Here is a 72089-nt window from a genome sequence, read left to right as displayed (position 1 = left end):
GGTTTCTAAAACAAACCTTTTGAATCATGTCTGTAAGTATAACAGAACTTATGTAGCAGGCAAAACTCAGAGGACAAACCATTCAGATTTTTTTTGGAGGTCACTTTTAATTGGGAAACCAGATTTCTGGGGACTTGATCGCAGTTCCTACCGCTTCCACTGGATGTCACCAGTCTTTAGAAGTTGTTTGAGGTTATTCCTTTGTGTAATGAAGAAGTACGGCCATCTTGAATGAGTGTCACTTGAAGTGTACTTTTTGAGAGAGGTGCATGACTCGAAAAGTAGCGTCAGTTTGTTGTCTTCCTGTACTGAACACAGATCTTCAAGTTGATCAATTAAGTTGATCAATGATTAACGTTTAAAAATACCTAGAGTTGTATTGCAAAAGTAGTTTGAAATGTTTTGGCAAAGTTTACAGGTAACTTTTAAGATATTTTATAGTGACGTTGCGCAAGTTGGAAGCTGTGTTTTTCTGGATCAAAAGCGCCAAATAAATGGACATTTTGGATATATATCGCCGGAATTAATCGGACAAAAGGACCATTTGTGATGTTTATGGGAGATATTGGAGTGCCAACAAAAGAAGCTCGTCAAAGATAAGGCGTGATTTATATTTTATTTCTGAGTTTTGTGTCACGCCTGCAGGGTTGAAATATGCTACTCTCTCTTTGTTTACTGTTATCATCAGATAATAGCATCTTAATTATGTTTTTGGCGAAAAGCCTTTTTGAAATCTGACATGTTGCCTGGATTCACATCGAGTGCAGATTTAATGTGCTATCTTGCATGTGTAATTTAATGAAATGTTGATCTTTATCGAAATGTATTTGAATTTGGCGCTCTGCATTTTCCCTGGCTATTGGCCATGTGGGATGCAAACGTCCCACCTACCCCAGAGAGGTTAAAGATGTGCGTGGTCTAGACTATTGCGCAAGGGGGGAGGTAATACATTTAAGAACAAGGATACCATCCCTACAGGCAACAGTAGAGGAAGTGTTGACGAAATGTGAAGTATGTGTACAAAAAAACATACATAAAGGGATAACTACAGCCATAGGCCACATACCGGTCTCAGAAGGACCATTTCAACACATTGTAATAGATTATGTGGATATGATAAAACCAGTATGTGGCTAAAGATGCATAGTAATTTTAATAGACAGGTTTAGCAGATCGATAGAAACAATACCATCAGCAGATCAGAGATCAGGAGCAGTAATAAAGTGTTTAACCAGAGAATTGATGTTGAGGTTTGGAATACCTACAGAAATCAGTTCAGATAATGGATCAGAATTTGTGCAAAAAATTGTAGAATCGATAATACAACAATTAAGAATGAAACAAACACTGGGATGTGTTTATCACCCCGAGAAACAAGGGATGGTTGAGAGGGCAAATGGAACCCTTAAGGCTAAGATAAATAAGATATATGCAGCTTCAGGGCTTATCTGAGGACAGCGCCCGCGTACAAAAGCATTAAAAACATTTTCCAACCAAGCAGAGGCATCACAAAAGTCAGAAATAGCAGTAAAATAAATCACTTACCTTTGAAGATCTTCCTCTGTTTGAAATACAAAGGGTCCCAGCTACATCATAAATGGTCATTTTGTTTGATAAAGTCCTTCTTTATATAAAAAAAGTAACTTTAGTTGGCGCACTTCATTCAATAATTCTCCGGTTTCCCTCGTTCAAAATGCATATGAAATTAATCCCAAACGTTAGCAATAAAACTCATCCAAACAAGTCAAACAGCATTTCTAATCAATCCTCAGGTACCCTAATATATAAATAAACAATACAATTTAAGACAGAGAATAGTATGTTCATTACCGGAGATAAATAACCAAGTGCGCACCCTCATCGAAGCGCACCACAACACTACAGCCAAAATGGTAACCACTTACAAAAACTACAAATTCTAGCTCATTATTTTTCAACTCTTTTAAAGACTGTTGACATCTACTGGAAGCCGTTGGAACTGCAATCTGGGAGGATTTCCATTGATTTCCCCATAGACAGACATTTTAAATGGTGTCACCTCCAAAAAATACATTCTGGATGGAGTCTCCTTGGGTTTTCACCTGCTATATCAGTTCTGTTACACTCACATGGAGACTGGTACAAAACTGTTAACCTGTTACTCCTACCCCCTACTTTTTCGAACATTCTGTTAAAAATCGCGCAGCATTTCAGCGCCCTGCTACTCATGCCAGGAATATAGTATATGCATATGATTAGTATATGTGGATAGAAAACACTCAGACGTTTATAAAACTGGTTAAATCACGGCTGTGACTATAACAGAACGTGCGTTTCATCGAAAAGCGCAGGAAAATCTGATCACTGAAAATTGGAAAATATATCAATGCGCCACTTGAATGTATTGTTGTGGACACCTATAAGTACCTAGGTGTCTGGCTAGACTGCAAACTCTCCTTCCAGACCCATATCAAACATCTCCAATCGAAAATCAAATCAAGAATCGGCTTTCTATTCCGCAACAAAGCCTCCTTCACTCACGCTGCCAAGCTTACCCTAGTAAAACTGACTATCCTACCGATCCTCGACTTCGGCGACGTCATCTACAAAATTGCTTCCAACACTCTTCTCAGCAAACTGGATGCAGTTTATCACAGTGCCATCCGTTTTGTCACTAAAGCACCTTATACTACCCACCACTGCGACTTGTTTGCTCTAGTCGGCTGGCCCTCGCTACATATTCGTCGCCAGACCCACTGGCTCCAGGTCATCTACAAGGCCATGCTAGGCAAAGCTCCGCCTTATCTCAGCTCACTGGTCACGATGGCAACACCCATCCGTAGCACGCGCTCCAGCAGGTGTATCTCATTGATCATCCCTAAAGCCAACACCTCATTCGGCCGCCTTTCGTTCCAGTACTCTGCTGCCTGTGACTGGAACGAATTGCAAAAATCGCTGAAGTTGGAGACTTTTATCTCCCTCACCAACTTCAAACATCAGCTAGCTGAGCAGCTAACCGATCGCTGCTGCTGTACATAATCTATTGGTAAATAGCACACCCATTTTCATCTACCTCATCCCCACAGTTTTTATTTATTTACTTTTCTGCTCTTTTGCACACCAATATCTCTACCTGTACATGATCATCTGATCATTTATCACTCCAGTGTTAATCTGCAATATTGTAATTATTCGCCTACCTCCTCATGCGTTTTGCACACATTGTATATAGACTCCCCTTTTTTCTCTGTGTTATTGACTTGTTAATTGTTTACTCCATTTGTAACTCTGTGTTGTCTGTTCACACTGCTATGCTTTATCTTGGCCAGGTCGCAGTTGCAAATGAGAACCTGTTCTCAACTAGCCTACCTGGTTAAATAAAGGTGAAATAAAAAAAATAAAAAAATAAATAAATTGTTGAATGGAAACCACATTACCTGGAGCCGAGATTGCAATTCCTACAGCTTCCACACGATGTCACCAGTCTTGTCAATTGCCTAGGCTTTGTTTCTTGGTCAAACTAAGAAGAGACAGCCCATTTCTTCCGGTCTCCGACAGGATGTTTTGGTTGAGATTCATCCGGACATGGTAGCCTTCATTTCTCAGAACAAGAATAGACTGACGAGTTTCAGAAGAAAGGTCTTTGTTTCTGGCCATTTTGAGCCCGTAATTGAACCCACAAATGCTGATGCTCCAGATACTCAACTAGTTTAAAGGCCAGTTTTATTGCTTCTTTAATCAGGACAACAGTTTTCAGCTGTGTGTGCTAAAATAATTGCAAAAGGGTTTTAAAATGATCAACTAGCCTTTTAAAATGATTATCTTGGATTAGCTAACACACCATGCTATTGTAACACAGGCATGATGGTTGCTGATAATGGGCCTCTGTATGCCTATGTAGATATTCCATTGAAAATAAGCTGTTTCCAGTTACAATAGTAAATGACCAAATTAACAGTGTTTACAGTATACTGTATTTTGATCAATTTGATGTTATTTTAATGGACAAAAATGTAGCTTTTTTTTTAAAAAACAAGGACATTTCTAAGTGACCCCAAACTTTTGAATGGTAGTGTACATAGGGCAGCAGCCTGTAAGGTGCACCTGTACTAACCTCGCCTTCTGTATGATAAGGGGGGGGAACAGGCCGTTGTTTGGGTTGTTGTTGTCCTTGATGATCTTCTTGACCTACCTGTGACACCCGTAGGCCAAGGAGGGCAGGTAGTGTGCCCCCAGTGATGCATTGGGCAGACCACACCACCCTCTGGATAGCCCTAAGGTTGCGGACGGTGCCGTTTCCGTAGCAGGTGGTGATACAGCCTGACAGGATGCTCTCAATGGTTTATCTGTACAAGTTTGTGACTGTCTAAGGGGCCAAGGCAAATATCTTCAGCATCCTGAGGTTGAAGAGGCACTGTGTGGGTGGACCATTTCAGATTGTAAGTGATGTGTATGCCATGGAACTTGAAGCGTTTCACCTTCTCTGCTGCAGCCTGTCGATGTGGATGGGGGAGTGCTCCCTCTGCTGTCTCCTGAAGTATATGATCAGCTCTTTCCTTTTTGTTGACGTTGAGGGACAGGCTATTTTTCCCGGCACCACTCCGCCAGGGCCCTCACCTCCTCCCTGTCGTCATTGTTGGTAATCAGGCATACTAGTGTAGTGTCGTCTGCAAACTTAATGGTTGAGACGGAGGCGTGCATGGCCACGCGGTCATGGGTGAAGAGGGAGTACAGGATGGGGCTGAGCATGCACCCTTGATGGGCCCCGTGTTGAGAATCAGCTAAGTGGAGGTGTTGTTGCCTACCTTCACCAACTGGGGGCGGCCCGTCAGAAAAGTCCAGGACCCATTTTCACAGGGCGGGGTTCAGACCCACGGCCCGAGCTTAATGATGAACTTGGAGGGTCTATGGTGTTGAAGACTGAGCTGTAGTCAATGAACAGCATTCTTACATAGGTATTCCTCTTGGCCAGATGGGATAGGGCAGTGTGCAGCCTGCAGTGAGGTGCTGATCTGTTGCACCCTCTACAACCACTGGGATAATTATTTGACCCTGCTCATCATCTATGAACATTTGAACGTCTTGAAGAATGAACTGGCCACTCCTCAGAACCTGGTTCCTCTCTAGGTTTCTTCCTAGGTTCCTGCCTTTCTAGTGTTACCTAGCCACCGTGCTTCTACATCTGCATTGCTTGCTGTTTTGGGTTTTAGGCTGGGTTTCTGACATCTGCTGATATAAAAAGGGCTATATAAACACATTTGATTTGATTTTGATTTGATGCCGATTGCATCATCCGTGTATCTATTGGGGTGGTAAGCAAATTGCAGTGGGTCTAGATTGTCAGGTAAAGTGGAGGTGATAAGATACATAATTAGCCTCTCAAAGCACTTCATGATGACAGAAGTGAGTGCTACAGGGCGATAGTCATTTAGTTCAGTTACCTTTCTTGGGTACAGGAACAATGGTATACGTCTTGAAGCAAGTGGGGACAGCAGCCTGGGATAGGGAGAGATTGAATATGTCTGTAAACACTCCAGCCAGCTGGTCTGTGCATGCTCTGAGGACGCATTTAGTGATGCCGTCTGGGCCGGCAGCATTAACACGCTTAAATGTCTTACTCACGTCGGCCACGGAGAACGAGAGCTCACAGTCCTCGTGGGTGGCCCGTGTCAGCGACACTGTTTTATCCTCAAAGCGGGCAGAGAAGGTGTTTAGCTTGTATGGGAGCAAGACGATGTTGTCCGCGATGTGGCTGGTTTTCCTTTCATAATCTGTGATTGTCTTGAGTCCATGCCACATACGTATCGTGTCTGAGCCGTTGAATTGCGACTCCACTTTGACTCTGTACTGACGTTTTGTCTGTTTGATTGCCTTACAGAGTACATCATTGGACTGTTTGTATTCAACCATATTCCCAGTCACCTTGCAGGGACACTTTAGTATGCTAAATGCATCAGCTGCAGTTTTCTTCTCTATTAGGATGTTTTGGAAAGGATTTATGCAGGGCCTTTTCTTGAAATGAAATGTAATTCATTAATAATTAGAACAATTATTTTGGGAAAAATGTGGTCCCCAGAAAGTCTGGGGAAAAGATGGTGTCCCCGCTGAAAAGGTTTGAATACCACTGGGTAAATAGCAAGGCATCACTGAGTAGGACAAGGCTCTGTGAAGGTTTAATTAATAGGGGTGTCTGAACTTCACCATGGTATTAGTTTATAACATATCTTCTTGACAACATTTGTCCACTGAATTATTTTTTAATACTTAGTTATTCTGTCAGTCTGCATACAGAACATTGCTACATCAATATTTCATCTAGTTTTTCTATTTTTCTTGACCCAGTTATTGAGAAAACATTATACACCTGCACAAGCATTACGCTACACCCGCAATAACATCTGCTAAATATGTGCATTTGACCAATAAAATTGTATTTGATTTGATATAATGTATTTATCCATTTATTAATTACTTCTCCTCCAACATCAAACAGACTTTGTAGAAGAGGCTTTGTCATATTATATATCTGTCATATTATTTATTTGTCATATTATATCGACACAAACCATGTTTTCTCTATTCAGAGAATATTAATTATATTACAAATCATTTTTGGAGGACAATAATAAGGACATTTAATAAAATAGAAAGATTAGACCAAAAGGAAGAAAATCATAGCAGAAGTCTCAACACTAACATCCCCATATTATACTCAGCAGAAGATGTTTATGCATTATCGAGGGTGACCACGGTCATGCTAACATATGGACCATTATTTTCCATCTCTTTCTACGAATGCCTCACTCTAAAGACTGTGTCCTAAATAGCACTCTATTCCCTTTATAGTGCACTACATGTGACCAGAGCCCTCTATAAAGGGAATAGTGTACCATTTGGGGTAAAGACTATGTGCAAATTGCAAACAATTCAGGAGAGTGTTTTCAGCAATGTTTTCATAATTGCATGAGAGGAAAACTGGGTAGTAGTTTCCTAAATATATATATATCTTTTTAGATTAAAATAATTACTGTTCTGGTAAAATTTTGCAAATACCATCAGGAGTCGTCCTTCAGGATACACACAGACACACACACATGTGCGAACATACACACATGCACAGACACGCCATTCAGAATCAAAGAAAAGCTATTTCTGCATGGCTGGCAAAACTATTTATTGGCATATTCATACTAATTGCATGAAAATGAGCATCTTAATTAATGCTGTAAAACATTATTTAAATCTGACTAAGGGAAAATGGTGATGATTTCAATTTTATAGGCCATTATTCCACTGACTATATACAGTGCATTCCAAAACAGTTCAGCCCCCTTGACTTTTTCCACATTTTGTTAAGTTACATCCTTACTCTAAAATGAATCAAATTGCCTTGTTTCCCTCAGCAATCTACAGACAATACCCCATAATGACAAAGCAAAAACAGGTTTTTAGAAATGTGAGCAAATGTATAAATAAATAATAATAATACCTGATTTATCAAAAAACTTCTTAAGGATCCGCCCCTTTTTTTCAAATTCTCGCATTAAAATGACATACCCAAATCGATCTGCCTGTAGCTCAGGACATGAAGCAAGGATCTGCATATTCTTGATACCATTTGAAAGGAAACACTTTGAAGTTTGCGGAAATGTTACATTAATGTAGGAGAATATAACACATTCGATCTGGTAAAAGATATTACAAATCTTTTTTGTACCATCATCTTCGAAATGGAAGACATAATGTATTATTCCAGCCCAGGTGCAATTGAAGTTCTGGCCATTAGATGGCAGCAGGGTATGTGCAAAGTTTTAGACTGATCCAATAAACCATTGCATTTATGTTAAAAATGCTCTATCAAGAATGCCCGAATGTGCCTAGTTGGTTTATTAATACATTTTCAAGTTCATAACTGTGCACTCTCCTCAAACAATAGCACGGTATTCTTTCACTGTAATTCTACTGTAAATTGCACAGTGCAGTTAGACAACAAGAATGTAAGCTTTCTACCAATATCAAATATGTCTATGTCCTAGGAAATGTTCTTGTAACTTACAACCTCATGCTAATCACATTAGCCTATGTTAGCTCAACCGTCATGCAGAGGACCCGCCGATCCTGTAGAGATTGTATTCAAATCCTTTGCTATGAGCCTCGAAATTGAGCTCATGTGCATCCTGTTTCCCTTGATAATCCTTAAGATGTTTCTACAACTTGATTGGAGTCTACCTGTTGTAAATTCAATTGATTGGACAACATTTTGAAAGGCACACATCTGTCTATATAAGCTCCCACAGTTGACACATCAGAGCAAAAGTGCACATCAGAGCAAAAACCAAGACAGTTCCCGAGACAAGATTGTGTCGAGGCACAGAACTGGGGAAGGGTAACAAAACATTTCTGCAGCATTGAAGGTCCCCAAGAACACAGTGGCCTCCATCATTCTTAAATGGAAGAAGTTTGGAACCACCAAGACTCTTCCTAGAGCTGGTCTCCCGTCCAAACTGAGCAATTGGGGGAGAAGGGCCTTGGTCAGGGAGGTGACAAAGCACCCAATACTCACTCTGACAGAGCTCCAGAATTCCTATGAGGAGATGGGAGAACATTCCAGAAGGACAACCATCTCTGCAGCACTCCACCAATCATGCCTTTATGGTAGAGTTGTCAGATGAAAGCCACTCAGTAAAAGGCATGACAGCTCACTTGAAGTTTGCCAAAAGGCACCTAAAGGACGCTCAGCCCATGAGACACAAGATTCTCTAGTGTGATGAAACCAAGATTGAACACTGTGGCCTGAATCCCAAGTGTCACATCTGGAGGAAGGAAACCTGGCTCCATCCCTACAGTGAAGCATGGCAATGGATGCATCATGCTGTGGGGATGTTTTTCAGCTGCAGGGACTGTGAGACTAGTCAGGATCGAGGGAAAGACGAGCAGAGCAAAGTACAAAGAGATCCTTGATGAAATCCTGCTCCAGAGTGCTCAAGACCTCAGACTGGGTCGAAGTTTCACATTCCAACAGGACAACAACCCCAAGTCTTTAAATGTCCTTGAGTGGCCCAACCAGAGCCCGGATTTGAACCCGATCTTACATCTCTAGTGAGATCTGAAAATAGCTGTGCAGCAACGCTCCCCATCGAACCTGACAGAGCTTGAGAGGATCTGCAGAGAACAATGGGAGAAACAAATACAGGTGTACCAAGCTTGTAGCGTCATACCCGAGAAGCTGTAATCGTTGCCAAAGGTGTTTCAACAAGTACCGAGTAAAGGGTCTGAATACTTATGTAAATGTGATTTATCAACGTACTTATTTTTATACATTTGCAAAAATGTTTAAAAAACATGTTTTTGCTGTGTCATTATGGGGTATTGTGTGCAGATTGATGAGGATTTTTTTTTTAAATCCATTTTAGAATAAGTCTGTAATGTAACAAAATGTGGAATACGTCAAGGGGTCTGATTACTTTCCGAATGCAGTGTTTGTGCATTATATGTAATTGTTTTTACCAAACCAGAGCCTCCGGTTAAAATAAATAATTGAAAGAAATAAAGAATGTGATCAAGTCGTAGATAATGATTCAACTTCCATTCTACCTTAAAGAGATGTCTTTACCACTGGAATAAAAAATATAAGTTGATTACAGAAATAATTGAACTGAAATTTGGACAGACATACAAGACTTATTTAAGAAACCAACCCATCCACCCACATAATGCACTACCACAAACACACATCTCCTAACACCAAACTGCACAAACGTAGAGTACAAACACATTGTCGGGCATTTTACTACCACACACACACCATATACTGTTATCGTAACAGACCCTGAACAAAATAATGAATGATTTAACCCACAGTTAAATACAATGGAAAACCTAACTCATCAAAATACTTTTGATTCACTTAATCACCCGGGAACACTTTGTGCATAATTATTGGGCACTGGAGGAATAATGCATGGAAATATTGAAGGAATGATGGGAGGACACATGGGAGGCATGATGGAAGGAAACATGGGAGGCAATAACGGCAGTAAACATGGGAGGCATGATGGGAGGTAACATGGGAGGCATGACGGGAGGACACAAGGGAAAGATGATGGGAGGACACATAGGAGGGATAATGGGAGAAAACATGGGAGGCAGCATCATGTAGAGATGCAGTTGTATTCTCCAGAGATATATAATCCACATGGAGAAATGACTCCTGCAAAATGAAATCATGGAGTGTAACCTAAATGGCCTCTGATTTACTATATAGTGAATTACTTTGACCAGGGCTCACAGTGCAGAGTGGCATTTGGAACTCAGACATGGAGGAGCCAGCTTTAACTTTATATCTACTAATAACTGCATCCACCCATCAACGCTGCTCTATCCACCTACCAACACTGCATCAATCCACCAATCAACTCTGCATCCATATAGCCATCAATTCTCCATCCATCCACCCATCAACGCTGCATCCACCCACCCATCAATGCTGCATCCACCCACCCAACAACGCATCATCCACCCACCAATCAACGCACTATCCATCCACCCATCAATGCTGCATCCACCCACCCAACAACGCATCATCCACCCACCAATCAACGCACTATCCACCCACCAATCAACGCACTATCCACCCACCAATCAACGCTGCATCCACCCACCCAACAACGCATCATCCACCCACCAATCAATGCACCATCCATCCACCCATCAATGCTGCATCCACACACCCAACAACGCATCATCCACCCACCAATCAACGCACTATCCACCCACCAATCAACGCATCATCCACCCACCAATCAACGCACTATCCATCCACCCATCAATGCTGCATCCACCCACCCATCAACGCTGCATCCATCCACCCAACAACGCACCATCCACCCACCAATCAACGCACTATCCATCCACCCATCAACGCTGCATCCACCCACCCATCAATGCTGCATCCACCCACCCATCAACGCTGCATCCACCCACCCATCAACGCTGCATCCACCCACCCATCAACGCTGCATCCACCCACCCATCAACGCTGCATCCACCCACCCATCAATGCTGCATCCACCCACCCATCAATGCTGCATCCACCCACCCATCAACGCTGCATCCACCCACCCATCAACGCTGCATCCACCCACCCATCAATGCTGCATCCACCCACCCATCAACGCTGCATCCACCCACCCATCAATGCTGCATCCACCCACCCATCAATGCACCATCCACCCACCCATCAATGCTGCATCCACCCACCCATCAACGCTGCATCCACCCACCCATCAATGCACCATCCACCCACCCATCAATGCTGCATCCACCCACCCATCAATGCTGCATCCACCCACCCATCAACGCTGCATCCACCCACCCATCAATGCTGCATCCACCCACCCATCAACGCTGCATCCACCCACCCATCAATGCTGCATCCACCCACCCATCAATGCTGCATCCATCCACCCATCAACGCTGCATCCACCCACCCAACAACGCACCATCCACCCACCCATCAACGCTGCATCCATCCACCCATCAATGCTGCATCCACCCACCCATCAACGCTGCATCCACCCACCAATCAATGCACCATCCACCCACCAATCAATGCACCATCCACCCACCCATCAACGCTGCATCCACCCACCCAACAATGCACCATCCACCCACCCATCAATGCTGCATCCACCCACCCATCAATGCTGCATCCACCCACCCAACAATGCACCATCCACCCACCCATCAATGCTGCATCCACCCACCCATCAACGCTGCATCCATCCACCCATCAATGCTGCATCCACCCACCCATCAATGCTGCATCCACCCACCCATCAATGCTGCATCCACCCACCCATCAATGCTGCATCCACCCACCCATCAATGCTGCATCCACCCACCCATCAACGCTGCATCCATCCACCCATCAATGCTGCATCCACCCACCCATCAATGCACCATCCACCCACCCATCAATGCTGCATCCACCCACCCATCAACGCTGCATCCATCCACCCATCAATGCTGCATCCACCCACCAATCAACGCACTATCCATCCACCCATCAATGCTGCATCCACCCACCCATCAATGCTGCATCCACCCACCCATCAACGCTGCATCCACCCACCCATCAATGCTGCATCCACCCACCCATCAACGCTGCATCCACCCACCCATCAATGCTGCATCCACCCATCAACGCTGCATCCACCCACCCATCAATGCTGCATCCATCCACCCAACAATGATCCATCCACCCACCAATCAATGCACCATCCATCCACCCACCAATCAATGCACCATCCATCCACTCATCAACGCTGCATCCATCCATCCACCCATCAAAGCTGCATCCATCGACCCACCCATCAACGCAGCATCGATACACCCATCCATGCTGCATCCATCCGTCCACTCATCAACACTTTATCCATCCATCCTTCAATGCTCCATCCATCCACCCATCAATGCTGCATCCATCCACCCATTCATGCTGCATCCATCCGTCCACTCATAAACACTTTATCCATCCATCCTTCAATGCTCCATCCATCCACCCATCAATGCTGCATCCATCCACCCATTCATGCTGCATCCATCCGTCCACTCATAAACACTTTATCCATCCATCCTTCAATGCTCCATCCATCCACCCATCCATGCTGTATCCATCCATCCACCAACACTGCATCCATCCGTCCACTCATAAACACTTTATCCATCCATCCTTCAATGCTCCATCCATCCACCCATCCATGCTGTATCCATCCATCCACCAACACTGCATCCATCCACCAACACTGCATCCATCCACCCATCAACGCTGCATCAATCTACCCATTAATGCTGCCTACTTTCGACTACTGCCCACACACAGCCCACACACACGCAGGCCTCTCAACATCATAAAGCGTTTTACTCTACATTTAACTACTACTGCTTCCTCTCTCTCTTCTATCCATCCCTCCACTCTATGCACATCTCTATCTTTCCTGTCCATTTCCATGCCCCCCACCCCTCTGTCTGGCTGAGTCCTTGATGTCTGTGAAAATGCACACTCAGACCATGTGAAGTGTATGTTTCAAGTTGAAATGGAGATGATGTACCATTGTAGACATTGTTCTAGTGCCACTTTACATATCAATGTGGATATACCATTCCTCAGCAGCATGACCTTATTTGAAAAGCTCTTTCCCCCAAAATGATTTTCAGTTAAATTCATTAATTATTTAAATTAATGAAGAGATGGAGGAGATATAGAGGCCCAATATGTCTGATCTTTGATAAGGAACTACTCTGTTCTCACTACTTTAACTGATTCAATTAATTAAGCTTTCATGCCCACTCTACTTCTACGTAATATGGTCCAACCAGTGCAGCATACACTGAGTATACAAAACATTAAGAATACCTGGTTATTTCCATGGCATTGACTAACCAGGTGAATCAAGGTGAAGGCTGTTATCACTTATTGATGTCAATTGTTAAATCCACTTTAATCATTGTAGATTAAGGGGAGGAGACAGGTTATATACAGATTTTAAAGCCTTGAGACAATTGAGAATTGGAGTGTGTATGTGTACTATTCAGAGGAAGAATGGGCAAGACAAAACATTTAAGTGCCTTTGAAAGGGGTATGGTAGTAGGTGCCAGGCTCACCAGTTTGTGTTAAGAACTGTGTTTTTCACACTCAACAGTTTCCCGTGTGTATCAAGAATGGTCATTCAAAGGACATTCAGCCAACTTGACACAACTTTGGGAATACTTGGAGTCAACATGGGCCAACATCCCTGTGGAACGCTTTCCACACCTTGTAGAGTCCATGTCCTGACAAATTGAGGCTGTTCTGAGGGGAAAGGGGCTAGGGGGTGCAACTCAATATTAGGAAGGTGTTACTAATGTTTTCTACACTCAGTGTATACAAATTGTGGACTGTGGGAAACATTTTAGGTCAAACAAATATGCCTTTGCGACTGATTGTTTTATATAATTTACTTAGACTAAGTCTTTGATGATAATGGTGAGTTGGTATCTGTTTTGAAGGCAACTCTTACTGAGAAATTAAAACACAAACGGCCTCTGCCTGAATGCTATGAAGTAATATCCTCTCTCTGCACTGTGCTTTGGCCAACACAAGACTAGCCAAAGTCAAACACTTTGACAGTACTCTATAAGTCTTCTGCTATCACACAACGCATGTCATCATGTTACCCTACTGGTTCCCATACCACCATCATACACTTCCTAAAGGGTTTTCAGCCATAGTAATCCCATATTTGGACTTTTCCTAGATCAAAAAGGGATTTTGGTTGTGGGTGTGCCAGGGGGCGTGGCATAGGGCGTGGCAATTCTACACATTTCTCCATGGAGCTGAGAAAAGTTGTTTCAGTTTTAAAACAGATTTCTTGCAGTTTTATGCCTTTTGCCATGGTTAATGCTGTGTTATTTTGCTCAAACATTATAACAAAAGCAATACTGCTAAATTCATTGTTTTTGGAATGTTCAATTCAGACTGACTGTCTAGCTTTTATTTTAGTGATTGTTAGTTCTCACAGATTATATAATTAAAAAATCACAGGTCCATTATCTTTTCTACATACTTCATATCTGGTTTTAGTTGTTTAAGCTTACACTGAAAAAAAAAATTCATCCAGAAAATGTATAAAAAGAACAAAGCATTTCAATGGCAGAAAAATCCCTGCATATCCAGTGCTCAAATTGGCTCCAACCCCAGGAAGAAGTGAGATCTGCTCGGTCGTGGATGTGCTGTTTGAAAACAGGGAATCTGACAGCTAGAACAGAAAGCAGAGGAGCCATGGTGATATTCTGTTAGAAGCCCTGGCTTTGCTCAGCTCTCCTCCATAATAAGAGGGGGAGAAGAGGAAAAGAGAGGAGAGAAAGAGAGAGAGAAACAGAGAGAGAGAGGGAGAGAGAAAGACAGTGAGACGGAGAGAAAGTGAGAGACTGAGAGAAGAAAAAGAGAGGAGCGAGTGAACCTTAGCAAGGAGAAGCGTTTTCTTCTTCCGGGCGTCAATTAAGTGGAGCTCTTCTACACCTGCCTGTGGAACCCCAGCCCAGCTCGACCCAGTTCAGCTTTACACAACACCAACACCAGCCCAGCTCTACCCAACATTAACCCTCTACCCAACACTAACCCCAGCCCAGCTCTACCTATCCCAGCTTTACCCAACACCAACACCAGCCCAGTTCTACCCAACATTAACCCTCTACCCAACACTAACCCCAGCCCAGCTCTACCTATCCCAGCTTTACCCAACACCAACACCAGCCCAGTTCTACCCAACATTAACCCTCTACCCAACACTATCCCCAGCCCAGCTCTACCTATCCCAGCTTTACCCAACACCAACACCAGCCCAGTTCTACCCAACATTAACCCTCTACCCAACACTATCCCCAGCCCAGCTCTACCTAGTATTTGGTTTTAAATGTACTTAAAGTATAAATCATTTCTTATTAAGCCAATCGGACAGCACAATTTTCTTGTTTTTGAAATGTATGTATAGCCAAGGGCAAACTCCAACACTCAGACATAATTTACCAATAAACTATTTGTCTTTAGTGAGTCCACCAGAACAGAGGCACTGGGATGACCAGGGATGTTCTCCTGATAAGTCTGTGAATCAGAACATTTTCCTCTGCTACGAAGCATTCAAAACGTAACAAGTACTTTTGGGTGTCAGGGAAAATGTAGGAAGTAAAAAGTATATAATTTTCTTTCGGAATTTAGTGAATAAAAGTCTAAGTTGTCAAAAAGATAAATAGTACAGTTAAGTACAGATACTTAAAAAAACTACTTAAGAAGTACCATGAAGTATTTCTAATAAGTAAATTACACTACTGAGCTCTACCCAACACTAACCCCAGTCCATGTTTACCCAACACTAACCCCAGTCCATGTTTACCCAACACTAACCCGAGCCCAGCTCTACCCAACATTACCCCCAGCCCATCTTTACCCAACACTAACCCGAGCCCATCTTTACCCAACACTAACCCCAGTCCATGTTTACCCAACACTAACCCGAGCCCAGCTCTACCCAACATTACCCCCAGCCCATATTTACCCAACACTAACCCGAGCACATTTTTACCCAACACTAACCCAAACCCAGTTCTACCCAACACTACCTCCAGCCCATATTTACCCAACACTAACCCGAGTCCATCTTTACCCAACACTAACCCGAGTCCATCTTTACCCAACACTAACCCCAGTCTATGTTTACCCAACACTAACCCGAGCCCAGCTCTACCCAACATTACCCCCAGCCCATCTGTACCCAACACTAACCCGAGCCCATCTTTACCCAACACTAACCCCAGCCCAACTCTACCCAACACTAACACTAGCCCAGCTCTACCAAGCCAGCACCTTCCCTGGCCAGCCCATAATGAGGAGCTTTGTGGGGAAGATGTGGCCTGTCGTACACACACCTCTACTACCCGCATACACAAATGCTGTACACACACAATACTGTCCGAATACGGCAATTAGGCTCAACAGAGCCTAAGGAGATCAAGGTGCTCTGGGCTTCCACCTCTCCCTCTTTCTCTTTCTCTCTCTCTCTATTGCTCTCTCTCTCTCACACACACACACACACACACACACACACACACACACACACACACACACACACACACACACACACACACACACACACACACACACACACACACACACACACACACACACACACACACACACACACACACACACACACATACACACACTTCACACACTACACGCACACATGATCTCTATATTTCCCTTCACTCAGCTTCTCTTTTGTCCCTACACAGCATATTGTACTGACTATCCGAGGAATGTAGATTTGGGGTTGTTCTGTGGTTTAGAGTTGGATATGTGAGGTTTATCTCAGGTAGCACACTTGCGTGTCTAAAATAGACTATACAACTGTTTTACTAAACTAAAAGGATTGAGAGAAAGATGATCGGAGATAAGTACAGGGAGATCCTTAATGAAAACCTTCTTTCAGAGTGCTCAGGATCTCAGACTGGGGCGAATTTTCACCTTCCAACAGGACAACAAACTTACGCACACAGCAAAGTCAACACTGGAGTGGTTTCGGGACAGGTCTCTGAATGTCCTTAACCTTTTGCGCGTAGGGGGCAGTATTTTCGTTTTTGGCTAAAAAACGTACCCATTTGAAACGGCCTATTTCTCAGCCCCAGAACCTAAAATATTCAAATAATTGTCAGATTAGGATAGAAAACACTCTAAAGTTTCCAAAACTGTAAAAATATTGTATGTGAGTTTAGCAGAACTGATATTGCAGGCAAAAACCTGAGGAAAATCCAATCAGGAAGTGTCTCTTATTTTGAAACCTCTCTGTTCCTATGCATTCCTATCCTCTATTTAAAGGGATATCAACCAGAGTCCTTTTTCTATGGCTTCCCTAACGTGTCAACAGTCTTTAGACATAGTTTCAGGCTTTTATTTTGAAAAATTAGCGTGAAAGATCACATTGCGTAAGTGGATAGGTGGGGGCTCTCAGAGTAAGTTTTGCGCTCCAGAGTAAAGCGGCCATTGTTTCTCCCGGTGTTATTGAAAAACCTACACACCCGGTTGATATATTATCAAATATATATTTTAAAAACAAACTGAGGGTTGATTATAAAAAACGTTTGACATGTTTCTGTGGACATTATGGATATTATTTGGAATTTTCATCTGCGTTGTGGTGACCGCTCTTTCCTGTGGACTTCTGAACATAACGCGACAAACAAACTGAGGTATTTTGGGTATAAAAATAATCTTTATGGAACAAAAGGAACATTTGTTGTGTAACTGGGAGTCTCGTGAGTGAAAACATCTGAAGATCATCAAAGGTAAACGATTAATTTGATTGCTTTTCTGATTTTCGTGACCTAGCTACTTAATGCTTAGTGTATATAATGTTTTGTTATGCTATCCGATTAACTTACACAAATGCTTGGATTTCTTTCGCTGTAAAGCATAATTTCAAAGTCTGAGACGACAGGTGGATTAACAAAAGGCTAAACTGTGTTTTGCAATATTTCACTTGTGATTTCATGAATATGAATCATTTTAGTAATATCATTTGACTGTGGCACTATGCTATTCAGCGGTTGCTGATGAAAATGATCCCGATAGCGGAATGGGTGGCGTCAAGAGGTTAAATGGCCCAGCCAGAGCCCGGACTTGAACCCGATCGAACATCTCTGGAGAGACCTGAAAATAGCTGTGCAGTGACGTTCTCCATCAAACTTCACAGAGCTTGAGAGGATCTGCAGAGAAGAATGGGAGTAACTCTCCAAAATACAGGTGTGCCAAGCTTGTTGCGTCATTTCCAAGAAGACGCAAGGCTGTGATCGCTGCCAAAGATGCTTCAATAAAGTACTGAGTAAAGAGTCTGAAGACTTATGTAAATTTGATATTTCAGTTTTTTTAAACATAATATAAAATCAAAAAAACTATTTTTGCTTTGTCATTATGGGGTATTTTGTGTAGATTGATGAGGGGGAAAGTAAAGAGGTCTGAATGCTTTCCGAAAGCACTGTAGTGCACTACTCTTTGACCAGGGCCCACGGGGTGCTAAATAAATCAAATCAAATCAAGCTTTATTTATACAGCACATTTCAGAAATAGAATGCAATGCCATGTGTTTCACGCCCTGACCTTAGTTATCTATGTTTTATGTATTATTTTGGTCTGGTCATGGTGTGAAGAGGGTGGTTATGTGTGTTTTTTCCTGTCTAGGGTTTTTGTATATCTATGGAGGTTTGGTATGTCTAGGTAATGTAGGTCTATGGTGGTCTGAATTGGTTATCAATCAGAGGCAGCTGTTTATCGTTGTCTCTGATTGGGAATCCTATTTAGGTTGCTATTTTTCCATTTTGATTTTGTGGGTTATTGTCTATGTGTAGTTGCTTGTCAGCACTCAGTTTATATAGCGTTAGGGTCATTTTGTTAGTTTGTTTAGTGTTCGTTCTTTATTAAAAGAAGAATGTATTCATATCACGCTGCGCCTTGGTCTCATCAATATAATGAATGTGACAATGTGCTTCACAAAAATATATATATTTTTATTTATATTTATATTTGAAAATACGAACTTTCATATTTACTACATAGTTTTTTTTATCAATATAAACTGAACAACTTAAAAGCACCCTAAGGAAAAGTAAAGCAAAAAAGTTGTGTTTTATTCTCTTTTAATTATTTCCACAGGTTTGGCCCCCCCTTAGGTTCTCTGGCAGGCTTTTCCAAAGGCTTGGGGCATAATAACTAAAGGCTGCCTCGCTTCTTGCCTCTTGGTCCTAGGCTTGGGATGGTTAATAGGCCAGTGCCTGAGGACCTGCGGGACCTGCTGAGTACATAATTTAAAGGCATGTCTGACATGTATTGTGGTACACCACTTTGGATTGATTTAAAAAACAATATAATCATCTGAAAATGTATTCTGAAACTCACACTCAGCCAGTGCAGAGAACTTCAAACCAGTGTAAGCTGTGCTCCCCATCTGCTTTTGGTTAGTACCAGTGCTGCAGCAATCTGTATGTTTTGCAGTTGACCAATGGCTTTCTTGGGTAGAACAGACAGTAGACCATTAAAGAAGCCAAGCATGCTTGTAATAAAAGCATGGATAAGTCTCTGTATCAGAGAGAAAACTCCCAACCTTGGCAATGTTCCTCAGGTAGGAAAAAGCAAGTTTGGTCACATTCCTAATGTGTGAATTATTTTTCTGAGAAATGAAGGCTTTTCCAAGCGAGAAATTGCCAAGAAACTGACTCTCGTACAACGCTGTGTACTACTCCCTTCTCAGAACAGCGCGAACTGGCTCTAACCAGGATAGAAAGAGGTGTAGGAGGCCCCGGTCCTCAACTGAGCAAGAAGACATGAACTTTAGAGTGTCTAGTTTGAGAAACAGACGCTTCACAAGTCCTTAACTGGCAGCTTCATTCAATAGTACCTGCAAAACACCAGTCTCAACGTCTACAGTGAAGTGGCGACTCTGGGATGCTGGCCTTCTAGGCAGAGTTGCAAAGAAAAAGCCAGATTGCCCAATAAAAAGAAAAGATTAACATGGGCAAAAGAACACAGACACTGGACAGAGGGAGAGACAAAAAAAGTGTTATTGACAGACGACTCTAACTTTGAGGTGTTCGGATCACAATGAAGAACATTTGTGAGACTCATTTGTGAGAAAAATTAAAGATGCTGGATGTTTTCTTGACACCATCTGTCAAGCATGGTGGAGGCAATGTGATGGTCTGGGTGTGCTTTTGTGGTGGTAAAGTGGGATATTTGTACAGGGTGTCACGCCTTGGTCATTGTATTTTGTGTTTTCGTTATATATTTGTCAGGCCAGGGTGTGACATGGGTTTATGTTATTGTATTTTCGTATTGGGATTTGTAGTATTTGGGATCGTGGCTGATTAAGGGTGTTGTATAGGCTTGGCTGCCTGAGGCGGTTCTCAATCAGAATCAGGTGATTCTGATTGGGAACCGTATTTAGGTAGCCTGGTTTCGCTTTGTATTTCGTGGGTGATTGTTCCTGTCTCTGTGTAGTTTCACCAGATAGGCTGTAATAGGTTTCACGTTCCGTTTGTTGTTTTTGTATTTGTATAGTTATTTCATGTATCGCTTTTTTCCTTCATTATAGACATGAGTAACCACTCCGCTGCATTTCGGTCCGACTCTCTTTCGACAAACGAAGAACGCCGTTACACAGGGTAAAAGAGATCTTGAAGAAGGAAGGCTATCACTCCATTTTGCAACGCCATGCCATACCATGTGGACGGCGCTTAATTGGAGCCTATTTCCTCCTACAACAGGACAATGACCCAAAGAACAGCTCCAAACTATGCAATAACTATTTAGGGAAGAAGCAGTCAGCTGGTCAGCTGAGTGGCCAGCAGAGTCACCGGATCTCAACCCTATTGAGCTGTTGAGGGAGCAGCTTCACTCTAATAAGTAAAGAAGTGCCCATCAAGCCAATCCAACTTGTGGGAGGTGCTTCAGGAAGCATGGGGTGAAATCTCTTCAGATTACCTCAATAAATTGACAACTAGAATGCCAAAGGTCAGCAAGGCTATATTTGCTGAAAATGGAGGATTCTTTGACGAAAGCAAAGTTTGAAGGACACAATTATTATTTCAATAAGAATATCATTATTTATACCCTTGTCAACGTCATGACTATATTTCCTATTCAATTTGGAAAACAATGACATTTCTTCGTGACCCCAAACTATTGAACGGTAGTGTAAATGTGACGAGCTTGCGGCATATTTCAGAGAAAAGATAAACATCAGTCAAGCAAGACCTGATGAGAAGTTTGATGATATGTGCCGTAGCCTACTACACACAAGCACTATGGATTTATTTCCCCTGGTTGACATAGACATGCTCAGGAAAGTGATATCACAATTTTAACGTTAGCTCGCTGGCTAACAAGCTAGAAATGAACCAAAACACAGTTTAGAAAGTAATTTTGGTTACCTGGTGTGCTAGATTGCCCCTTTCCAAATTCATTTTTAAATGAGTGGGCTAATAGGTGTTAAAATACACCAGTTATGCTATTTTGGACCATTAGGTTGCTGATGTCATGGAGCCTGTAGTTTTTGTGTTTATACTTTTTCATAACGGTAATGACAAGTTGGTCAGACAACAATCAAATGTTAATGTTGTTACTGCAACAACTGTCTACAGATGTGTCGCTATAATTAGTATAAACCAGCCTTTCGTCTTGAAATCTTTGGTTGCAGTTGACCATACTCATTGTTTAGCACATGGCCTGACATGTAAATCCTTAAAGAGATGTTTGGGGCTAAGACTCAAGAGTGTGTGAACGATGCTGATTGGCTGTAGACAAAGAAGAGCTCTCCAGTAGTTGTGACAAGGGACATTTTCTCAAAGGTGGGGTTAAAAGTTTATCAACTTTCAAAGCAGAATTACTTTCGCATTGTTCCTCAACTCTACTGCAGTGTCTGCTTTCATGTCTCTACTCTTGTTCCCCATTATCCCCTGTATTTATACCTACATTTTCTGTTTGTCTGTTGCCAGTTTGTCTTGTCTTGTTCAGGTCGTACGGGTGTGTTTCCTGTTTTTTCCTGTTTCTAGTTTTGTTTTCTAGTCTTCCTGGTTCTGATCTTTCTACCTGTCCTGACTCTGAGCCTGCCTGCCGTCCTGTGCCTGCTTGATTCTGACCTGGTTTACGAACCCCTGAATCCCCTCAACCTGCCCTTTGCCTGTCCCATCCATTACAATGAATATCTGAGATATCAGCTCTGCAACGCTGTCTCATCCCAAGGAAACACCAATGAAAGACACTAGGAAATACTTCAAAAATGTATGGAAGGACTCCAGACCTTGGCGGAACGCCATGACCACGTTTTCAATGCCTGTTGGAGCAATTCCGTGGATTATCTACTAGGCAGCAAGCCACTATGGTAACCCCCAGATTCTCAGTAACCCCGCTTCTCCCCAGCCTACGCTGGGCTTCCAGAGGACCCTGCTTACCTTCTTTGGAGCCCTACGTTGAAGATCTAGGAACCTGCCAGATGTTTCTCTCCCAGTGCTCCATTATTTTTGAGCTGCAGCCGTCTTTGTTTCCCTCGGTCGAAGATAGCGTACATGATAACACTCATGTCTGGGAGGGCACTCGCCTGTGCTACACCGGTGTGGAAGCAACAATCCATAGTTTGCCTCAGTCTGGCAGAGTTTTTGGCGGAGGTTAGAAAGGTGTTCGATCTCTGTTGTCCGAGAGAGAGGCTGCTCAGAAGCTACTTAATCTGTGTCAAGACTCCCATAGTGTAGCAGACTACGCAGTAGATTTTCACACTTTTCCAACAGAGAGTGCCTGGAACACGGAATCTCTGTTTGACATGTTCCTTCATGGATTTTTGGAGGTGGATAAATACTTGCTCGCAGCCCTGGAGCTTCCCATGGGCCTCAACTCTCTCATAGCCTTGACCATACGTGTCAATGGGCGGCTATGGGAACCTAGGAGGGAGAGGAGGTTTGTTCCCGGTCACACTCACTCGTCCACAGCTCCCACCTCGCCTTGGGGGAATCCCGGAAGTCCCTGATGTCTGCCATACAGGGAGAATCCGATGTCACCCGAGTTCCCTCAGGAATCAATGAGAGCTGTCGACTCGTCTCTTCCGGAGCCCACGCAACTGGGCAGGGCTAGATTGTCTCCTGCTGAACGCAGTCTGACCACCAAGAGCTGTGTGTACTGTGAAATAACAGGACATTACATTTCTACCTGTGCATTAAAAGACCAGGCTCATCAGTAGGTACGAGCACGCTGGTGAGCCATACGGGGAGTCTCCCATTACTCATACCGCTCTCCAAGCCATGCTGTTGTGGGGGGACCAGGTCAAATCTCTCTTGGTGCTCATTGACTCTGGGACCGGCAAGATTTTTCTGATAGGAATCTCTCCACACAACCACTCTCCATCCCCGTGGACATCAGAGCGCTGGATGGGTTCTTTATTGGCAGAGTCAACTTCAATGCGGTTCCTATCAACTTGTGAGTGTCAGGTAATCACAGTGAGTCTATGCAGTTCCTGCTCATTGAATCTCCTCATTTACCCATGGTTTTGGGGTTTTCATGGCTCCAGAGTCACAATCCCTTGATCGACTGGGCTACTGGTTCTATCATGGGTTTAAGCCTGTTCTGCCACGTGCATTGTCTGAAGTCGGCACAGCCTTCCCTGGGACGTCTTCCTCCAGGCCTGGGATAAACCTCGTATCTCTCCGCCATTCCGGCAGAGTACCAGAACCTCCACGAGGTTTTTAACAAGGACCACACTACATCTCTCCCTCCACATCGACCCTCCGACTGCGCATTCGACTTTCATCCGGGCACTACACTGCTTCGAGGGTGGCTTTATTCCCTGTCGGATCCGAAGATCAAGACTATGAAAAGGTACATTCAGGACTCTTGCTGCAGGGAGTATTCTATCTTCCCAGACGGCACAGGGCTCTTCTTAGTGGAGGAACGGTACAAAACCCTGTGCCTGTGTAATGACATCACTGTTAAAAACATGAACCTCTACCACTCATCTCCTCGGCTTTCGAGCCTCTCCAGGGGGCGACTATCTTCTCGAAGTTGGACCTTTGGAATGCCTACCATGTGGTTCAGATACAGGAAGGAGACGAATGGAAGACAGCCTTTTACATGGCTAGTGGGCACTAAGAGTACCCTGTGATGCCATTCGGACTGATCAACGGGGTCCTGCATTGTTCCAAGCCCTGGTCAATGATGTGCCCCATGACATGCTTGACCAGTTTGTGTTTGTCTACTTCAACAATATCCTATATTTTTCCCATTCAGCTCAATAGCATGTCATCCACGTCCGAAATGTCCTTCAGCATCTCCTGGACAACTAGCTTTTTGTTAAAGCAAGGAAATGTGAATTCCATCGCTCCACCATCTCCTTCCTAGAATACGTCATCACTGCTGGAAATATTCAGATGGATTCTGACAAGGTGAAAGTGGTGGTGGATGGCCTCAACCCACATCCAGAGTGCAGCTACAACACTTCCTGGGATTTGCTCATTTCTACTGTCACTTCTTCCGGGGTTACACCACCCTGGCTTCCTCCTCTCAGCACTCACCTCTTACAAAAAAAAATATATAATAATAATAATAATACATTTATTACATATATATGTTCCCATTATAAGTACATTTCCAATAGGTTCCAATTAATACAACAGTGTCTCCCCAATACATATACATAGCTTGTGGCCCCTGTCGTGGCCCCTGTATTGGTTGGTAAAGATGCATAGTCACAATTTCAGGTCTGTGTCACTTGGAAATGATTATCCCATGTACCTGTCTAGTAGTCTTGACTAGATTCTATGTGACTCCAAACAGTCTGGCCTATGTTAGCTCAATTTAGCTTATTCACAAACTGGCTAAACTGGCATGGCGGCTTGTTAGACAAAAAGGGAAGTGGGGGTCGACTGAGAAGTCACTACAGAGTTAATATTTATAACAATTGAAATGCTAATCCTTTGCACATGAACGCTCACTCATTCGGGAACAATTGCAATCAATATTTACGCTCAGTGTGTCGTCTTGATCGCTGTTGAAAAGTTTGTTTCTTTTGTAGAATTCTCCGTCTCTCTCTCCCTGTCTGTCGTGGTTAGAGGCGATAGTTCAGAGCGACATTGATTCATGTTGTTGTAGAATGGATATTTTGGCGGTTGTCGTTCTTCGTGTTCAATGATACCGAATTCCTAGCTGCAGACTAGTAATTAATTACAAAGACTTGTTCTTATTCTGTCAGTATCAATAGTCTAAGAGTTTAACCACGTGGTATGGTTCAAAGATTCAGCAATGGTCTGCAACCTTTGTCCACTCGTAATAGAGAAAAAGATGGTCTACTGAGATTTTCTCAAAGTTGGGTTTTACTCTGAATTGCAGAAAAGGGGCTGTCCAAGGATTACTGACCCAAACTGGGCTCATGGGCAGTCCTCTGATTTAGTTAAACTCAAAAAGAAATTGGAGTTTCCTTCATTAAACAGTCCGAAATCACATTACACAATTTTACAAACGGTATCATAATCACTCATTCATCTTATACAACAATTAGATGTACACCTCATATCTGAGGTTATTATATAAACAGAATTATGTTAATGTGGCCTCACCGTCTCCCATGAGGTTCCCCATGTTGTAACAAACGGACCAGTTCGTAGCAGGATTCTTCATCAATCTTTTATACCTTCTCCAGAACATGAAATTTGTTTGGACCTCAAGTTCTGTGGGGTGGAAGAAATTCCTTTGTTCTCTATGAAAATGCACTCTGTGTCTTATACTGTGTGGCCATGAGGCAGGGTCTTCCCTAGGAATTTACGACCTCTCTGACCACAGCAGGCTAGTTGAAGGAGGCAAGGGGGAGGCAGGGAGAGGGGGATGGGGCTTGCTGTACCCAAAGAGGGCACCTTCATGACAATGGTATGGGGAAACAGAGGGGCTAATAAGGGGCTAATGAGGGGGATAATGATGTTGGAGATGGGGAAAGGTCCAATAAACCGGGGGGAAAGTTTGTGGACTCCACCTGGAGGGGAGCAGATATAGACAGCAGATATCGCTGTAGACAGCCATACCCTCTGCTTGAGACGACAAACTGTCCGCTTGTCCTTGATACCTGGAAGTGGTCTTGAGAAGAGCTGACTGGGCTCTCTTCCAGGTACGACGACAACGGAGGACAAACATCTGGGTTGAGGGTTTGCCGATCTTTTCCTCTTGCGCTGATAATCCAGGGAACACTCTAAGGGCGAGAGACCTGCGGCAGAGCAATTAATGGTATTGCGGGCATATTTGACCCATTCCAAATCAAATCAAATCAAATATTATTTGTCACATACACATGGTTACCAGATGTTATTGCGAGGGTAGCGAAATGCTTGTGCTTCTAGTTCCGACAATGCTGTAATAACCAACAAGTAATCTAACTAACAATTCTAAAACTACTGTCTTATACACAGTGTAAGGGGATAAAGAATATGTACATAAGGATATATGAATGAGTGATGGTACAGAGCAGCATAGGCAAGATACAGTAGATGGTATCGAGTACAGTATATACATATGAGATGAGTATGTAAACAAAGTGGCATAGTTAAAGTAGCTAGTGATACATGTATTACATAAGGATGAAGTCGATGATATAGAGTACAGTATGTACGTATGCATATGAGATTAATAATGTAGGGTAAGTAACATTATATAAGGTAGCATTGTTTAAAGTGGCTAGTGATATATTTACATAATTTCCCATCAATTCCCATTATTAAAGTGGCTGGAGTTGAGTCAGTGTCAATGTGTTGGCAGCAGCCACTCAATGTTAGTGGTGGCTGTTTAACAGTCTGATGGCCTTGAGATAGAAGCTGTTTTTCAGTTTCTCGGTCTCAGCTTTGATGCACCTGTACTGACCTCGCCTTCTGGATGATAGCGGGGTGAACAGGCAGTGGCTCGGGTGGTTGTTGTCCTTGATGATCTTTATGGCCTTCCTGTAACATTGGGTGGTGTAGGTGTCCTGGAGGGCAGGTAGTTTGCCCCCGTTGATGCGTTGTGCAGACCTCACTACCCTCTGGAGAGCCTTACGGTTGAGGGCGGAGCAGTTGCCGTACCAGGCGGTGATACAGCCCACCAGGATGCTCTCAATTGTGCATCTGTAGAAGTTTGTGAGTGCTTTTGGTGACAAGCCAAATTTCTTCAGCCTCCTGAGGTTGAAGAGGCGCTGCTGCGCCTTCTTCACGATGCTGTCTGTTTGGTGGGGTTGCCGTAGACCAGGCAGTGAAGAGTTGTCTCCAGATCTTGGTAGGCTCGCTCTGACTGACCATTGGACTGGGGGTTGAACACGGAGGACAGGCTGGCGATCGACCCAATGAGTGTGCAGAATGCCTTCCAGAACCGGGACGAGAACTGAGGACCCCGGTCGGAGACCATGTCCACTGCCAGTCCATGGATCCGGAAGACATGCTCCACCATAAGCTGGGCCATCTCTTTGGCAGCGGGGAGAGCAATGAAGTGGGCGGCTTTGGAAAACTGGTCCATTACTGTCAAGATGGTGGTGTTGCCATCAGATGGGGGAAGACCCGTGACATAGTCCAGGGATATGAGAGACCAGGTCGGTGAGGAACATGCAGTGGTTGGAAGAGATCAGCCGGAGCTTGCCGTGGGAGTCTTGTTCTGCGCACAGATCGTGCATGCAGCGACGAACACGGAGACATCAGGCACCATGGTAGGCCACCAAAAGCGTTGTTGCATAAAGGCTCTGGGTCTGACAGGAACCCAGGTGGCAGGCAAGCTTAGAGGAGTGTACCCACTCCAGGATCGAGGAGTGGACAGCAATAGGAACAAACACCCGGTTATCTGGAACCCCCCCGATGTTTTGCTGGGAACGCTACGCCTCACAAACCTGCTTCCCTATTCCCCAGCGGAGTGCCATCATTAGGCACGAGGTGGGAAGGATGGTATCTGGTTCCAGGGGTGTAGCAGTGTGGCAATAGTGGCGTGACAGCACATTCTTCTTGACATTCTTGGATCCCGGTTGGTATGACAGGGAGAAGTTGAACTGGGTGGAAAGCAGGGCTCACCTAGCTTGGCTGTAATTGAGACACTTGGCGGTGCAGAGATATACCCGGTTCTTGTGGTTTGTCCACACAATGAACGGATGTTGTTTGGGAAATTGGGGAAATATTGAAGAGTCTCCAGTCACCTGATGATTTTCCAGTACCTATACTATTTGGGAAGAAAAATAAATATAAGGTTAAATATTAGACACGTGTAAGCAGAATGAAGGTGGAATCCATGGGGGTGCTCCCTTCCCGGCCATGGAGCCCTTTCACCCCCATAAAGGAATTAAAAATAAATGCCCAATTGACTGGCCCGTTGAACTTGGGATTGCCGGGCAGTGGTTCCTCTTCATTACTCATTGGTGTTGATTTCAGAATGTCAATTTCGTGATGGTTAACCAGTGTTGACATTTATTGCAAATGGACAAAAGTCAGCAATCAAGTCAGCGTAAATCACTCAATAAGATATCATTCTGACACCAAACTGACACAAACCCCACTTTGTCCTACTCGTTTAGAAGCCAACTATCACATATTATCAGATTTGACCCAAAATTCACAGCTTCTTTTGCTTAACGGATTCGTCTGAACACACTGGATCTGTAATGTTTTAGGGGAAAAAAATCTTTAACCATCACCCATTTTACATTGTATGATTTCTAGTAAATTACGAGAGCTAAATAGTTGGTTCTTTTTTTTCTGACACTGTAGGTTTATGTATTTATGCTGCAGTAGTTTATGTGTCGGGGGGCTAGGGTCAGTCTGTTATATCTGTAGTATTTCTCCTGTCTTATCCGGTGTCCGTTGTGAATTTAAGTACTCTCTCTCTAATTCTCTCTTTCACTCTTTCTTTATCTCTTTCTTTCCCTCTCTTGGAGGACCTGAGCCCTAGAACCATGCCTCGGGACAACCTGGCCGGATGACTCCTTGCTGTCCCCCGTCCAGCTGACCATGCTGCTGCTCCAGTTTCAACGGTACTGCCTGCGGCTATGGAACCCTGACCTGTTCACCGGACATGCTACCAGTCCCAGACCTGCTGTTTTCAACTCTCTAGAGACAGCAGGAGCGGAAGAGATACTCTAAATGATTGGCTATAAAAAGCCAACTGACATTTACTCCTGAGGTGCTGACCTGTCGTACCCTCGACAACTACTATTATTATTTAACCATGCTGGTCATTTATGAACATTTGAACATCTTGGCCATATTCTGTTATAATCTCCACACGGCACAGCCAGACGAGGACTGGCCACCCCTCATAATAGCCTGGTTCCTCTGTAGGTTTCTTCTTAGGTTCTGGCCTTTCTAATGAGTTTTTCCTAGTCACCGTGCTTCTACACCTGCATTACTTGCTGTTTGGGGTTTTAGGCTGGGTTTCTGAACAGCACTTTGAGATATCAGCTGATGTAAGATGGGCTTTATAAATACATTTGATTTGATTTGATGTACTTTGATGTGAAGTGGTCAAATTAGCGCTCTATGACCATTTTTACATTTAATCCCAGAAAATGGACCTTAACTCAAAAAGCGTTGAGGCCTCGATGCCATCTTGTTTCTGTGCTAAAAGTCCATTTGACCAAACCTGTGCTCACCAAGGTTCAACTTCGAAGACTTTTCCATTTAGGAGAAATGACCATGTCACTGTTTTGTCCATTTGCAATAAGCAGCCCGTCACCATCTGGTGGAATTTACCGGGACAGCAGAAAAATGAACAGAAATGTAAAGTTTTATTAAACGGAAACCAATAAAGTCCGTGAGACTTTATTCAATGACATTCCCGGAAGATCTGGCCCTGGGGCACGGCCTGAGGCCATCGGCCTATTTTAAAAACATTTGCGGACGTCTACTAAGGGACCGTACATTTGAAATATGGAGATCCTCATAAATCATACAGCAAATGCCATTTGCGTCCCTTATGTAGGGAACCAGAGGAGGAAAGTGAAGAAGACATAGCCAAGTTTAGAGAAATAGTCTATGGCAAAGAAAAATAACAAGGAAAGCTGAGGGATAAGACAAAGATGAGAGAACCTGAAAGATATGAGGCACATTGTCCAATTTTAATAAAGGGAAATCAAGGGCACTATGTGTCATGGGAGCCCCAGGACCTGGAAGGATTGTTTACCTGCTTACGGGGACCTAAATGATGGAGCTGGACAATGGATCAGAACAAACCATGGGGAAACTACTGGCTGTGGGGGATCTGAAGGCCCTGCTGGCGAGAGTAGAGGTAAAGGCAAAAATGGAGGATGTACTACAGTCTAGCGGCCTTGACGAGACAGTGGAGGATACACTGAGAGATGGAATGGACTTTGACTCATATCATCCAGCCGTCTGGCAGTCTCTAAGAATGGAATACCCGGCAAGGATTGACCCGAATTCACTGAAATGGAAAGCACTGGGGGACACTGAAAACCCTGCTGCGTAACTCCACGGACAACTGAAGCGATGGAGATTGGAAACAGAATGAGATCCAGAGGGAGACCCACTGATGACAACTCTTTCCCGAAACTCAGTAATAGAAGCCATGCCTCAGTAAGTAAGAAGCAGGTGAGAGGATGTGGTGGGACTGACTTCAAAACCACACAAAGAATTCTGTGACCATGTCATCCACACTGTGGAATAATACAGAAAGGATGAACAGAGACTTATAGAACAAGGAAGAGACATTCAAAGAAAACTGATCCAGCTACAGCTGGAAGAACTGACTAACAAAGGAAAAAAGTCCAGGCCCCAGAGACAACTCCTGTGTCGGAAGTAAGAACAATGTCTGCAGTCTCCCCAGGAGTGCCGCAACCGCCTCCTGTCCAGCATACCCGAGTACTACCCAAAGCACTAGTAGTGAATGTGTATACTGTACACAACAACTCCAACATTGGAATGGTGGCAATAAGCAACAAAAAGTTCCGCAAAATAATCAGAAAAAAGGAACCAGAGTCCACAGGGACCACCTGGGGTCTGATGGGGATGCCAACAGCAAGGACACTCCAGACGAGATTGCCCTACAAATCCTTGGCAGAACCGGGGGGGAGGGAACCAAAGTAATTGGCAGCCACAAGGAGGTGGGAACCAGAAGAACTGGAACCAGGATGGTGGCTGGCAGGGCATCCACAATGCCTTGTGAACCTATGGATGGGCCAAATCAAGGATACTAGGGATGCCCAGAGAATCCTACAGGGGAGGGTCGGTTCCCAATGATAACCACGAGAGCTGATCAAGAACCTGTGCTGCAAGTTCACATAGAGGACAGCGGCACACCCATGATGATAGATACTAGATTCACTTACACATGTGCAAGTTCAAATTATGCCTCTCATCTCCCCATGTCTGGTAAATATGCAGAAATTATAGGATTCTCGGGAAAGACACAGCTAATTGCAATGGTTGCTCCAGGTCATCTGACGGCTGATGGCAAATCGGCAACAATTACTACATTAGTGTCAGATCAAATCCCAGTTAATCTACTAGGAAGGGATGCTCTATGCAAAATGGGTGTAGGAATTAAGTGCTCTCCAGAAGGAGTAGTAATAGAATAGGCCCAAATACCTAAAGCTGGTAGAGCAAAATTAGAATACCACTGCACAATGCAATATGACACATACCAAGACCATTTGTTAGAACAACTTTGGATAAAGAATGCAAATGGAAAGTCAGTAGCAATTATGTCACAGTACATAATTTTGTAGTATTCTATTCAATGCCATTACAGTATCCATTGACTTAGGACTCCATTTGTAGTTCCTATGCCTTCCACTAGATGTCAACAGTCTTTAGAAATCGTTTCAGGCTTGTATTCTTATAAATGAGGGAGTCAGACCAGTCTGAACGAGTGGACCCCAACGTGTCGCAGAGCTATTTCAGTCGCATGTGCATTTCTTGTTTACCTTTTATATTGACAACGTTATTGTCCGGTTGAAATATTAGAGATCATTTAGGCTAAAAAACAACCTGAGGATGGAATATAAACGTTGTTTGACAGGTTTCTATGAACTTTACGGATACAATTTGGATTTTTTTGTCTGATTGTTTTGACTGAGTTTGAGCCTGTGGATTACTGAAGAAAATGCACTAACAAAACTGAGGTTTTTGGATATAAAGAGACTTCATTGACCAAAAGGAACATTTATTGAGTAAATTAATGTCTTCTGATTGCCACCATACGAAGATCATCAAAGGTAAGGGATTAATTTTATCTATATTTCTGAGTTTTGTAACGCTTCTGCCTGGCTGGTTACTGTTTGTAATAGTTGTCAACTGGGCTATGTTCTGGGCTAGGTATGCTTTCGCCGAAAAACATTTTATAAACATGACACTGTGGTTGGTTTAATAAGAAGTTAATCTTTAAACCTATGTAACATATGTTCTGTTGTCTGAATTTTTATAATGAGCATTTCTGTAATTGAATTTGGCGCTCTGCAACCTCACTGGATGTTGGCCAGATGGGACGCTAGCGTCCCACGTACCTAATCATCTTGTCATCTCAGATTTTCTAAATATGCTGTACAGTCAAAGCTAGACAAGCATTTGTGTAAGTTTATCTATAGCCTAGCATTTTTTTACCAGCTAGAAGCAGGTAACTTGGTCACGGAAATCAGAAAAGCAATCAAATTAAATCGTTTACCTTTGATGAGCTTTGGATGTTTTCACTCACGAGACTCTCAGTTAGATAGCAAATGTTCCTTTTTTCCAAAAATATTATTTTTGTAGGCGAAATAGCTCTGTTTATTCTTCACGTTTGGCTGAGAAATCACCTGGAAATTGCAGTCACGAAAACGGCGAAAAATATTCCAAACTAGCTCCATAATATCGACAGAAACATGGCAAACGTTGTTTATAATCAATCCTCAAGGTGTTTTTCAAATATCCATTCGATAATATATCCATTGGGACAATTTGTTTTTCAGTAAGACCGATTGGAATAATGGCTACCTCTGTATTTTACGCGAGAATCTCTCTGGGGCCATCAGGTGACCACTTGCACAATGTAGCCGCCTACAGCTATTCTTTAACATAAATGTGTAAAACTACGTCACAATGCTTCCTTGGGGAATACGTAGAAAGCGTAAGCTGGTTGATAGCACATTCACAACTCAATAGGGACTCATTGGAACGCAGTGCTTTCAAAATATGGGGCACTTCCGGATTGGATTTTTCTCAGGCTTTCGCCTGCAACATCAGTTCTGTTATACTCACAGACAATATCTTTACAGTTTTTGAAACGTTAGAGTGTTTTCTATCCTAAGCTGTCAATTATATGCATATTCTAGCATCTTGTCCTGACAAAATATACCAAATTTAAAATACTGCCCCTAGAGTCGCAACATAATCAAAGGCTAGCCACTTGTGTTTTTAAGTCCCCAACTACCTGGTTGGTTATCCAGGGAGGGTCCTACCATATTGTCTAATGCTCTGCAATGTGTGGTAATGGATAACTCCCTGAACACAGGAGAGAAGTTCAAATTTTACCCTACGAGGTCCAAAGTACTTTGGAGTTTTCTGTTCTTCTTGGTAATTAATTGCACCCATCTAAAAAAGAATACTTTTTAAAAAAAGCAGTGGAACTGGCTTTGAGGACCAGGACCTATATCCAATATATCATTTTAGAGTAAGAGTGCTAATCTAGGATCTGTTTATCTAATCTATGCATTGTGATCTGAAAGGCTAAACTGATCCTAGATCAGCACATATACTCTACACTTTGGAGATACGGGTTCAGATTTGAATTGCAGTGCAATAGAGTATCTGTGAAGGGAACAGTGGAGTTCTGCTTAAAGACTAAACGGAGCGAGAGTGAGAAAAAACAGCATTGTCCTTTTACTTCCTCCCTCTACAAGGCCCACCACCAAACAATGTAAGCCTCTTTGCTTTCTTGCCACAATAAAATGTGAAGCTATTGCTAGTGCCCAAGCAATCTCTCTCTCTCTCTGAAATTATTTTCAGTTCACTTGAATGCAATTCAGAGTAATCCCGTGGTTATTGGAATGATTATCAATACGCACACACAGCTAAAACTGGCAAGCCTGTCATATAGAGAATGGAAATGTTCTTGTTGTTCCTGTGTTTCTTGTTGTTCTTGCTGTTGCTCAAATCAAATCAAATTTTATTGGTCACATACACGTGTTTAGCAGATGTTATTGCGGTTGTGGTGAAATGCTTGTGCTTCTAGTTCTGACAGTATAGCAATATCTAACAAGTAATATCTAACAATTTCACAACTTATACCCAATACACACAAAACTAGGTAAAGGAATGCAATTAAGAATATATAAATATATGGACGAGTAATGTCAGAGCGGCATGGACTAAGATACAGTGAAATAGTATATAATACAGTATATTAAATACCAGATGAGTGCAAGATATGCAAGATATGTGTTCATGTTACGTTATTAAAGTGACTAGTGTTCCATTTATTAAAGTGGACAATGATTTCAAGTGTATATATCAGCAGCAGCCTCTCTGTGCTAGTGATGGCTATTTAACAGTCTGATGGACTGATGGATAGAAGCTGTTTTTCAGTGTCTCGGTCCCAGCTTCGATGCACCTGCACTGACCTCGTCTGTGTTCCTGTGTGCATGTGTTACTTGTTGTTCTTTTTGTTCCTGTATTTTGTTTTGTTCTTGTTGTTCCTGCTATTCTTGTTGTTCCGGTTGTGGAAACGTTCTATCACTCAACATATTTTTTACCTGTTGTCAGCTTTGTACAATTCTTCCGCAGATCATTTGGTGCTATGAGTTGGTATTTGTGCAGAGGTGTCAAATGTAACAGGGTTATATTGGTGATTCCCCTTGCCACTTTATTGTTAAGCCAATGGGGTTTTGGTTTGAGTTTGTCTTGCCTTCACCTACTCAACATGGCATCTTATTGGCTGGTTTGCGTAGCTTGCTTACGAGGGGGGATGTTCCAGTTAGAATCGTCCCAGTGAACAAGCACCAAACCAGCGGTAAGTTGTTGGTTGCAAAGCACTGTATATCAAAAGTGATTTTTATACTCTCAAGTGATGATTTAAATGTAGAATTTATATCAAATTGTTTGTAAATGTTATTCGAACATCACACATAAGATGCAGCGGGTTTTGGAGAATATTTGTTGTGCATTTTGTTGTAAAGAATTCCCGCCAGTGCTAGCTAGCAACTTACTGTGTCTGGTGGGGGGTGGTTCATATATTTTGTACAGTGCGTGAGTGCAGAGTTGGATGGTGAGACGTGCATTGCATGACGTGCAATTTTGTGCCGTTCCTATCAGGTACATTGTTAAAGATATTATATTGTATATAACTAACCCAGTGAAAAAGCACCAAACCAGCGTGCGTGAGTGCAGAGTTGGATGGTTAGATGTGCATTGCATAACGTGCAATTTTGTGCCGTTCCTATCAGAATAAATCTACATGACTGGTGCTACATGTTGGAGTTCTGTGTCGATGACTGATTGTACACAACGCAAGAAGAGTACTGTTACACAAACATATGTTGGTTTTGCAGTGATTGTGTTTGTGTTTATGTAAGTTTTCATGATTGGAACACAACATTTTTCCTCACTTCCCTTTAATCCATTTTCTCTTTCCTCCTCAGTCTTTCATTTACACAATCTTGGTTTTCTATTGTTCTCTTTCCTCCTCTCCCTCCCCACATTTCCTCCTTCCATTCCTCTTACCTTTCCCTCCTTCATTCTGAAGTACAGCACAGAACATTAATTATGTGTGAATTACGGCACAAAACAGATCACAAAATATTAATTATGTATGAATTACAGCACAGAACATGATTTATGTATGAATTCCAGCACATAACATGAATTATGTATGAATTACATCACAGAACATGAATTATGTATGAATCACAGCACATAACATGAATTGTGTATGAATTACATCACAGAACATGAATTGTGTATGAATTACAGCACAGAACATGAATTATGTATGAATTACATCACAGAACATGAATTGTGTATGAATTACAGCACAGAACATGAATTATGTATGAATTACATCACAGAACATGAATTATGTATGAATTACAGCACATAACATGAATTGTGTATGAATTACATCACAGAACATGAATTGTGTATGAATTACAGCACAGAACATGAATTATGTATGAATTACATCACAGAACATGAATTGTGTATGAATTACAGCACAGAACATGAATTATGTATGAATTACATCACAGAACATGAATTGTGTATGAATTACAGCACAGAACATGAATTATGTATGAATTACATCACAGAACATGAATTATGTATGAATCACAGCACATAACATGAATTGTGTATGAATTACAGCACATAACATGAATGATGTATGAATTACAGCACAGAACAGCACAGGTCTTAATACGAGCCAGAGGAGCCTTCCCATAAATTCCAATTCCTATAAAACATGCAGAGTGAAGATAGCCACTGATAAGATGTTTATGTGTGCGTACACGTCTGCCAGGGGGCAGGATGAGAAGGGATCAGGGGGCATGGATGGCAGAGGCATGTTTAAATGAACATTCAGGTTGGCTCAAAGGGACGTGAAGAAGTGTGTGTGTGTGTGTGTGTGTGTGTGTTAGTGTCAATGTCAGTACAGTTCACAGGGGAGATAGAAAGCTTCCTGCCGTTTCGTTGGAGCCGGGCACACATGGAGATGTTTTTATTTTTATTTTTTATTTCACCTTTATTTAACCAGGTAGGCTAGTTGAGAACAAGTTCTCATTTGCAACTGCGACCTGGCCAAGATAAAGCATAGCAGTGTGAACAGACAACACAGAGTTACACATGGAGTAAACAATTAACAAGTCAATAACACAGTAGAAAAAAAGGGGAGTCTATATACAATGTGTGCAAAAGGCTTGAGGAGGTAGGCGAATAATACAATTTTGCAGATTAACACTGGAGTGATAAATGATCAGATGGTCATGTACAGGTAGAGATATTGGTGTGCAAAAGAGCAGAAAAGTAAATAAATAAAAACAGTGTGGGGATGAGGTAGGTGAAAATGGGTGGGCTATTTACCAATAGACTATGTACAGCTGCAGCGATCGGTTAGCTGCTCAGATAGCTGATGTTTGAAGTTGGTGAGGGAGATAAAAGTCTCCAACTTCAGCGATTTTTGCAATTCGTTCCAGTCACAGGCAGCAGAGTACTGGAATAAAAGGCGGCCAAATGAGGTGTTGGCTTTAGGGATGATCAGTGAGATACACCTGCTGGAGCGCGTGCTACGGATGGGTGTTGCCATCGTGACCAGTGAACTGAGATAAGGCAGAGATTTACCTAGCATGGACTTGTAGATGACCTGGAGCCAGTGGGTCTGGCGACTAATATGTAGCGAGGGCCAGCCGACTAGAGCATACAAGTTGTCACGAGTCCGACCGAGGGTGTTTCCCCTTCCCGGGCGGTTGGCGCTCGGCGGTCGTCGTCACCGGCCTATTAGCTGCCACTGATTGTTTTTCCTCTCCCTCCTTGTATGTTTAGTGGTAGCACCTGTTCATGATTAAATCAGCTAATTAGTTTGTCTTTATTAGACAGCCGGCCCGCCTGGTTGTTGTGCGGGATTATTGCAGTGTAACCTTCGGCTCTGTTGTTAGAAGTACGTGTTAGTGCCTGGTCGTTACGTTTTCTGTTGTACATTCTTATTCCCTGTGTTTGGGGCCGTTACTATTGTGAGCACCCTGGGATGCGTTGGCGCTATTAAAGACGCACAGCTTTGCACTCACTGTCTCCTGCGTTTGACTCCACACACCTACGACACCTGAAGTGTTACAGAATCCCGCACCAACTCAAATCGAATGGAGTCAGCAGGAGCAGCAGCCAACCCTCTCCCATCGATGGAGGAACGGGTTCTCCACCACACCACCATTCTCCATCGGATCGGATCCGCGATGGATCAAGTGATGGAGAGAATGGACCGATGGGAGAGGAGTGGTCTCCTCTCTCCACCTTCGGCACCCCGACTCCGGTCTCCCCATCACTCGACTCCAGCACCCTTCGTCTGACGCTACCGAGGGCTTATGATGGAGCGGCGGCGGGTTGCCAGGGGTTTCTGCTTCAGCTGGAGCTATACCTGGCCACCGTTAGACCCCCTCCCTCAGGAGCGGAGAGGGTGAGTGTCCTCATCTCCTGCCTCACGGGTCGTGCTCTGGAGTGGGCGAACGCAGTCTGGAATGGCCCAGACTCAGCGCGGGAGCACTACCCAGAGTTTTCCTGCCGCTTCCGTGCCGTATTTGATCACCCTATAGACGGCCGAGCGGTGGGAGAACGACTTTTTCATCTCAGGCAGGAGAGGAGGAGCGCCCAGGATTACGCGCTGGAGTTCCGGACCTTGGCAGCCGGATCTGGGTGGAACGACAGGGCCCTTATGGACCACTACAGGTGTGGTCTCCGAGAGGACGTCCGCCGGGAGTTAGCGTGTCGGGACACCACTCTGTCACTGGATCAGCTGATTGACATGTCCATTCGACTGGACAATCTGCTGGCTGCCCGCGGGCGTTCAGAGAGGGTCCTGTGCGTTCCACCACCCGGTCCCTCCGCTCCCATTCCGATGGAGTTGGGAGGGGCTGCGCCGAGGGGTACCGGAGGAGGAGGCCTTCCCTGCACCAACTGTGGTCGGAGAGGACACACGTCTGATCGGTGCTGGGGGGGTCCGTCTGGGAGTAGAGATGGCAGGCGGAACGCTTCTCGGTCACCCCAGGTGAGTCAGCATCAGACTCACCCAGAATCCCTTGTTGGCCATATGTTTGTCTTAATCTCTTTCCTTCACTTTTTCCCTCTTCCCAGCATAGGGCGCTAGTCGATTCAGGCGCAGCTGGGAACTTTATGGATCGCGGACTCGCCCTTAAGTTAGGGGTTCCGCTGGTGCCGATAGATTCTCCTTTCCCCGTGCACTCCCTAGATAGCCGGCCATTAGGGTCAGGGATGGTCGGGAGACCACGGTCCCACTGGACATGGTGACGCAGGGGAATCATAGGGAGCGTATCAGTTTTTTTATTATTGATTCGCCTGCGTTTCCAGTGGTGCTGGGGACTCCTGGCTGGCCCGGCACAATCCTAAAATTTCGTGGAGACAAGGGGTTCTCCAGGGGTGGTCAGAGGAGTGTTCTGGAAGGTGTTTGGGAGTTTCCATCGGTGCCACGTCGGTGGAGAGTCCAGACCAGGGTTCCACGGTGTGCATTCCCCCGAGTATGCCGATTTGGCAATCGCTTTCAGTAAAGTGAAAGCGACTAAATTACCACCTTATCGACCGGGAAGGGATTGTACGATAGATCTCCAGGTAGACGCTGCGCTTCCCAAGAGTCATGTGTACCCGCTGTCCCAGGAGGAGACGTTGGCAATGGAGACATATGTCACGGAGTCGCTGGGACAGGGGTACATTCGGCCCTCCATTTCACCCGTCTCCTCGAGTTTCTTTTTGTGAGGAAAAAGGAGGGAGGTTTGCGTCCGTGTATCGATTATAGAGGTCTAAACGCCATCACAGTGGGGTATAGTTACCCTCTACCTCTCATCGCTACGGCGGTGGAATCGTTCCACGGAGCGCAGTTCTTCACAAAACTGGATCTCAGGAGCGCGTATAGTCTGGTGCGTATTCGGAAGGGAGACGAGTGGAAAACCGCATTTAGTACTACATCCGGCCACTATGAGTACCTCGTCATGCCGTATGGGTTAAAGAATGCTCCAGCCGTTTTCCAATCCTTTGTAGACGAGATTCTCAGGGACCTGTGCGGTCAGGGGTGGTTGTTTATATCGATGACATTCTGATCTACTCGGCCACTCACACCGCGCATGTGTCTCTGGTGCGCAAAGTGCTTGGAAGACTGCTGGAGCATGACCTATACGTCAAGGCTGAGAAATGCGTGTTCTCTAAACGAGCCGTCTCTTTTCTGGGATATCGCATTTCCACCTCGGGGTGGTGATGGAGGGTGAACGCATTAGGGCCGTGCGTAATTGGCCGACTCCAACCACGGTAAAGGAGGTGCAGCGGTTTTTGGGTTTTGCCAACTACTACCGGAGGTTTATCCGGGGTTTTGGCCAGATAGCGGCTCCCATTACCTCACTGCTGGGGGGGGGCCCGGTGCGATTGCAGTGGTCAGCACAGGCGGACAGGGCATTCAACAAGTTGAAGGCGCTGTTCACTGAGGCGCCCGTGTTGGCGCATCCGGATCCCTCTCTAGCATTCATAGTGGAGGTGGACGCGTCCGAGGCTGGGGTGGGTGCCGTGCTATCACAGCGCTCGGGTACGCCACCAAAACTCCGCCCCTGCGCTTTCTTCTCAAGGAAGCTCAGCCCAGCGGAGCGTAACTATGATGTGGGGGACCGGGAGTTGCTAGCGGTGGTTAGAGCTCTGAAGGTGTGGAGACACTGGCTTGAGGGGCTAAGCACCCTTTTCTCATCTGGACCGACCACCAGAATCTGGAGTATATTCGGGCTGCAAGGAGACTTAACCCACGTCAGGCAAGGTGGGCCATGTTCTTCACCCGGTTCCGGTTTACTTTGTCTTATAGACCGGGCTCCCAGAACGTGAGGGCTGACGCACTGTCCCGCCTTTACGACACCGAGGATGGGTCCACCGAACCTACTCCCATCCTTCCCGCCTCTAAGCTGGTAGCCCCAGTGGTATGGGAGGTGGACTCGGACATCGAGCGGGCGTTACGGGCTGAACCCGCGCCTCCTCAGTGTCCAGCGGGGCGAAGGTACGTGCCGCTTGATGTTCGGGACAAGCTGATTCGGTGGGCTCACGTCCTACCCTCCTCGGGTCACCCTGGGGTGACGAGGACAGTGGGGAGCCTTCAGGGGAGGTATTGGTGGCCTACGTTGGTTAAGGACGTTAAGGGTTATGTCTCCTCTTGCTCAGTGTGCGCTCAGAGTAAGGCTCCTAGGCACCTTCCTAGAGGGAAGCTACAACCCCTCCCCGTTCCACAGCGGCCATGGTCACATCTGTCCATAGATTTCCTGACCGATCTTCCGCCGTCTCAGGGGAACACCGCGGTTCTAGTGATTGTGGATCGGTTTTCTAAGTCCTGCCGTCTCCTCCCGTTGCCCGGTATCCCTACAGCCCTGCAGACTGCGGAGGCATTATTTACCCATGTCTTTCGGCACTACGGGGTGCCGGAGGACATCGTTTCTGATCGGGGCCCCCAATTCACGTCTCGGGTATGGAGAGCGTTCATGGAACGTTTGGGGGTCTCTGTCAGCCTGACCTCCGGTTATCACCCCGAGAGTAATGGGCAGGTGGAGAGATTGAACCAGGAGGTGGGTAGGTTTCTGCGGTCGTATTGCCAGGATCGGCCAGGGGAGTGGGCACGATACATTCCCTGGGCTGAAATGGCTCAGAACTCACTACGCCACTCCTCTACTAACGTGTCCCCTTTTCAGTGTGTGTTGGGATACCAGCCGGTCCTGGCACCATGGCATCCGAGCCAGACCGAGGCTCCTGCGGTGGAGGAATGGGTACAGCGCTCCAAGGAGACCTGGAGGGCCGTCCAGGAGTCTCTACGACAAGCGAGTGGACGGCAGAAGAGGAGTGCTGACCGCCACCGCAGTGAGGCCCCCGTGTTTGTACCGGGGACAGGGTCTGGCTCTCGACCCGAAACCTACCTCTCCGCTTGCCCTGCCGGAAGCTGGGTCCGCAGTGTGTAGGGCCCTTTAAAGTCCTGAGGAGAATAAACGAGGTGTGTTATCGATTACAACTCCCTTCCTATTATCGAATTAACCCCTCGTTTCATGTGTCTCTCCTCAGGCCGGTGGTAGCTGGTCCCCTGCAGGACAGTGAGGTACCGGAGGTCCCTCCCCCCTCTGGACATCGAGGGGACCCCGGCGTACACGATCCGGGCCATTCTGGACTCAAGACGCCGGGTGAGGGGCCTGCAGTACCTCGTGGACTGGGAGGGGTACGGTCCGGAGGAGAGGTGCTGGGTACCGGTGAGGGACATCTTGGATCCATCCATGTTGAGGGATTTCCATCGCCTCCATCCGGATCGCCCTGCACCTCGTCCTCCGGGCGACCTCGAGGCCGGTGTCGGCGCTGCGGGAGCCGCGCGTCAGGAGGGGGTACTGTCACGAGTCCGACCGAGGGTGTTTCCCCTTCCCGGGCGGTTGGCGCTCGGCGGTCGTCGTCACCGGCCTATTAGCTGCCACTGATTGTTTTTCCTCTCCCTCCTTGTATGTTTAGTGGTAGCACCTGTTCATGATTAAATCAGCTAATTAGTTTGTCTTTATTAGACAGCCGGCCCGCCTGGTTGTTGTGCGGGATTATTGCAGTGTAACCTTCGGCTCTGTTGTTAGAAGTACGTGTTAGTGCCTGGTCGTTACGTTTTCTGTTGTACATTCTTATTCCCTGTGTTTGGGGCCGTTACTATTGTGAGCACCCTGGGATGCGTTGGCGCTATTAAAGACGCACAGCTTTGCACTCACTGTCTCCTGCGTTTGACTCCACACACCTACGACACCTGAAGTGTTACACAAGTCGCAGTGGTGGGTGGTATAAGGTGCTTTAGTGACAAAACGGATGGCACTGTGATAAACTGCATCCAGTTTGCTGAGTAGAGTGTTGGAAGCAATTTTGTAGATGACATCGCCGAAGTTGAGGATCGGTAGGATAGTCAGTTTTACTAGGGTAAGCTTGGCGGCGTGAGTGAAGGAGGCTTTGTTGCAGAATAGAAAGCCAACTCTTGATTTGATTTTCGATTGGAGATGTTTGATATGAGTCTGGAAGGAGAGTTTGCAGTCTAGCCAGACACCTAGGTACTTATAGATGTCCACATATTCAAGGTCGGAACCATCCAGGGTGGTGATGCTAGTCGGGCATGCGGGTGCAGGCAGCGATCGGTTGAAAAGCATGCATTTGGTTTTTCTAGCGTTTAAGAGCAGTTGGAGGCCACGGGAGGAATGTTGTATGGCATTGAAGCTCGTTTGGAGGTCAGATAGCACAGTATCCAATGACGGGCCGAAAGTATATAGAATGGCGTCGTCTGCGTAGAGGTGGATCAGGGAATCGCCCGCAGCAAGAGCGACATCATTGATATATACAGAGAAAAGAGTCGGCCCGAGAATTGAACCCTGTGGCACCCCCATAGAGACTGCCAGAGGACCGGACAGCATGCCCTCCGATTTGACACACTGAACTCTGTCTGCAAAGTAATTGGTGAACCAGGCAAGGCAGTCATCCGAAAAACCGAGGCTACTGAGTCTGCCGATAAGAATATGGTGATTGACAGAGTCGAAAGCCTTGGCAAGGTCGATGAAGACGGCTGCACAGTACTGTCTTTTATCGATGGCGGTTATGATATCATTTAGTACCTTGAGTGTGGCTGAGGTGCACCCGTGACCGGCTCGGAAACCAGATTGCACAGCGGAGAAGGTACGGTGGGATTCGAGATGGTCAGTGACCTGTTTGTTGACTTGGCTTTCGAAGACCTTAGATAGGCAGGGCAGGATGGATATAGGTCTGTAACAGTTTGGATCCAGGGTGTCTCCCCTTTGAAGAGGGGGATGACTGCGGCAGCATTCCAATCCTTGGGGATCTCAGACGATATGAAAGAGAGGTTGAACAGTCTGGTAATAGGGGTTGCGACAATGGCGGCGGATAGTTTCAGAAATAGAGGGTCCAGATTGTCAAGCCCAGCTGATTTATACGGGTCCAGGTTTTGCAGCTCTTTCAGAACATCTGCTATCTGGATTTGGGTAAAGGAGAACCTGGAGAGGCTTGGGCGAGGAGCTGCGGGGGGGGGGCGGAGCTGTTGGCCGAGGTTGGAGTAGCCAGGCGGAAGGCATGGCCAGCCGTTGAGAAATGCTTGTTGAAGTTTTCGATAATCATGGATTTATCGGTGGTGACCGTGTTACCTAGCCTCAGTGCAGTGGGCAGCTGGGAGGAGGTGCTCTTGTTCTCCATGGACTTCACAGTGTCCCAGAACATTTTGGAGTTGGAGCTACAGGATGCAAACATCTGCCTGAAGAAGCTGGCCTTAGCTTTCCTGACTGACTGCGTGTATTGGTTGCTGACTTCCCTGAACAGTTGCATATCGCGGGGACTATTCGATGCTATTGCAGTCCGCCACAGGATGTTTTTGTGCTGGTCGAGGGCAGTCACGTCTGGAGTGAACCAAGGGCTGTATCTGTTCTTAGTTCTGCATTTTTTGAACGGAGCATGCTTATCTAAAATGGTGAGGAAGTTACTTTTAAAGAATGACCAGGCATCCTCAACTGACGGGATGAGGTCAATGTCCTTCCAGGATACCCGGGCCAGGTCGATTAGAAAGGCCTGCTCACAGAGGTGTTTTAGGGAGCGTTTGACAGTGATGAGGGGTGGTCGTTTGACTGCGGCTCCGTAGCGGATACAGGCAATGAGGCAGTGATCCTGAGATCCTGGTTGAAGACAGCGTAGGTGTATTTGGAGGGCCAGTTGGTCAGGATGACGTCTATGAGGGTGCCCTTGCTTACAGAGTTAGGGTTGTACCTGGTGGGTTCCTTGATGATTTGTGTGAGATTGAGGGCATCTAGCTTAGATTGTAGGACTGCCGGAGTGTTAAGCATATTCCAGTTTAGGTCACCTAACAGAACAAACTCTGAAGCTAGATGGGGGGCGATCAATTCACAAATGGTGTCCAGGGCACAGCTGGGAGCTGAGGGGGGTCGGTAGCAGGCGGCAACAGTGAGAGACTTATTTCTGGAGAGAGTCATTTTCAAAATTAGTAGTTCGAACTGTTTGGGTATGGACCTGGAAAGTATGACATTACTTTGCAGGCTATCTCTGCAGTAGACTGCAACTCCTCCCCCTTTGGCAGTTCTATCTTGACGGAAGATGTTATAGTTGGGTATGGAAATCTCAGAATTTTTGGTGGCCTTCCTGAGCCAGGATTCAGACACGGCAAGGACATCAGGGTTAGCAGAGTGTGCTAAAGCAGTGAGTAAAACAAACTTAGGGAGGAGGCTTCTGATGTTGACATGCATGAAACCAAGGCTTTTTCGATCACAGAAGTCAACAAATGAGGGTGCCTGGGGACATGCAGGGCCTGGGTTTACCTCCACATCACCCGCGGAACAGAGAAGGAGTAGTATGAGGGTGCGGCTAAAGGCTATCAAAACTGAGTGTTGGGGACAGAGAATAAGAGGAGCAGGTTTCTGGGCATGGTAGAATATATTCAGGGCATAATGCGCAGACAGGGGTATGGTGGGGTGCGGGTACAGCGGAGGTAAGCCCAGGCACTAGGTGATGATGATAGAGGTTGTATCTCTGGACATGCTGGTTGTAATGGGTGAGGTCACCACATGTGTGGGAGGTGGGACAACGGAGGTATCAGGGGTATGAAGAGTGGAACTAAGGGCTCCATTGTGAACTAAAACAATGATAACTAACCTGAGCAACAGTATACAAGGCATATTGATATTTGAGAGAGACATACAGCGAGGCATACAGTAATCACAGGTGTTGAATTGGGAAAGCTAGCTAAAACAGTAGCTAAAACAGTTAATCAGCTAGCACAACAACAGCAGGTAAAATGGTGTTGACTAGGCAACAGGGCCGACAGATAAAACAAACAAGCAGAATGGAGTACCGTGATTAATGGACAGTCCAGCGTGCATCAGCTATGTAGCCAAGTGATCAGTGTCCAGGGGGCAGCAGTGGATGGGGCAGGGAAGCTGGACTGGCGAGTGTTATCCAGGTTAAAAAACTAACACTGACTAAATAGCTTGTAGCTAGTTAGCTGGTTAGCTTCTGGGTGTTCTTGAGTGTGTTCTAAAAATAAAAAATAACAGCGATTCCGTATCACATTGGGTGAGGCAGGTTTCCGGAAGGTATAAACAAATTAAAAATCGGAAAGAGATAGAAAGTACATATGGGTCCTTTGAGTGTTTGGGACGCGGCGATGCAGACGGTTAGCAGGCCTGTGCAAACAAGCTAACAGTTAGCAGGCCGGGGTAAACAAGGTAGCAGTTAGCGGACCAGGGCTAAACAAGCTAGCAGTTAGCAGGCCGAATTAGCAAGCAAGGAGATAGCAAGGGCTAGAGAGTTAGCCTTTGGGGGACGTCGCGATGGGGTGAGTCTGTTTATTCCTCTTCGGGCGGTGACATCGATAGACCGGTCGTGGGCCCGGGTATTGTAGCCCAGGAGTATGCTACGGTGGTAAGCACAGGTGCTCTGGCCGGGCTAGCTTCAAGCTAAGTGGGTGGAAACGCTAGCCAGGAGTAATCATCCGGGGTTGCGGTTTAGCAAGATAGCTAGTTGTGAAGATCCAGCTGAAAAATGTTCAGTTTGCGGTGGGAATCCGGGGATAAAAAATAAATAGGTCCATTATGCTCTGGTTAGCGTCGCGTTGTTCGAACTGGCGAGAGCTTTCCGAGCTAAAGGTTAGCTGATGACCGGTTAACTGAAGACCGCTAGCATAGCTGGTGGTTAGCTGGCCAGCTTCAGTTGAGGGGTTCCGGTTCCGAAGTAAATATAAATACGTTAGGAAAAAGTAGCTACATTGGGTGAGGCGGGTTGCAGGAGAGTATTTGGAAGCTTAGGTTTAGCTAAATGTTTTTTAAGATATGCGAAGAAAAATATGTAAAAACTAAAAAGAAACGATATATACAAGGGACACGATACGACAGGACGACTTACTGCTACGCCATCTTGGAATTATGTAGACACAAGTACAGATGCATTCGAACACACTCAAAGATGCACGCTTACATTCACACATGTATGCACGTGTACGCCCACAAACCTAGATTAAGCCCCTCAGGGTCAAAGAGTTCATGCTTAACCTGTAAAGAGGTAAGGAGACAAAACATGACATGACTTTACCTGTCGTTCATTCCATTGTTATTGGGTAGAATCACTCTCCTCTGCTGCTCTGACAGGTACCCCTCTCTCAGAGACACTGATGAATCCTTATTGTATTGATTTAGACTGTGTCCTGATCGCTGTACCAAGGATCAGCATCTGCATGTTGTCTAGACAGGAAACACCCCATGTTGTCCAGACATCCAGACAGGGATTGATTGTCCTCAATGCAGTTGAGAGGGGGACCTTTAATTTAGTAAAAAAGTAACTTGGTTTTTGTTGTAATTTCTGGCTGTTGAATGGAATAAACTTCCCGGATAATGCTTATCCTCATAGTGATGATAACAGGTGCTAGATAAGAGGTACAGTGGAGTAGATACATCTAGTTTTTGCCTCAGTATGGATTGAAAATATTATATTTTCTACAATTTTTTTGTTTTCGTTCTTCACGGCCGAACAAATCATGTTGACTTAACCTGTTGACTTAACCTGTTGACCTAACTGACCTAACCTGTTCACTTAACCTGTTGACCTAACCTGTTGACTAAACCTGTTGACCTAACCTGTTGATTTAACATGTTGACTTACCATCTTGACTTAACCTGTTGTCCTAACCTGTTGATCTAACCTGTTGACCTAACTTGTTGACTTAACCTGTTGACTTAACTTGTTGACTTAACCTGTTGACCTAACCTGTTGACCTAACCTGTTGACCTAACTTGTTGACCTAACCTGTTGACCTAACTGACCTAACCTGTTCACTTAACCTGTTGATCTAACTTGTTGACTTAACCTGTTGATCTAATCTGTTGACCTAACCTGTTGACCTAACCTGTTGACCTAACCTGTTGACCTAACCTGTTCGCTTAACCTGTTGACCTAACTTGTTGACTTAACCTGTTGACCTAACCTGTTGACTTAACCTGTTGACTTAACCTGTTGACCTAACTTGTTGACTTAACCTGTTGACCTAACCTGTTGACCTAACCTGTTGACCTAACCTGTTGACTTAACCTGTCGACCTAACCTGTTGACCTAACCTGTTGACTTATCCTGTTGACTTAACCTGTTGACTTAACCTGTTGACTTAACCTGTTGACTTAACCTGTTGACTTAACCTGTTGACCTAACCTGTTGACCTAACCTGTTGACTTAACCTGTTGACTTATCCTGTTGACTTATCCTGTTGACTTAACCTGTTGACCTAACCTGTTGACCTAACCTGTTGACTTAACCTGTTGACTTATCCTGTTGACTTAACCTGTTGACCTAACCTGTTGACTTATCCTGTTGACTTAACCTGTTGACCTAACCTGTTGATCTAACCTGTTGACTTAACCTGTTGACCTAACCTGTTGACTTAACCTGTTGACCTAACCTGTTGACTTAACCTGTTGACTTAACCTGTTGACTTATCCTGTTGACTTAACCTGTTGACCTAACCTGTTGACTTAACCTGTTGACCTAACCTGTTGACTTAACCTGTTGACCTAACTGACCTAACCTGTTCACTTAACCTGTTGACCTAACCTGTTGATTTAACATGTTGACTTAACCTGTTGACCTAACTGACCTAACCTGTTGACTAAACCTGTTGACCTAACCTGTTGATTTAACATGTTGACTTACCATCTTGACTTAACCTGTTGTCCTAACCTGTTGATCTAACCTGTTGACCTAACTTGTTGACTTAACCTGTTGACTTAACTTGTTGACTTAACCTGTTGACCTAACCTGTTGACCTAACCTGTTGATCTAACCTGTTGACCTAACCTGTTGACCTAACCTGTTGACTTAACCTGTTGACCTAACCTGTTCACTTAACCTGTTGACCTAACTTGTTGACTTAACCTGTTGACTTATCCTGTTGACCTAACCTGTTGACCTAACCTGTTGACTTATCCTGTTGACTTAACCTGTTGACCTAACCTGTTGACTTAACCTGTTGACTTATCCTGTTGACTTATCCTGTTGACTTAACCTGTTGACCTAACCTGTTGACTTATCCTGTTGACTTAACCTGTTGACCTAACCTGTTGACCTAACCTGTTGACTTAACCTGTTGACTTATCCTGTTGACTTAACCTGTTGACCTAACCTGTTGACTTATCCTGTTGACTTAACCTGTTGACCTAACCTGTTGATCTAACCTGTTGACTTAACCTGTTGACCTAACCTGTTGACTTAACCTGTTGACCTAACCTGTTGACTTAACCTGTTGACTTAACCTGTTGACTTATCCTGTTGACTTAACCTGTTGACCTAACCTGTTGACTTAACCTGTTGACCTAACCTGTTGACTTAACCTGTTGACCTAACTGACCTAACCTGTTCACTTAACCTGTTGACCTAACCTGTTGATTTAACATGTTGACTTAACCTGTTGACCTAACTGACCTAACCTGTTGACTAAACCTGTTGACCTAACCTGTTGATTTAACATGTTGACTTACCATCTTGACTTAACCTGTTGTCCTAACCTGTTGATCTAACCTGTTGACCTAACTTGTTGACTTAACCTGTTGACTTAACTTGTTGACTTAACCTGTTGACCTAACCTGTTGACCTAACCTGTTGATCTAACCTGTTGACCTAACCTGTTGACCTAACCTGTTGACTTAACCTGTTGACCTAACCTGTTCACTTAACCTGTTGACCTAACTTGTTGACTTAACCTGTTGACTTATCCTGTTGACCTAACCTGTTGACCTAACCTGTTGACTTATCCTGTTGACTTAACCTGTTGACCTAACCTGTTGACTTAACCTGTTGACTTATCCTGTTGACTTATCCTGTTGACTTAACCTGTTGACCTAACCTGTTGACTTATCCTGTTGACTTAACCTGTTGACCTAACCTGTTGATCTAACCTGTTGACTTAACCTGTTGACCTAACCTGTTGACTTAACCTGTTGACCTAACCTGTTGACTTAACCTGTTGACTTAACTTGTTGACTTAACCTGTTGACCTAACCTGTTGACTTAACCTGTTGACCTAACCTGTTGACCTGACCTGTTGACTTAACCTGTTGATCTAACCTGTTGACTTAACTTGTTGACTTAACCTGTTGACCTAACCTGTTGACCTAACCTGTTGACCTAACCTGTTGACTTAACCTGTTGACCTAACTGACCTAACCTGTTCACTTAACCTGTTGACCTAACCTGTTGACTAAACCTGTTGACCTAACCTGTTGATTTAACATGTTGACTTACCATCTTGACTTAACCTGTTGTCCTAACCTGTTGATCTAACCTGTTGACCTAACTTGTTGACTTAACCTGTTGACTTAACTTGTTGACTTAACCTGTTGACCTAACCTGTTGACCTAACCTGTTGATCTAACCTGTTGACCTAACCTGTTGACCTAACCTGTTGACTTAACATGTTGACCTAACCTGTTCACTTAACCTGTTGACCTAACTTGTTGACTTAACCTGTTGACTTATCCTGTTGACCTAACCTGTTGACCTAACCTGTTGACTTATCCTGTTGACTTAACCTGTTGACCTAACCTGTTGACTTAACCTGTTGACTTATCCTGTTGACTTATCCTGTTGACTTAACCTGTTGACCTAACCTGTTGACTTAACCTGTTGACTTATCCTGTTGACTTAACCTGTTGACCTAACCTGTTGACTTATCCTGTTGACTTAACCTGTTGACCTAACCTGTTGATCTAACCTGTTGACTTAACCTGTTGACCTAACCTGTTGACTTAACCTGTTGACCTAACCTGTTGACTTAACCTGTTGACTTAACTTGTTGACTTAACCTGTTGACCTAACCTGTTGACTTAACCTGTTGACCTAACCTGTTGACTTAACCTGTTGACCTGACCTGTTGACTTAACCTGTTGATCTAACCTGTTGACTTAACTTGTTGACTTAACCTGTTGACCTAACCTGTTGACCTAACCTGTTGATCTAACTTGTTGATTTAACCTGTTTACTTATCCTCTTGACCTAACCTGTTGATCTAACCTGTTAACTTAACCTGTTGACCTAACTTGTTGATTTAACCTGTTGACTTATCCCCTTGACCTAACCTGTTGATCTAACCTGTTGACTTAACCTGTTGACCTAACTTGTTTACTTAATCTGTTGACCTACCCTGTTCACTTAACCTGTTGACTTAACCTGTTGACCTAACCTGTTGACCTAACCTGTTGACCTAACCTGTTGACCTAACTTGTTCATTTAACCTGTTGACTTATCCTCTTGACCTAACCTGTTGATCTAACCTGTTGATTTAACCTGTTGACTTATCCTGTTGACTTAACCTGTTGACCTAACCTGTTGACTTATCCTGTTGACTTAACCTGTTGACCTAACCTGTTGATCTAACCTGTTGACTTAACCTGTTGACCTAACCTGTTGACTTAACCTGTTGACCTAACCTGTTGACTTAACCTGTTGACTTAACCTGTTGACTTAACCTGTTGACCTAACCTGTTGACCTGACCTGTTGACTTAACCTGTTGATCTAACCTGTTGACTTAACTTGTTGACTTAACCTGTTGACCTAACCTGTTGATCTAACTTGTTGATTTAACCTGTTTACTTATCCTCTTGACCTAACCTGTTGATCTAACCTGTTAACTTAACCTGTTGACCTAACTTGTTGATTTAACCTGTTGACTTATCCCCTTGACCTAACCTGTTGATCTAACCTGTTGACTTAACCTGTTGACCTAACTTGTTTACTTAATCTGTTGACCTACCCTGTTCACTTAACCTGTTGACTTAACCTGTTGACCTAACCTGTTGACCTAACCTGTTGACCTAACCTGTTGACCTAACTTGTTCATTTAACCTGTTGACTTATCCTCTTGACCTAACCTGTTGATCTAACCTGTTGACTTAACCTGTTGACCTAACTTGTTTACTTAACCTGTTGACTTAACCTGTTGACTTAACCTGTTGACCTAACTTGTTGACTTAACCTGTTGACCTGACTTGTTGACTTAACCTGTTGACCTAACTTGTTGACCTAACCTGTTGACCTAACTGATCTAACCTGTTCACTTAACCTGTTGATCTAACTTGTTGACTTAACCTGTTGACCTAACTGATCTAACTTGTTGACTTAACCTGTTGACCTAACTTGTTGACCTAACCTGTTGACCTAACTGACCTAACCTGTTCACTTAACCTGTTGATCTAACTTGTTGACTTAACCTGTTGATCTAATCTGTTGACCTAACCTGTTGACCTAACCTGTTGACTTAACCTGTTGACCTAACCTGTTGACCTAACCTGTTGACCTAACCTGTTGACCTAACCTGTTGACTTAACCTGTTGATCTAACCTGTTGACCTAACCTGTTCGCTTAACCTGTTGACCTAACTTGTTGACCTAACCTGTTGACCTAACTGACCTAACCTGTTCACTTAACCTGTTGATCTAACTTGTTGACTTAACCTGTTGATCTAATCTGTTGACCTAACCTGTTCGCTTAACCTGTTGACCTAACTTGTTGACTTAACATGTTGACCTAACTTGTTGACTTAACCTGTTGACCTAACTTGTTGACTTAACCTGTTGACCTAACTTGTTGACCTAACCTGTTGACCTAACTGACCTAACCTGTTCACTTAACCTGTTGACCTAACCTGTTGACCTAACCTGTTGACTTAACCTGTTGACCTAACTTGTTGACTTAACCTGTTGACCTAACTTGTTGACTTAACCTGTTGACCTAACTTGTTGACTTAACCTGTTGACCTAACTGACCTAACCTGTTGACTTAACCTGTTGATCTAATCTGTTGACCTAACCTGTTGACTTAACCTGTTGACCTAACCTGTTGACCTAACCTGTTCGCTTAACCTGTTGACCTAACTTGTTGACCTAACCTGTTGACCTAACTGACCTAACCTGTTCACTTAACCTGTTGATCTAACTTGTTGACTTAACCTGTTGATCTAATCTGTTGACCTAACCTGTTCGCTTAACCTGTTGACCTAACTTGTTGACTTAACATGTTGACCTAACTTGTTGACTTAACCTGTTGACCTAACTGACTTAACCTGTTGACCTAACCTGTTGACCTAACTTGTTGACTTAACCTGTTGACCTAACTTGTTGACTTAACCTGTTGACCTAACTTGTTGACTTAACCTGTTGACCTAACTTGTTGACTTAACCTGTTGACCTAACCTGTTGATCTAACTTGTTGACCTAACCTGTTGATCTAACTTGTTGACTTAACCTGTTGACCTAACCTGTTGACTTAACATGTTGACCTAACTTGTTGACTTAACCTGTTGACCTAACTTGTTGACTTAACATGTTGACCTAACTTGTTGACCTAACCTGTTGATCTAACTTGTTGACTTAACCTGTTGACCTAACCTGTTGACTTAACATGTTGACCTAACTTGTTGACTTAACCTGTTGACCTAACTTGTTGACTTAACATGTTGACCTAACTTGTTGACCTAACCTGTTGATCTAACTTGTTGACTTAACCTGTTGACTTAACCTGTTGACCTAACTTGTTGACTTAACCTGTTGACTTAACCTGTTGACCTAACTTGTTGACTTAACATGTTGACCTAACTTGTTGACTTAACCTGTTGACCTAACTTGTTGACTTAACCTGTTGACCTAACTTGTTGACTTAACCTGTTGACCTAACTTGTTGACTTAACCTGTTGACCTAACCTGTTGACTTAACCTGTTGACCTAACTTGTTGACTTAACCTGTTGACCTAACTTGTTGACTTAACCTGTTGACCTAACTTGTTGACTTAACCTGTTGACCTAACTGACCTAACCTGTTCACTTAACCTGTTGATCTAACTTGTTGACCTAACCTGTTGACCTAACTTGTTGACTTAACCTGTTGACCTAACTTGTTGACTTAACCTGTTGACCTAACTTGTTGACTTAACCTGTTGACCTAACTGACCTAACCTGTTCACTTAACCTGTTGACCTAACTTGTTGACTTAACCTGTTGACCTAACTTGTTGACTTAACCTGTTGACCTAACTTGTTGACTTAACCTGTTGACCTAACTTGTTGACTTAACCTGTTGACCTAACTTGTTGACCTAACCTGTTGACCTAACTTGTTGACTTAACCTGTTGACCTAACTTGTTGACTTAACCTGTTGACCTAACTTGTTGACTTAACCTGTTGACCTAACCTGTTGACTTAACCTGTTGACCTAACTTGTTGACTTAACCTGTTGACCTAACTTGTTGACTTAACCTGTTGACCTAACTTGTTGACTTAACCTGTTGACCTAACCTGTTCACTTAACCTGTTGACCTAAACCTATGTCGCATAAGAGCCAAGTGGAGAGAAATGCAAAGCTCACCCAAGAGCCGAGTACAGTGATTGCATCTAAAGCCAACACAGGAATATCAAGCAACAAGCAGTGCTTAACCATTAGATAAAAAGTACAAAAGGCATACAGTGCCTTCAGAAAGTATTGACACCCCTTGACTTTTTCCACATTTTGTTGTGTTACAGCCTGAATTTAAAATCGATTAAATTGAGATAATGTTGTTACTGGCCTACAAACAATACCCCATAATATCAAAGTGCAATTATGTTTTTAAAAAAAATGTTTATTAACTACAAATGAAAAGCTGAAATGCCTTCAGTCAATAAGTATTCTACTCCTTTGTTATGGCGAGCCTAAATATGTTCAGGAGTAAAAATGTGCTTAATTAATAAGTCACATAATAAGTTGTATGGATTCACTCCGTGTTCAACAATAGTGGATAAAATGATTTTTGAATGACTACCTCATCTCTGTACCCCACACATAAAATTATCTGTAAGGTCCCTCAACCGAGAACTGCATTTCAAGCACAGATTCAACCAGAAAGACCAGGAAAGTTTTTCAATGCCTCGCAAAGAAGGGCACCGATAGGTAGATGTGTAAAAATATATATTTTTAAAGCCGCTGAATATCTCTACGCCCTCCCAGTCAGAGACAGAGACAAACAGTCATGCCAGCTATCGGTACTGCTCCCACTTGCCCAGCAAAAGTCCCTAAAGATGAATAACTGCCAGTGTTTGCCAACTCTTAATATTGAAATGATAATATTCATCGCAAAGAAGATGTGAAAATAAATTACTCTGAGTTGCAGATGTCTCTTAGATTTGCCCTCTGAGAGAATCCACAATACAATGAAATGTAATGAAGGAAAATGTACAGCCAGTTTTCTCTCTATATTTATATTTATTTAAACATTACGAAAAAAGTTAACAGAAATGGTCTGCGTGACGTCTCAGCAGCACAGACACATTGAAAGTGTATCCTTTTTCAACTTACCCAACTTTCTTAGCGAGCACATTTTCCCTTTCCTCATCTGCACATCTGGCTCTGACACTGGGGAGGGGGAGGTCTGTGGACTATACTGAGTCGTAAAAATGGGAACCGCGGGCTCCTCAGTTGTCACTCATGCCAAGAATTAGCATCCAGAGGCTGCATGAAGGCAAAGACATGACTCAAATCAAATCAAACTGTACTTGTCACATGCGCCGAATACAACAGGTGTAGATCTTACAGTGAAATGCCTACTTAGAAGTTCTTAACCAATAATGTTTTAAGAAGTAAAATAATAAGTGTTCAATAAAAAATAGAAAATAAAAGTAACAAATAATTAAACAGCAGCAGTAAAATAACAGTAGCAAGGCTATATACAGGGGGTACCTCAAAACCTCAGGAAAGGTGCCAGGGTATGCATGCCTTCCTTCCCATCCAATCAAATCATTGACTCACAGTGGCCGTTCCTGAGTCCAGTCACTGTTAATGGACAGGGTCAGCATATGCCTCGCTGCTTTGCCCAGCTTCATTTGTTGCATTGTGCCAATTTCATATTTTGTACATGCGTATTGCCTAAACATGTTGTGTGGGTAAGCCCGGGGTATGATCTGCGCATTTGGGAGTGTCTACATAGTTTGGTTCTTGCATCCCTTAAACTGAAAAAAGTTAGCTAGCTAGCAAAAACAACCTGAGAAATGGACACTATATAGATTCTGACTGACAGGTGAGCTCTAAAGGCATGCTCATTTCATTCTATCAGGAGAAGGAGAGGATGGGAGGGAGTACAGGAGGATGGGAAGGAGTACAAGAGGATGGGAGGAGAGTACAGGAGGATGGGAGGAAGTACAGGAGGATGGGAGGGAAACAGGAGGATGGGAGGGGAGTACAGAAGGATGGGAGGGGAGTACAGAAGGATGGGAGGGGAGTACTGGAGGATGGGAGGGGAGAACACGAGGATGGAAGGGGAGTACAGGAGGAAAGAAGGGAAGTACAGGAGGATGGGAGGGAGTACAGGAGGATGGGAGTAGGAGAGGATGGGCGGGAGTACATGAGGATGGGAGGGAGTACTAGAGGATGAGAGGGAGTACTAGAGGATGGGAGGAGAGCACAGGAGGATGGGAGGTAGTACAGGAGGATGGGAGGTAGTACAGGAGGATGGGAGGGGAGTACACAAGGATGGGAGGGAGTACAGGAGGATGGGAGGGAGTACAGGAGGATGAGAGGGGAGTACAAGAGGATGGGAGGGGAGTACTGGAGGAAAGAAGGGGAGTACTGGAGGATGGGAGGTGAGTACAGGAGGATGGGAGGGGAGTACAGAAGGATGGGAGGGGAGTACTGGAGGATGGCAGGGGAGTACACGAGGATGGGAGGGGAGTACAGAAGGATGGGAGGGGAGTACAGGAGGATGGGAGGGGAGTACAGAAGGATGGGAGGGGAGTACAGGAGTATATAAGCAAACTTGTCCCCAGTGATGTCCTGGACCGTACCCACTACCCTCAGTAGAGCCTTACGGCCAGATGCGGAACAGTTGCCATACCAGGCAGTGATGCAACCGGTCAGGATTCTCTCAATGGTGCAGCTGTAGAATTTTGTGAGGATCTGGGCACCCATGACAAATCTTTTCAGTCTCCTCAGGGGGAAACGTGTTGTCATGCCCTCTTCACAACTGTCTTGGTGTGTTTGGATCATGAAAGTTTGTTGGTGATATGGACACCAACAAACTCTAGACCCGCTCCACTTCAGTCCGGTTGATGTTAATGGGGGACTGTTCGGCCCTCCTTTAACTATAATCCAAGACCAGCTCCTTTGTATAGCCTGTATTCTACAGTACATGGTGGAGGAACATATTGTCTGTAGTCTACTGTACATGATGGAGGAACATATTGTCTGTAGTCTACTGTACATGATGGAGGAACATATTGTCTGTAGTCTACTGTACATGGTGGAGGAACATATTGTCTGTAGTCTACTGTACATGGTGGAGGAACATATTTTCTGTAGTCTACTGTACATGATGGAGGAACATATTGTCTGTAGTCTACTGTACATGGTGGAGGAACATATTGTCTGTATTCTACAGTACATGGTGGAGGAACATATTGTCTGTAGTCTACTGTACATGATGGAGGAACATATTGTCTGTAGTCTACTGTACATGATGGAGGAACATATTGTCTGTAGTCTACTGTACATGGTGGAGGAACATATTGTCTGTAGTCTACTGTACATGATGGAGGAACATATTGTCTGTAGTCTACTGTACATGGTGGAGGAACATATTGCCTGTAGTCTACTGTACATGATGGAGGAACATATTGTCTGTAGTCTACTGTACATGATGGAGGAACATATTGCCTGTAGTCTACTGTACATGAAGGAGGAACATATTGTCTGTAGTCTACTGTACATGATGGAGGAACATATTGTCTGTAGTCTACTGTACATGATGGAGGAACATATTGTCTGTAGTCTACTGTACATGAAGGAGGAACACATTGCCTGTAGTCTACTGTACATGGTGGAGGAACATATTGTCTGTATTCTACAGTACATGGTGGAGGAACATATTGTCTGTAGTCTACTGTACATGATGGAGGAACATATTGTCTGTAGTCTACTGTACATGATGGAGGAACATATTGTCTGTAGTCTACTGTACATGATGGAGGAACATATTGTCTGTAGTCTACTGTACATGATGGAGGAACATATTGCCTGTAGTCTACTGTACATGATGGAGGAACATATTGTCTGTAGTCTACTGTACATGATGGAGGAACATATTGTCTGTAGTCTACTGTACATGATGGAGGAACATATTGTCTGTAGTCTACTGTACATGATGGAGGAACATATTGTCTGTAGTCTACTGTACATGGTGGAGGAACATATTGTCTGTAGTCTACTGTACATGATGGAGGAACATATTGCCTGTAGTCTACTGTACATGATGGAGGAACATATTGCCTGTAGTCTACTGTACATGGTGGAGGAACATATTGTCTGTAGTCTACTGTACATGATGGAGGAACATATTGCCTGTAGTCTACTGTACATGATGGAGGAACATATTGCCTGTAGTCTACTGTACATGATGGAGGAACATATTGTCTGTAGTCTACTGTACATGATGGAGGAACATATTGTCTGTAGTCTACTGTACATGATGGAGGAACATATGGCCTGCTCTCTACTCTACATGATGGAGGAACATATTGTCTGTAGTCTACTGTACATGATGGAGGAACATATTGTCTGTAGTCTACTGTACATGATGGAGGAACATATTGCCTGTAGTCTACTGTACATGGTGGTGGAACATATTGTCTGTAGTCTACTGTACATGGTGGTGGAACATATTGTCTGTAGTCTACTGTACATGATGGAGGAACATATTGTCTGTAGTCTACTGTACATGATGGAGGAACATATTGTCTGTAGTCTACTGTACATGATGGAGGAACATATTGCCTGTAGTCTACTGTACATGATGGAGGAACATATTGTCTGTAGTCTACTGTACATGATGGAGGAACATATTGTCTGTAGTCTACTGTACATGATGGAGGAACATATTGTCTGTAGTCTACTGTACATGGTGGAGGAACATATTGTCTGTAGTCTACTGTACATGATGGAGGAACATATTGTCTGTAGTCTACTGTACATGATGGAGGAACATATGGCCTGCTCTCTACTCTACATGATGGAGGAACATATTGCCTGTAGTCTACTGGACATGATGGAGGAACATATTGTCTGTAGTCTACTCTACATGATGGAGGAACATATTGCCTGTAGTCTACTGTACATGATGGAGGAAAATATTGTCTGTAGTCTACTCTACATGATGGAGGAACATATGGCCTGCTCTCTACTCTACATGATGGAGGAACATATTGCCTGTAGTCTACTGGACATGATGGAGGAACATATTGCCTGTAGTCTACTGGACATGATGGAGGAACATATTGCCTGTAGTCTACTGGACATGATGGAGGAACATATTGTCTGTAGTCTACTGGACATGATGGAGGAACATATTGTCTGTAGTCTACTGTACATGATGGAGGAACATATTGTCTGTAGTCTACTGTACATGATGGAGGAACATATTGTCTGTAGTCTACTCTACATGATGGAGGAACATATGGCCTGCTCTCTACTCTACATGATGGAGGAACATATTGCCTGTAGTCTACTCTACATGATGGAGGAACATATGGCCTGCTCTCTACTCTACATGATGGAGGAACATATTGCCTGTAGTCTACTGGACATGATGGAGGAACATATTGTCTGTAGTCTACTCTACATGATGGAGGAACATATTGCCTGTAGTCTACTGTACATGGTGGAGGAACATATTGTCTGTAGTCTACTCTACATGGTGGAGGAACATATTGCCTGTAGTCTACTGTACATGGTGGAGGAACATATTGTCTGTAGTCTACTGTACATGATGGAGGAACATATTGCCTGTAGTCTACTGTACATGGTGGAGGAACATATTGTCTGTAGTCTACTGTACATGATGGAGGAACATATTGTCTGTAGTCTACTGTACATGGTGGAGGAACATATTGTCTGTAGTCTACTGTACATGAAGGAGGAACATATTGCCTGTAGTCTACTGTACATGGTGGAGGAACATATTGTCTGTAGTCTACTGTACATGATGGAGGAACATATTGTCTGTAGTCTACTGTACATGGTGGAGGAACATATTGTCTGTAGTCTACTGTACATGGTGGAGGAACATATTGTCTGTAGTCTACTGTACATGATGGAGGAACATATTGCCTGTAGTCTACTGTACATGGTGGAGGAACATATTGTCTGTAGTCTACTGTACATGATGGAGGAACATATTGTCTGTATTCTACTGTACATGATGGAGGAAAATATTGCCGGTAGTCTACTGTACCTGATGGAGGAACATATTGTTTGTAGTCTACTGTACATGATGGAGGAACATATGGCCTGCTCTCTACTCTACATGATGGAGGAACATATTGTCTGTAGTCTACTGTACATGATGGAGGAACATATTGTCTGTAGTCTACTGTACATGATGGAGGAACATATGGCCTGCTCTCTACTCTACATGATGGAGGAACATATTGCCTGTAGTCTACTGTACATGATGGAGGAACATATTGTCTGTAGTCTACTGTACATGGTGGTGGAACATATTGTCTGTAGTCTACTGTACATGGTGGAGGAACATATTGCCTGTAGTCTACTGTACATGGTGGAGGAACATATTGTCTGTAGTCTACTGTACATGATGGAGGAACATATTGTCTGTAGTCTACTGTACATGATGGAGGAACATATTGTCTGTAGTCTACTGTACATGGTGGTGGAACATATTGTCTGTAGTCTACTGTACATGATGGAGGAACATATTGTCTGTAGTCTACTGTACATGATGGAGGAACATATTGTCTGTAGTCTACTGTACATGATGGAGGAACATATTGTCTGTAGTCTACTGTACATGATGGAGGAACATATTGTCTGTAGTCTACTGTACATGATGGAGGAACATATTGTCTGTAGTCTACTGTACATGATGGAGGAACATATTGTCTGTAGTCTACTGTACATGATGGAGGAACATATTGTCTGTAGTCTACTGTACATGATGGAGGAACATATGGCCTGCTCTCTACTCTACATGATGGAGGAACATATTGCCTGTAGTCTACTCTACATGATGGAGGAACATATGGCCTGCTCTCTACTCTACATGATGGAGGAACATATTGCCTGTAGTCTACTGGACATGATGGAGGAACATATTGTCTGTAGTCCACTCTACATGATGGAGGAACATATTGCCTGTAGTCTACTGTACATGATGGAGGAACACATTGTCTGTAGTCTACTCTACATGATGGAGGAACATATGGCCTGCTCTCTACTCTACATGATGGAGGAACATATTGCCTGTAGTCTACTCTACATGATGGAGGAACATATGGCCTGCTCTCTACTCTACATGATGGAGGAACATATTGCCTGTAGTCTACTCTACATGATGGAGGAACATATGGCCTGCTCTCTACTCTACATGATGGAGGAACATATTGCCTGTAGTCTACTGTACATGATGGAGGAACATATTGCCTGTAGTCTACTGTACATGATGGAGGAACATATTGTCTGTAGTCTACTGTACATGATGGAGGAACATATTGCCTGTAGTCTACTGTACATGGTGGTGGAACATATTGTCTGTAGTCTACTGTACATGATGGAGGAACATATTGCCTGTAGTCTACTGTACATGATGGAGGAACATATTGTCTGTAGTCTACTGTACATGATGGAGGAACATATTGCCTGTAGTCTACTGTACATGATGGAGGAACATATTGTCTGTAGTCTACTGTACATGGTGGTGGAACATATTGTCTGTAGTCTACTGTACATGATGGAGGAACATATTGCCTGTAGTCTACTGTACATGATGGAGGAACATATTGTCTGTAGTCTACTGTACATGATGGAGGAACATATTGCCTGTAGTCTACTGTACATGATGGAGGAACATATTGTCTGTAGTCTACTGTACATGGTGGAGGAACATATTGTCTGTAGTCTACTGTACATGGTGGAGGAACATATTGCCTGTAGTCTACTGTACATGGTGGAGGAACATATTGCCTGTAGTCTACTGTACATGATGGAGGAACATATTGTCTGTAGTCTACTGTACATGGTGGAGGAACATATTGTCTGTAGTCTACTGTACATGATGGAGGAACATATTGTCTGTAGTCTACTGTACATGATGGAGGAACATATTGTCTGTAGTCTACTGTACATGGTGGAGGAACATATTGTCTGTAGTCTACTGTACATGATGGAGGAACATATTGTCTGTAGTCTACTGTACATGGTGGAGGAACATATTGTCTGTAGTCTACTGTACATGATGGAGGAACATATTGTCTGTAGTCTACTGTACATGGTGGAGGAACATATTGCCTGTAGTCTACTGTACATGGTGGAGGAACATATTGCCTGTAGTCTACTGTACATGATGGAGGAACATATTGTCTGTAGTCTACTGTACATGATGGAGGAACATATTGTCTGTAGTCTACTGTACATGGTGGAGGAACATATTGTCTGTAGTCTACTGTACATGGTGGAGGAACATATTGCCTGTAGTCTACTGTACATGGTGGAGGAACATATTGTCTGTAGTCTACTGTACATGATGGAGGAACATATTGTCTGTAGTCTACTGTACATGAAGGAGGAACATATTGCCTGTAGTCTACTGTACATGGTGGTGGAACATATTGTCTGTAGTCTACTGTACATGGTGGAGGAACATATTGTCTGTAGTCTACTGTACATGATGGAGGAACATATTGCCTGTAGTCTACTGTACATGGTGGAGGAACATATTGTCTGTAGTCTACTGTACATGATGGAGGAACATATTGCCTGTAGTCTACTGTACATGGTGGAGGGACATATTGTCTGTAGTCTACTGTACATGATGGAGGAACATATTGCCTGTAGTCTACTGTACATGGTGGAGGGACATATTGTCTGTAGTCTACTGTACATGGTGGTGGAACATATTGTCTGTAGTCTACTGTACATGATGAAGGAACATATTGTTTGTAGTCTACTGTACATGGTGGAGGAACATATTGCCTGTAGTTTTTTTTTTCTACTGTGTTATTGACTTGCTAATTGTTTACTCCATGTGTAACTCTGTGTTGTCTGTTCACACTGCTATGCTTTATCTTGGCCAGGTCGCAGTTGCAAATGAGAACTTGTTCTCAACTAGCCTACCTGGTTAAATAAAGGTGAAATAAAAAAAAAAAAAAAAATAAAAGTCTACTGTACATGGTGGTGGAACATATTGTCTGTATTCTACTGTACATGATGGAGGAAAATATTGCCGGTAGTCTACTGTACCTGATGGAGGAACATATGGCCTGCTCTCTACTCTACATGATGGAGGAACATATTGCCTGTAGTCTACTGTACATGATGGAGGAACAAATTCTCTGTAGTCTACAGAACATAGTGGATGAACATATTGCCTGGCTTTAGGCTACTGTACATGATGGAGTAACATATTGTCTGTAGTCTACTGTACATGATTGTGGAACACATTGCCTGTAGCCTACAGTACATGGTGGAGGAACATATTGCCTGTAGTCTACTGTACATGGGGAGTAACATATTGCCTGTAGTCTACTGTACATGGGGAGTAACATATTGCCTGTAGTCTACTGTACATGATGGAGGAACATATTGCCTGTAGTCTACTGTACATGGGGAGTAACATATTGCATGTCGTCTACTGTACATGATGGAGGAACATATTGCCTGTAGTCTACTGTACATGATGGAGGAACATATTGTCTGTAGTCTACTGTACATGGTGGAGGAACATATTGCCTGGCTGTTGTCTGTAGTTAGCTAACACACTTTTGTTAATAGCTCGGTAACGTACAATTTACCTTATTTTAGCTCCCAAAAATGTAATTCTCCCAGGTCAACCGCAATATGAATACTATTGTAAAGCACAGTTTCCTCCCTTTCCATCATAACCCATGACTAGATCTTCATGCTGCCTGTCTCTGCATGATTGAAGATGTCTCTGAGCTCTATCGGGTCTTTGTAAAAATGGTGGGTGGGGATGTGAAACCTACTGTGTGATTGGGAAAGGCAAAATAATCCTACATTTTTCACCCGATCTATGTTCAAATTTATCACCTCTGAAATGTAAATAAAACACTATAAAGAGTTTATATAATGTCTCAATATATACCTATTTGAATGTTTGCGTCGAATTTGAATCTTTTTTTTCAGAATCTGTTCTTCAGAAGTAAACAGCGTCTGTCACGGCGTTTGAGAGTCATGATGGCTTGCAGTGATGACTCAAAAATTCAATGCATTCTGTTAGTACCACCTGTGATGTCTCCATATATTGGTCTGTTTGTACCATCTATAATTTCTCCATATGTTGGTATGTTAGTACCACCTAAAATGTCTCCATATATCGGTCTGTTAGTTCCACCTATTGGTTGTAACTGTGGATGCTACCTACATCTGTCTGTCTGAGCTGAGCTGAGTAGTGTAATTTTGTCCGAAAATATTAAATATGCTGCCCTCTGAGGCTATTGATTGTATAACTTCGCTACATTGGTATTTACTTTTGGTGAAAATTGTTTGGCAATTTTGGTTAATAGCCTGGCACTCTGGTTGATGGTTATATCTGTTGTATGCTGAACCAAGGTTTACTTGTGAGAAAATCTGTCTTTGATAATAGCCCGCGCCTACCAAGCCACCGACCCAACCGAATGTCACGTGTCAGCTGCATAGGCTTAGAACCAGTCCACCATTCCACTCCTCTTCTACAGTAAAGGTATACTCTCTGAGAGAGAGAGAGAGAGAGAGAGAGAGAACAAGAAATATCTAGTAAACAGAAGAAAGGAAGACAAAATAAGGACAGAAGAAAAAGGAAAAGAAAAAGGACAACAAAGTGAAACCTCTAAAGAAACAAGAGACCATAATACAAGAAACAGCACTATAGAGAGATAGAAGAAATACACAACATTACTTTATAAGGACTGAATTCTAACATAATTCTGCCAAGCTTGATACAGCTTCAAGTAGCACCGACGTGTCAAGTGAGAGGTGTCAAAGCCCATTAGCCCAACAATGGCAGGAGAGTCACACAGTCTACCCCAACCAAATGGAGAGGCCTTAGAAGCTCCCTCCTGCTGTTCAGAGGTAATTAAAATACAGTACCCTGTGCATGTAAAGAATAATAAGGCAAGAAAAGATTACAAAATGAAGCTCCTTATGGAAAATCAAGAGACACTTTTTGCTGACTATTACAAAAATGGGAACATCAGCAACCTTATCTTCCACACAAACCATCCCCTGGCATGGCACAGTGCTATATTAGCACACTACCCCCTTGTTATGAGAGCGGGGATTAACGAGGGTGGAAACTCAGAATACTTGATAACGAGGACTCTGAGTCAAGTAATATAAATATCTATAAGTCCGGAACAGTAATGGCACAGGGTAATCACAAACAGTTTCAGCTGGACTTTCACCTAATCAAAGAATTAGCCCAGCAGGAGAAGCTCTCCCTTGATAAAGATACCCCCACACCGAGCGGGTCAGACCAGACCTCTTCATTATGTAACCCCACAGACGAGCAACCCCCAGCAGAGAGTCAACCTCCCAGCACAGATTACCACTACCTCATTGAAATGAAGGACAAATTCACCCAGCTGGAGATAAGGCAGGTGGAGCTGGAACAGCAGGTGATTACACTTCAGTCAGCACAGACCCAGACAACAGTCCAGCACAACAACAGCCCCTTAACCAGACCCAGAGAGCTGGAGGTGGACAGAGACATATCTGCACTTTGGACAATGGTGAGACAAATACAACAGGAGAAAGAGGAGCAGAACAGAGCACTAGAGGAGAGTGTCAGACTGCTGGTGGAGGAGAGGTTGAGGGGGATGGAGGAGAGGTTGAGGGGGATGGAGGAGAGGGTGAGGGGGATGGAGGAGAGGTTGAGGGGGACGGCGTGCGACAGAGAACAACCCACTAGAGAGGTGGCCACCCCCACAGAGAAGCCAGCAGAACAGCCCACCTCAGCACCCAACAAAAGTCTCGACACCACAGCAGAACAGTCCACACCAGACCCTGACCATAGAGTCGACATCACAGCAGAACAGACAAATGAAGAACCCCAAGCCCAGCGGTTCTCACCCCCTCTGAGCACCCACCCTGTCAGCCTGCCTGATAGCCCTTCTGACAACCCCCCCACACCCACTGAGGACAAACACAAGACACAGATTGTACTACTTATGGACTCAAATGGGAAATATATAGAAGAAAAAAAAACTTTTTCCCAAACATAGTGTGTCTAAACTCTGGTGTCCAAACACCCAGCGCGCCCTAGACCTTCTGTCTGAGGCCAAACTAGGGTCACCCAGCCACATAATAATACACACAGGCACAAACGACCTGAGAGCACAGCAAGAAAGAGTGGCCACAGCACTGAAGGGAGTGATTGAAAAGGCTTCTTCTACTTTCCCCAACGCACAAGTGGTTATCTCCACCCTGCTACCACGAAAAGACTTCCACCCTGCCACAATACAGCGGGTAAATGCAAGTATTTCCCATGACTGTGCCTCAAAACCAAATGTTTTCCTGGCCCACCACTCCACCCTGGACTTGAACAGCCTCTATGACCAGGTCCACCTCTACAAGGCAGCAGTGCCCACCTTTGCCCGAACTCTAAAGGACATCACTCTCAAACGTATCCCCAACACTTCACACAGGAGCAACAGATTAATAGACACCCCACCCAGACCGGCGAGACACCCTCCCAGACCTGCAGGACCCCCTGGACCTACACATAGAGGACCCACGCCAAGAGGAATTACATCCAGACCACCGCACACCCAGACACATCCACACCCCCACCCCAACCAATCAACACCCCCCACGTCAACCATGCCCACACCCCATTTAGGCCCCCTCAGATCAGACCTATGCCACTCCTGCCCACCCCATGCACCCCACCCCCGCAAAGAGGGCCTCAACATGGAAGCCACACATACGCCCAGGTAGTTAGCGGGCAAACAGTCTCAACCCCCACTTTCACACTCGCCCAAGCCAATGGCATGTACCAGATGCTCAGCAGGCTCTGCTCACACTTACTGGCCTGAGGCCAAACCACGACCAACAACATTGGACACTCTATGGAACAAAAAGCATTCACTATATCATCCTGGAATATCCAAGGCCTGAGGTCATCTGCCTTTGGCCTGAAGAGCAGAAACCCGGACTTCACCAAAGAAATCGGTAACACAGACATTGTCATCCTGCAAGAAACCTGGTATAGAGGAGACAGACCCACTGGTTGCCCTCTAGGTTACAGAGAGCTGGTAGTCCCATCCACCAAACTACCAGGTGTGAAACAGGGAAGGGACTCAGGGGGTATGCTAATTTGGTATAGAGCAGACCTAACTCACTCCATTAAATTAATCAAAACAGGAACATTTTACATTTGGCTAGAAATTCAAAAGGAAATGATCCTAACAGAGAAAAATGTCCTCCTGTGTGCTACCTATATCCCCCCACTAGAATCCCCATATTTTAATGAAGACAGCTTCTCCATCCTGGAGGGCGAAATCAACCATTTCCAGGCCCAGGGACATGTACTAGTCTGTGGCGACCTAAATGCCAGAACCGGACAAGAACCTGACACCCTCAGCACACAGGGGGACAAACATCTGCCTGGAGGTGACAGCATCCCCTCCCACATATGCCCCCTAGGCACAACTATGACAACATAACCAACAAAAACGGGTCACAACTCCTGCAGCTCTGTCGCACGCTGGGTATGTACATAGTCAACGGTAGGCTTCGAGGGGACTCCTATGGTAGGTACACCTATAGCTCATCTCTTGGCAGTAGTACTGTAGACTACTTTATCACTGACCTCAACCCAGAATCTCTCAGAGCGTTCACAGTCAGCCCACTGACACCCCTATCAGACCACAGCAACATCACAGTCTACTTAAACAGAGCAATACTCAATCATGAGGCATCAAAGCCAAAGGAACTGAGTAACATTAAGAAATGCTATAGATGGAAGGAATGCAGTTTGGAAACCTACCAAAAACAATTAGGCAACAACAAATTCAATCCCTTTTAGACAATTTCCTGGGTAAAACGTTCCACTGTAATAGTGAAGGTGTAAACCTGGCAGTAGAAAATCTTAACAGTATATTTGACCTCTCAGCTTCCCTATCAAATCTAAAAATCTCAAATAGAAAACCGAAGAAAATTAACAATAATGACAAATGGTTTGATGAAGAATGCAAAAATCTAAGAAAGAAATTGAGAAACCTGTCCAACCAAAAACATAGAGACCCGGAAAACCTGAGTCTACGCCTTCACTATGGTGAATCACTAAAACAATACAGAAATACACTACGGAAAAAGAAGGAACATGATGTCAGAAATCAGCTCAATGCAATTGAAGAATCCATAGACTCTAACCACTTCTGGGAAAATTGGAAAACACTAAACAAACAACAACACAAAGAATTATCTATCCAAAATGGAGATGTATGGGTAAACCACTTCTCCAATCTTTTTGGTTCTATAACAAAGAACAAAGAGCAAAAACATATACATAATCAAATACAGATCTTAGAATCAACTATTAAAGACGACCAGAACCCACTGGATTCTCCAATTACATTGAATGAGTTACAGGACAAAATAAAAACCCTTCAACCCAAAAAGGCCTGTGGTGTCGATGGTATCCTCAATGAAATGATCAAATATACAAACAAATTCCAATTGGCTTTACTAAAACTCTTTAACATCATACTTAGCTCTGGCATCTTCCCCAATATTTGGAACCAAGGACTGATCACCCCAATCCACAAAAGTGGAGACAAATTTGACCCCAATAACTACCGTGGAATATGTGTCAACAGTAACCTTGGGAAAATCTTCTGCATTATTATTAACAGCAGACTCGTACATTTCCTCAATGAAAACAATGTACTGAGCAAATGTCAAATTGGCTTTTTACCAAATTACCGTACAACAGACCATGTATTCACCCTGCACACCCTAATTGACAACCAAACAAACCAAAACAAAGGCAAAGTCTTCTCATGCTTTGTTGATTTCAAAAAAGCCTTCGACTCAATCTGGCATGAGGGTCTGCTATACAAACTGATGGAAAGTGGTGTTGGGGGTAAAACATACGACATTATAAAATCCATGTACACAAACAACAAGTGTGCGGTTAAAATTGGCAAAAACACACACATTTCTTCACACAGGGTCGTGGGGTTAGACAGGGATGCAGCTTAAGCCCCACCCTCTTCAACATATATATCAACGAATTGGCGCGGGCACTAGAAAAGTCTGCAGCACCCGGCCTCCCCTGCTAGAATCCGAAGTCAAATGTCTGCTGTTTGCTGATGATCTGGTGCTTCTGTCACCAACCAAGGAGGGCCTACAGCAGCACCTAGATCTTATGCACAGATTCTGTCAGACCTGGGCCCTGACAGTAAATCTCAGTAAGACCAAAATAATGGTGTTCCAAAAAGGTCCAGTCATCAGGACCACAAATACAAATTCCATCTAGACACTGTTGCCCTAGAGCACACAAAAACTATACATACCTTGGCCTAAACATCAGCGTCACAGGTAACTTCCACAAAGCTGTGAACGATCTGAGAGACAAGGCAAGAAGGGCATTCTATGCCATCAAAAGAAACATAAATTTCAATATACCAATTAGGATTTGGCTAAAAATACTTGAATCAGTCATAGAGCCCATTGCCCTTTATGGTTGTGAGGTCTGGGGTCCGCTCACCAACCAAGACTTCACAAAATGGGACAATCACCAAATTGAGACTCTGCATGCAGAATTCTGCAAAAATATCCTCCGTGTGCAACGTAAAACACCAAACAATGCATGCAGAGCAGAATTAGGCCGATACCCACTAATTATCAAAATCCAGAAAAGAGCCGTTAAATTCTACAACCACCTAAAAGGAAGCGATTCACAAACCTTCCATAACAAAGCCATCACCTACAGAGAGATGAACCTGGAGAAGAGTCCCCTAAGCAAGCTGGTCCTGGGGCTCTGTTCACAAACACAAACACACCCTACAGAGCCCCAGGACAACAGCACAATTAGACCCAACCAAATCATGAGAAAACAAAAGATAATTACTTAACACATTGGAAAGAATTAACAAAAAAAACTGAGCAAACTAGAATGCTATTTGGCCCTACACAGAGAGTACACAGCGGCAGAATGCCTGACCACTGTGACTGACCCAAAATTAAGGAAAGCTTTGACTATGTACAGACTCAGTGAGCATAGCCTTGCTATTGAGAAAGGCCGCCGTAGGCAGACATGGCTCTCAAGAGAAGACAGGCTATGTGCTCACTGCCCACAAAATGAGGTGGAAACCGAGCTGCACTTCCTAACCTCCTGTCCAATGTATGACCATATTAGAGAGACATATTTCCCCCAGATTACACAGATCCACAAAGAATTCGAAAACAAATCCAATTTTGAAAAACTCCCATATCTTTTGGGTGAAATTCCACAGTGTGCCATCACAGCAGCAAGATTTGTGACCTGTTGCCACGAGAAAAGGGCAACCAGTGAAGAACAAACACCATTGTAAATACAACCCATATTTATGCTTATTCATTTTATCTTGTGTCCTTTAACTATTTGTACATTGTATATATATATATAATATGACATTTGTAATGTCTTTACTGTTTTTAAACTTCTGTATGTGTAATGTTTACTGTTAATTTTTGTTGTTTTTCACTTTATATATTCACTTTGTATGTTGTCTACCTCACTTGCTTTGGCAATGTTAACACATGTTTCCCATGTCAATAAAGCCCCTTGAATTGAATTGAATTGAGAGAGAGAGAGAGAGAGAGAGAGAGAGAGAGAGAGAGAGAGAGAGAGAGAGAGAGAGAGAGAGAGAGAGAGAGAGAGAGAGAGAGAGAGAGAGAGAGAGAGAGAGAGAGAGAGAGAGAGAGAGAGAGAGGTATGATGGAGAAAGTGGGAGATGATGAAATGGGGGAGGAGGGAGAGCGCAGATGGATGGAGACAACCTACAGAGTGCAGATCTCTCAGTTACTGCCTATCACGTTTCAGGTATGACCCAGATGCAGACAGTGTTGAGAAACAAAAGTTTATTTCAAACAGGGGCCGGCAAACGACAGGTCAACGGCAGGCAATTGTCATTAATCCAGAGAGGTTGTGAAGGGTCCAGAACGGCAGGCAGTCTCAGGGTCAGGGCAGGCAGAGGTCATTAATCCAGAGAGGTTGTGAAGGTTCCAGAACGGCAGGCAGTCTCAGGGTCAGGGCAGGCAGGGGTCATTAATCCAGAGAGGTTGTGAAGGGTCCAGAACGGCAGGCAGTCTCAGGGTCAGGGCAGGCAGGGGTCATTAATCCAGAGAGGTTGTGAAGGGTCCAGAACGGCAGGCAGTCTCAGGGTCAGGGCAGGCAGGGGTCATTAATCCAGAGAGGTTGTGAAGGGTCCAGAACGGCAGGCAGTCTCAGGGTCAGGGCAGGCAGGGGTCATTAATCCAGAGAGGTTGTGAAGGGTCCAGAACGGCAGGCAGTCTCAGGGTCAGGGCAGGCAGGGGTCATTAATCCAGAGAGGTTGTGAAGGGTCCAGAACGGCAGGCAGTCTCAGGGTCAGGGCAGGCAGGGGTCATTAATCCAGAGAGGTTGTGAAGGGTCCAGAACGGCAGGCAGTCTCAGGGTCAGGGCAGGCAGGGGTCATTAATCCAGAGAGGTTGTGAAGGGTCCAGAACGGCAGGCAGTCTCAGGGTCAGGGCAGGCAGGGGTCATTAATCCAGAGAGGTTGTGAAGGGTCCAGAACGGCAGGCAGTCTCAGGGTCAGGGCAGGCAGGGGTCAATAATCCAGAGAGGTTGTGAAGGGTCCAGAACGGCAGGCAGTCTCAGGGTCAGGGCAGGCAGGGGTCATTAATCCAGAGAGGTTGTGAAGGGTCCAGAACGGCAGGCAGTCTCAGGGTCAGGGCAGGCAGGGGTCATTAATCCAGAGAGGTTGTGAAGGGTCCAGAACGGCAGGCAGTCTCAGGGTCAGGGCAGGCAGGGGTCATTAATCCAGAGAGGTTGTGAAGGGTCCAGAACGGCAGGCAGTCTCAGGGTCAGGGCAGGCAGGGGTCAATAATCCAGTGAGGTTGTGAAGGGTCCAGAACGGCAGGCAGTCTCAGGGTCAGGGCAGGCAGGGGTCAATAATCCAGTGAGTTGAGGCAAGGTATAGAACAGCAGGCAGGCTCTGGGTCAGGGTAGGCAGAAGGGTTAAAACTGGGAAAGACTAGGAAACAGGAGCAAGACACAGACAGGA

The sequence above is a fragment of the Oncorhynchus keta genome, chromosome 2 (assembly GCF_023373465.1).
Source record: "Oncorhynchus keta strain PuntledgeMale-10-30-2019 chromosome 2, Oket_V2, whole genome shotgun sequence".
Classification (NCBI taxonomy): domain Eukaryota; kingdom Metazoa; phylum Chordata; class Actinopteri; order Salmoniformes; family Salmonidae; genus Oncorhynchus; species Oncorhynchus keta.
Note: the sequence above shows the minus strand (reverse complement) of the source record.